Here is a 71,627-nt window from a genome sequence, read left to right on the forward strand (position 1 = left end):
CATTTGCCTCTGCAAGCCATGATAGAACTGTCAAATTGTGGAAGTAACTCGGGTTAAATTCAAATTATGCATCATAAGTTTCCTTTTGTCATTTTGCTTTAAAATTGTGGAGTATATAGGAAATAAGCAACAAGGGTGTTTTTCTGGGGTGTAAATTGGTGGCAAAGTATATATAGGAAAAGGTCAGGGTTATGTAAGATGGCGTTTAAACAGGTCATAAGCATCATAAAAATGATAATTTAAAGTTTTCTTTTATATTATATTTATATCTTGACGTCATATGTCCAACCTCTGTACTGAAAACCACAAACAACTAGGAGCTTTGTTACAGGGATCTAAAATATGAGACCAACATGGAGGACATGTGAGGTGCCCCTCTCCTATTGCATAATGAGCTGACCATCATTAATGATGACCAGTTCATTACGCAATAGGAGGGGGGTACCTCACATGTTCCTCCCGTTGGTCCTATATTTTGGGTACTTGGGGAATTTTTCTTCTTGTTTATTAGGTTGAAAATCTGAGCCTTGGGCTTGTTCTTTATCCTTAGGTTGTGAGCTCGTCAGTGTCTAATTGATGCTTGCTAAATTATCCTATTTCAGTTGTTGATTGCTTTGGTTTTGGTTTGTGGTTGTACTATTCTTGTGGTCAATTCTTAAAAGTGTATGACCGAAGGTACAAGATGCTTCTAAGTTCATCTTGAGATCATTGTTGAGTAAAAAGGGTTTACTATATAATTTCCCCCCTCTTTCTACACTTAGCTAATTAATTACAAGTTAATTACTTTAAGAGCAACGAGTATGGGTTTGAAGAAGCTCGAAGAAGATGGGGCTTATTTATAGGTACGGCTTTAGTAATTAGGATGCCAATTCATTAGGCCAGCTGGTCAAGGTTTCTACTCTAAAAATTAGTATGGAGTGGACCCATGGCCAGATGAGATAAAACTGACTGGTAATATTTTTGTTGTTTTCCCTTTTTTTCTTAATATTTTATTTTATCTTTATTTTTATTTAATTTATACAATTACAAATCGTGATGATAGACCGTTGTAATTGTATAAATAGACATTAGTGGTGCATGCTTTAAGATTCATGATACATCATATATCACACTATTATTTTTACACGAACCCTGTATAGTAAGATAAAATTCTGATGTCGTTTCAAAAACATACCAAATTGAATTGGTTTTAGGGTTGGGTGTAGCCGTGTGGGCCGGGTTAGCCTGCGGGTCGACCCGGCCCAGCTTGCTTATTGGTCATGACCTAGTTCGGTTCGTAGTGGGCCGGGCCCGACTCAATCTAGGATATACTCGGGTCACGAGCTGAGCTGTGTCTAGCCCCAGACCCGAGCTCAGAGAAGTAGGCCCGGCCCATGCTGGCCCAGCCCACTCTCGACTCGGCCCGACCTCCCCCACGCCTGGCCTGACCCTTCCCGTCCCGATCAATGATATATATTTTTGATTAGACTAGATATTCTTTTAGCTCTTTAGGTCTGCAGCAAATTGCCAATAAGGCCAAAATGCCACTGGTCTTTGGCTAGTGGGCTTTATAGCCCATTTAGAGATAAAATAGTGATTTTCAAGCGCGTGGCTGTTTACTTGAAAGTATTAAAAAGTTTAATGCAAGTTTAAAAATAGTTTAATATAAGTTTAAATTACTAAATAAATTAGAAATAAGTTTATACTTGTAAATACAAGTTTAATATAATTAAAAAGGTAAGCTGAGTACGTGTTTCGTAGGTTGAGCTTTGCAATTCAGAAAGGATTAGCGGCGCAGCTTGTTGCCCGCTTGACATCATCACATGTGTAATATGCAGTTTGTAAATAGATATATAAATATCAAAGAAAATAAATAAAAAGAAGCACTAAAAATTAATTAGAAAAAAATTACCTGTTAAAAAAAAGGTAAAAAAAGGAGCAGGGATTCCATCAAAGAAGGAAGCGCCGGTTAACTTTCTCACTCCTCTTGAAGAGGCTAGATCTACTCTAAGGCCGGCAGACGTTCTTGTCTACAATTAGAACGGGGGAAGCACGCTTGTGTTGATCTCACAGGGGTGTCTCCGTTAGTGAGGTTTGGTAATTGAGAGTTCAAGGTTGGGTATGCAGCGGATAGAGCAGCAGAGGCAAAGGTGGGCAAACATGATCAAGCTTGCAATGACAACCACCACTACTTCATTCCGTTCACTTTTGATACGTTTGGTTTCCTTACAGCTGATGCGGCAGAGTTCTTCAGGAGGGTATAGAAATTCATGAATAAGAATGTGGCGACAGCAGGGTCCGCTGAGTACGTGTTTCGTAGGTTAGGTTTTACAATTCAGAAAGGATTAGCGGCGCAGCTTGTTGCCCGCTTGTCATCATCACATGTGTAATATTTTATTCTTAATAAATATACAATCTTTTTTCTTTGAAAAAAAGGGAAAAAAATTTAGACGAAAAACCCATGGATTGACCCTCGACCCATGGGCCGTGGGCCGTGTCAAACCCGGCCCTTCCCTAGACGGGTCGTGGGCCAGACTGCATCCAGTTCCAGACCCAGTATCAGAGAATTAGGTCCGACCCATTTTAATCCGATTAGACCCGGGTCAAACCTGACCAAGCCTTAAACTCAATGAGCCGGGTCACGGGCCTCAACTGGCCTGGCCCACACCCATCCCTACGTGGTTTATATCAAACATAACAGGGTTCCAATCCTTCAGACTGGCTAGCTAGTGCCTTAGCCCACCTACTTTCTTGGTGAAAAAAGTAATTTGCTATGAATATTTTATATACAAGTCCTTTTAGTGTCCTATTTGTTAGATGTATTGATGTCAATCAGTTGCGACAATGCGTAGTCCAATTGTTTTGTTTATTGTAGATGGAGTTGTCTGTAATTCGAACCGTCAAGAATTGGAGCTATAATATTTTATATTCTGCAGTACTAAGTTGGTAATTACAACGTGGTAGAAACCGAAAAAGGAGTAAAAATAGTATTAGAATTAGAATCTGTCATCTAGCTTTTCCTTGTTCAAAGTCAACAAGTTTCATTTTCTACCGTTGGACTAGTGTTGTAGATGGTCGATTGCGTTAAATCCAAAAACCTATTGTTAATATCTTGTAATTCAAATTAGTACCTGTAATACTCAAATTTTTAATGCAAGGTCTTATATAAGAGGCCCACATGATTTGGAATTGAAAAAAAGCCCATTAGTAAAGCCCATGTATGCAACTCCACTTCTGCCGTGGTTTGTTATGATTTTTTTTTGTGAGATCATGAAAAAAAAAAAAGATTTTCCGGATACTTTGTCCAACAAATCTTTGTGAATTGATCCTCCCACATCCAATCATGAATCCCTGCTGTTTTTGGTTACAACTACTCTTTTTCACAAAAAAATCTTAACATTCCCTTATATATAGATCTTCTCTCCTCTTCTTCCCTCAACCCCAACCGAGAACAAGAGAAGGAGAGGACGAGTTTTGGATTTTCTTTTAGGATTTGAGGTTCATAGCTTTTTCTTCGACAAATCGGCAAGCATTCTTTTCCTCAAATATTATTATTTTCATTATTATTATTATTATTATTGATTTTTCTTCATGCAAGCATTCTTTTTTCACTCGTTATTTTTTTTCATGATTTTAATATTTTGTAAGTTATCAATTTGATTGGTACATTGTATATTAATTCACTATGCATATGATATTAACTTGATTAGTTCATTGTACATATGTTATTAATTTGATTAATTTATTGTATATATTTTTAAACCTAGTTGTTTTAGTAGTTAGGTTGAAGTTCATGTCACTAAAAGAAAAAAATAGCATGAGCTGTAAATAGTTTGATGACATGAGCTGTAAATAAATGAAACTATATGACCATATTGTTTCTATCATTGGTTTCTTGTTCCCTTCAGTTTACAATTAGTTACGGTCATGTATGTAGAGATTTTCCTCATTGGTGTGATTATTACACATTAGATAGTAGCATGTACACTAGAAAGCTTTAGGGCAAAGTGGTTAGATTGGTTGTGTTCTGTGCAGTGGTTCGTGGTTCGATCCTTAGACCATTCATTTTTCCCCATATAGTTTCTAGGTTCTCTAAAACTCAGTTTTGTTGCCCCAAAAATTCTTTCAAATGGGTCGTGTCTTTTTGTCATTCAAAATATTAGTTCCCTTACCAGTTTTAAATCTTATATTATTTTAGTGAACTTGTTAGCTCATTTTGAGTACTTTATTATACTCTGAAATAGATTGTGTAGTTGTAATCCGCGTTGATTAGTAATGTCATCAAATAGACTAGACTATACATGAAGACGACTTCCATCAAAAAAATGATTTATAAGCGTGTCTTCATAGCATGGCCATGCCCTCGATATCGATATCCTGATATGAGGTTTTTTCTTGGCTATTACTATTATAGCATTGACTAGACGATGCACATCCTCTTGATTAGACATGTTCTGGGTCACAGTTATCTTTCATAATTTTACGAAAGTCGTTCCACGGTAACTCTGTGGTGAGTGCATGTAGGCGTCAAAAAATGCTTACAGACATCCAAATACCACTCAAGACAAAGAGAAGGTGATAAACATCAGTATCTAAGTCATGGGAGATCATACAAGCCCAAAGGAAGCAAAAGGATCTATGAATCAAAACAAAACAATGTGAATTCACAGAACAATGCAAACTACAGCGTGTGGGCACGACAGTACATGGTGCCGCGGCTAAGGCGCGACAGCTCATAGTGCCGCGACTAAGGCGCGGCAGATCATAGTGCCGCGGCTAAGGCGCGACAGCCCATAGTGCCGCGGCTTAGGCGCGGTAACTCATGGTGCCACGGCTATTATAGGGGGTGCTGCGGCGGTTACAATACAGTTATTCGATGATTATTTGAAGTCCACGTGGCGGCATATCAGAGATAGAACGTGTGCTGACGTGGACGAGCAGTTAAACCACGAAAAAGGTGGTTAAAGGTCGTGGGAGAACAGTTTTAAACACGAATGAACATGGGTGTAACTGCCCCTTTAGCCGCGGCAGTGTTGACTGCCACGCCCTTTGGCCGCGACAGTGTCGACTGCCGCGCCCTTTAGCCGCGACAGCATCAACTACCGCGCCTAAAGAGGCAGTTGTTGATCGGCTATTTCTTCAGTTATCGTCTAAGGAGGCTATAAATACCCCCCTATGGCCATCATTGATAGGGACGGAGCATTTTCCAGAGAGATTAGAGCAGAGAGCCTTGAGTTTTGGTGAATTAGAGCAAGAGAGAGAGTCTTCCTTCTTCACAAACATCCTCAAGAAGCTTCTGGCGATTCCTATAGATCTAAGCTCAGACTTGATTTTTGGAAGAGTGAACATCTTACATCGATAAGATATTCGCTTCAAATTCTTACTTCGATAAACGAAGGAAGAATCATTAAACCCCTCACGGTTCAATCAGAATCTGTGATTCGGTGGTCCACGAGTCAAAGCGCTCTCGACACAGGCAAAGATCTCACGCAAGCAGCGATCCAAACAACGATCCTGCGTTTGTTTCTAAAAAGTTATAATTTTCATTTTGTTGTGTAAAAGAAGTCTTATAAAAAGGCCATTTCTTTTTGAATTTATTGTAATCGCCTGAAGATATAATGAATTCCACAACGAGACCAACTTTTGACGCAAACAAACTGGCGACCACAGTGGGAGCCAGCGGCCTCGCTGCCGAGGCCGCAGTGTCGCAGTCGATCAAGATTATCGTCATTGAAGAGATCGAATACGAATTCGATCAAGCAAAATTCGAGGAGTACTTATCATCCTCATCTTCAAAATCTCCCTCGCCTCGCAGGGGCAGGAAGATTTCCTCTTCTAAGAAAGTTCCCAAGTCTCCAATTCAGATGAAGACCGCAGAGGAAGATTCTTGCCAAGTCATCGCCAAGGAATCTCCCTGCAACATCTCTGCTCCCAATGACTCTGCACCAATTAAAGAGTCATTGAATCATGGCCAGCCGATAATGACGAAGAGGGCTCGCCAGAGACAGCGCCAGCGCCGCGCTCGTCAATTGGCTAAGGCCATGCAACAAACCGACGGAGTCCATTACTATACGGACTTAAAGTCGAGAAAGCAAAAGGTGAACCAATTGCCTCAATAGCAAACCAATCACATCTCTGCACAGCTTACGACGGAGGAATGGACTCTGGTCAAAAGAGCCCGTTCTACTCTCAAAGAGCGTATACAAAGGCGTCAAGCAAAGGCGGCTCGCGCTCGTGCCCTTCGTCAACAAGCGCAGAGTAACAAGAAGGAAATGGTGTCTGAAAAGCCATTGAAGAACTGCAAAGCTTGGGTTCCAAAAACTGAAGGTGTCCAAAAATTACAGAAGGATGTAAACTCTTACCGCGGCGACTCATACTGCCGCGGTAATCTATTCGACCACGGCAGTCAAAACTGCCGCGGCACTTTGATCAACCGCGACAGTGAAGACTGCCGCGGCACTTCATGTGGTCGTGATGTTCATCGCCGTCGCAAAACCACATCTGCAGTTCCATCGACACCCAATCCTGGTCCTTCTACTACAACAGCGTCTACTTCATCACCAGTGAAACCCTGGGTTAGTCCAGATTTGTCTAAGTTTAAGATCACCATGACGGATCGCCTCGGTCCTTCGGCTGATGATCGAGGCAAAGCCCCAGTTAAAGAAGATCCAAGTCCAGCAAACAAACCCTTAGTGGTTTTCTATACAGGGGGTCGTAAACACCCTCCTGTCAGAATTACTCCAGTCCAAAACGAAAGAGTATCAGTTCACTTTCGTTTAGGACCTATGAAAACCCCACTCCCGCAAAGGGGTGGATTTAAAAATTCAACTTTGGATCGCCCAGAGGCGACGACCAGTCGTCCTGTGCACGTTAACAAAGTTCAGAAGCAAAAGATAGGTTGCTCGAATCACAATAATGATGAGCTGTACTATCAGAAAGATAACTCAAGAAAGAGGGTTGTCAGAGAAAACGAGTCTCATTGCGCTTGCGAGAGACTCATTAAAGCAGTGTTGACAGAATGTGGATGCTCTAAGAACAATTCAACAAGAGTCTCCGTATTTCAAAGATTGTCCAATGAAGCGTCAAGACCCAAAACAAGACGTTTTATCAAAAAGAAACCTGTAATCCGACGAGATGAGTTCCCTGAGGTCACTATCAACATGACCAACAAAGGAAAGCAACAGTCAGTCAACCCCGACCCTGATTTCTCTCCGGGAGGGAGAGTTGAGCGGGGTCTTTCTCAAAGGATGTCGCGATTGCAACGAAGAGCCAACCGACGTCGAGACTACAAAAGGATGCACGAAGGATTATCTTCAGATGAAGAACTGTCAGACACTTGTTCTGCTGTAGCTTCAGACAGTACCGCATCCAGCGTAGGGCAAGTCAGAGAATCATTTGCAATCATGCCGGATCAACTGGCTCACATCTTGCAGGAGGCGTTGGCTAAACAACGCGAAGAAATTAGAGCTGAGTTCAAAACCGAAATGGAGTTGACTATGCAGCAGATGCGAGATTTGCAGGTTCAGCAACACCAACCGGAATCGAGCCAGAAGGCGGAATCCAGCCGGCGTAATGAAGAGGATGAGACTATCTTTGACGATCCTCCTCCAGATAAAGAAAACTCCGGAAGTGGTCCGACCAAGTCATGCACTCAACCTCCACAGATCTACTTGAAGAAAAGCGAGGAAGAGGATAAGAAGATGCATGATCTTGAAAGCAAAGTTAATGCTTTGATGACTGCCCAAGAAGTGAAGAAAACGGGCATTCCATACCCATACCCGAGGGAGTGGGACTTGATTCCTTATCCCCAGAAATTTAATTTGATTAACTTTACTCCTTTTGATAGCAGGGGTTCACCAACTCAGCACTTGATCTATTTCAAGTCGCATCTCGGCGCAATATCCGGGAACGAAGGCAGGGGTTCACCAACTCAGCACTTGATCTATTTCAAGTCGCATCTCGGCGCAATATCCGGGAACGAAGGCCTGATGGTCCGGTCATTCGTAGGAACCCTTCGCGGGCCTGTCTTCGATTGGTACCGACGCCTTAAGCCCGGGAGTATCACTAGCTGGGAGGATATGGAAGAATTATTCCTCACTAATTTCTTCGATGACGATACAGAGGTCTCTATTGGCACGTTGTTGGATGAGAAGCAGAAGGATGGGGAGTCGGTTGATGTCTTTGTCAAACGATTCCGGGACAAAGCGGTGAACTGCAGAGATCCACTCACAGAGGAATTTATCCTACAAACATGTCATAATAACCTATCCTTGGATGTATTAGAGGTCATGGGGGTTGTGCCCTCTAAAACTTGGAAGGAGTTGAAAGTGAGAGGTGAACAGGCTGAACGCTTTCTCAAGAGAAAGAACTTGGAGAGAGGTCTGCCACCAGCTAATAATCAAAAGCATAACTTTAATCCTCGAGGCAGAGGAAGAGGGTCCACGGCAACTGTGGACGTACATCAAACGTCACAACAGCCGCCGCAACAACAACCGCAACAGTCATCCTTCCAGTTGGCACCAAATCAGAATCAACAACCTCCGAGGCAACCCAAAACTTCGGAGCCCAGATTTCCGAAGGAATACTCGTTCAAAGATGATGAAGTTCCGGTCATCTTCAAGTACTTATTAGAGAACAACAAGATCAAGCTTCCGCCGATCACAAACCAAGAAGAAGCAACGAAGATCAATGACCCAAAGTACTGTGCATATCACAGAAGGGTCCACCATCCAACTAAGGCGTGTTATGTCTTAAAAGACAAAATACAAACATTAATTGATGTTGGTATTGTGACGCCGAAGCCAAAGGAGAAGAAAGTAGGCGCAAACGCGGTCTCTATTAGCTTCGGATCGGTTCCTTTGTCCTGGTTTCAAGCCGAGCCAGTATCAAAGGTCAAGATGCAAACCATCAACGATGACCCTCATGGACAGCGCCAGAAGGGGCTCGTATCTCACACAGCCCCCAACGGCGAAATCCTTTGGGTTCATCCGGATTTGCTTGAAGATGAACAGTGGACGACATCCAAATCAAAGAAGAAGTCAAAAAACAAGGGAAAAGAGAAGTCCTGTTATGGAGTCTCAGCAATCCCCGAGAAGAATGATGAACGGATAGCAGCTTTATCCCTTTCTGATGAGGAGCAGGAAGTTTTCGCTACACGAAGTGGAAATGAATACCATTACAAATATCCGGAAACTTCTAACCCAAACGCTACAACTTTGAAAGAGTTGGGGATAGCTACAACTCCTCCAGTACCTGCTGAAAAGCCGCAACAACCGGCTAAGCAAAAAGAGAAAGAACCTCAACATAAAGAGATTCAAGTTCCGAAGCAGTCTCGTTTCAGCCGACCGATCGGACGAGATAAACCGGAAAGCTCGAACGCACCATATCGTTTCGACGTTATGGCTCAGTTGGGTAATATCCCAGCAAGGATCACGCTATACGAGTTGTTGCGCCTCTCAAAAGAAACCAGAAAAGCTTTACAAGAAGCTTTGGCTGATTCTGAAGTATTCCTCACTCAGATCAAGCCAACTCCTGGAGGACTTATATTTTACTGGATATATCGGTTCGAGCGTAGTCAACCGGATTCAAGTCGATCCGGGTTCCGCTGTTAGCATCATGCCACTTCGATTGATGTACCACCTCGGAATTCCCGCTAACAAGTTAGCCTCTACAGGAACGGTTATCTATGGTTTCAACACAAGCGGGTCACGACCGTTGGGAAAAATCCGGGTGAAGTGTCAACTCGGAGATCTGAAGTCTGAAGTCACCTGCTATGTGATCGATGCAGAGACTTCTTATAACTTACTGTTGGGTCGTCCATGGATCCACGGTAATCTTATAGTTCCCTTTACCCTCCATCAATGTTTGAAGTATGTCGACATTAATGAGGAGGTCAAGACGGTGGTCGCGGATAAGCAACCGTTCAAGGGGTTAGAAAATTACTTTACTGACTCCCTTCTTTATGGTGCTGAGTCCGATACTGAACCATCGGCCCATGGCACGGACAGCGGAGAAGAAGCTGATACCGAAGCCGGGCTCGATTATAGTGAAGGTCTTGTACTAAATGACATTGAACCTCTTGTAATCGATCTTGACGGTGATGAATCGTCGGACGAAAGTTGTAACTGGCAGCTTGCCGATGAAATAATAAATCATGATTTAGAGTACTCACGTTGTCTTAATGATGTAATGCAGAAATTGTATGACAACCCTAGTCTACATATGCCACTTCGTTCGTCTTGTACGACGACGAAACATCTCCAGACTTCATTCGGAACAACTGTAATACTACCCGCGAAGACATGGGGTGAAAAAGAGATAGTCTTTGGAAAAGGGGAACCATCCCCTACCCCAGATCATTTCTTGAACATTAATTCGGATGAAGAAGAACCCGGGCGACATTTCTCTCGGTATAGTTCACAAGCGAATGATTATATGACGAACCAGGGTTATGACCTCTCACTTGGTGAAGGTCTTTATTTTCAGTTCACAAGCGAATGATTATATGACGAACCAGGGTTATGACCTCTCACTTGGTGAAGGTCTTTATTTTGGTCAAGGTATTAGGGTTCCACCCCGTCCTGCCTATGTACCAAAAGGAAAACCAGATAATTATTACAGTCGTAATAGGGGTCTGGGTTATGCTTCATCATCCGATGACAATTATGGCCATCAGATCATTAATCAATTAATAGATAGGAGCGGAGCATTTTCCAGAGAGATTAGAGCAGAGAGCCTTGAGTTTTGGTGAATTAGAGCAAGAGAGAGAGTCTTCCTTCTTCACAAACATCCTCAAGAAGCTTCTGGCGATTCCTAGAGATCTAAGCTCAGACTTGATCTTTGGAAGAGTGAACATCTTACATCGATAAGATATTCGCTTCAAATTCTTACTTCGATAAACGAAGGAAGAATCATTAAACCCCTCACGGTTCAATCAGAATCTGTGATTCGGTGGTCCACGAGTCAAAGCGCTCCCGACACAGGCAAAGATCCCACGCAAGCAGCGATCCAAACAACGATCCTGCGTTTGTTTCTAAAAAGTTGTAATTTTCATTTTGTTGTGTAAAAGAAGTCTTATAAAAAGGCCATTTCTTTTGAATTTATTGTAATCGACCGAAGATATAATGAATTCCACAACGAGACCAACTTTTGACGCAAACAGTGCACAACATTTCATGCACAGTCACTTAGATTAAACAGAAAACATCGGCTTTATAAAAATGAATTGGACGGAGAATATAACATGTATATAAATAGGCACATGCGCATTACTGATATCCTGAGTTATATATATACAAGGGCCAACTGGCCAATACTTGACTTGAAGCCGTGTTCTCGGGATGGTTTACGAGGAACCGATTTATATACATAAAAATATTCTTCTCTAATTTAAATAACGTCTAAAATAATAATAATACACTTGTGTGATCGGTGATGAACATTATCTTGATCTCCATGATTAGCAGTTTTCTTTTATCCCTGGTAATTTAGAATTCATCTTTTCTTTATATCTGCTACATATACTTACACGTGCATAATTTCTTTATTTTATATGCTTGTTAGGAGTTTTCTAACTCCCATGGGGTTTGCGTTCCCCAGACTCGGGGACTGTTCTTTCTTCGCAGGACCGAGAGTATTTTGAGGAGCAGGCTCAGCGGCAATGATCACCGTTCATTTTATCAGTTCTCCGGTTTAGTTGTTTTAGGTAGTTATTTGGTTTATGCTTTATCTTGAGTCACATGTGACTTTTCTAGACTATGATGTAAAAAATTTCTTGACTCTTTTCCATGGTGGATAGTTGTGAACTCGTATTCGAACTCTGTTCTTTTGGAGATTTCTTCATCTATATATTTCTTTTATTATCTTGGTTACATGCTCTATGGTGTAGTTTTGGCTTTATATTGATATTTGTCGTCCCAATCTCGCTTATTGGTTTTCACCAATTTTGCCAGAATTTTGATGATGGTCTTGTTAAAATCTTCAGCCAATCCATTGGCTGTAGGATTATAAGCAGTCGACGAAACGTCCTTAATCCCGAATTTACCGCAGAATTTGATAAATGCGTTACTCACGAACTGAGGACCGTTGTCGTGCACTATTCGCCTTGGCATACCATACCGATATATGATGTGGTGTTTAATAAATTTGATGACATTAGTCGTCTTTACTTCTCTAAGTGGAACTGCTTCTGCCCATTTCGAGAAATAATCGGTGATTGCCAGAATGAAACGGTCCCCTTTAACCGAAGGTGGAAAAATAGGACCTACAATGTCCATTCCCCATGTCTCAAACGGCCACGATGTCGCCGAAGGATGTAGATATTCAGGGGGTATGTGCATATAATTTGCATGCAATTGACACACTTCACATTGTCGTGCGTAATCGACTGCGTCTTTCACCATAGTTGGCCAATAATATCCGATTCTCCTAAGTCGGTCACAGAGTTTAGGACCGGGCTGATGTGCACCACATATCCCATTATGTGCCTCTTTTAGTGCTTGTTCCGCTTCTTTACTGGATAGACAACGAAGTAAAATACCATCATAAGCTCGTCGATACAACGTTTGCGATGTGGCATTGTAATAAAATCTCGGTGCTCTATGGTGTAGTTTTGGCTTTATATTGATATACAGGATGATCCAGAGGCGTGAATGTGACTGTATGGTTACATTGTCGGCCGAGTCACATTCCAAACTATTATGTTTTGGAACTGGGGCGTGACAAGGTTTTTAATGGTATCAGAGCCAGGGTTTAGGAATTGCTGTCTTGTCTTGTATACAAGTAAAAACTAAGATTGAGCCAAAAATAGAGCATGTATAGAAAGAGTTCTTTCCTTTTCAGAAATACGTCCTTTTTAATCCTAATACCCTGATTCTCAAGTCCTAATCTTTTCCAATCTCATTTCAGGTGATCACTATAGCCCCAAAATATCGACACCCTACTCAAGTTGTCCTTAAGAGACGCCAAGTAGACCAAGCTGATCTTGCAGACGCGATTACGGAGCTGGTAGCTCATAATCGTCCGAGGGATGGGCAACAGCCGATTACAAGGCCTGGTAATGTGTCTGATTTTCAGAAGCTTAACCTACAACACTTTGCTCGGGCTGAAGTCAGATATGAGGCCGAGATGTGGTTGCAAACCATAGACCGCTTATTGAGGGCAACAAAGATACTAGATGAAGACCGAGTTGATATTGTACAGCTACAGCTCGTTAATGTAACCAGGACCTGGTGCGATGCAGAGGAGGAGAAGCTACCCAACCCAATTTCATGGGAGACATTCCGGGAGAGTTTCATAGAGATATTTTTCCCGAAGACAGCTCGTCTTGAGATGCAGAGACAGTTTGTAATGCTGAGACAGAGAGCTAGTACTGTATATGAGTATGTAGCAAAATTTGCCAAGCTCAGCAGGTTTGCCCCAAGGATGGTATCGCATGAGGTGGATAAGGGACAAAGGTTCATGCAGGGTATAAATTTTGAGATCCAAACTCATGTTTATAGTCAGAAGGGGACCGAGACTTATGTGGATATCTTAGAGGCAGCTCGAAAGGCAGAACAGCTGGTTGGGATCATGAACTCGGTGAGAAGAGGGGAAAACAAGCACCCTACAGGACAAATCTCAAGAGGTAACCAACAGAAGCCTCAGATGGGAGGAGCACCAGCTAAGCGCTAGCAGACAAAGACCCCGAGACCAGCTCCACAACCAACCAACATGATTTGCCATTTCTGCAGCAAGCTAGGACACTTGATGATGGACTGCCGAAGAGCTAACAGATTGTGCCTAGCATGCGGGGTGCTGGATCATCAGGTCACTGCTTGTCCTAGTAGAGGAGTTTCAGGAGGAACTTCAGGTAAAGCGATAGTGCTAGCAGGCCAGACTAGACAGGATGGACCACAGTTGAGGCCATCACTTCCCACGCAGCAGCAGATGTTTCGAGGACATCAGAGGGGTCAACAATTTCAAGGCAAGAGACAGTGGAGATGTCCTCATTTTCAGCACCCATATCAGCCACCTTATCAGTAGAGGCACCCAGGGAAATACGGTCAGCAAGCTCAGCAGCAGCAGAGACAAAGGTCGGGCTATGACACTTACCGCCAAGCAGGCTGATGCATCTGGTGATGTAGTCACAAGTATCATTTTGGTTTATTTAGTCACAAATTGTACTTTTCCCGACGCTTATTCCCGACGCATGGTTAAATACGTCGGCAAAAATTATGTTTTTCCCGACACTTTTAGTTAGCGTCGGCAAAAAATATATTTTCCCCAACGTTTATAATTAGCGTCGCTAAAAATGTATATTATTAGCGACGTTTTAACTTAGCGTCGGTAAAAGTTATGGATTTCCCGATGATTTTTTATTTTCGTCGGTAAAAGTATAGCTTTTTAGCGACGTTTTAGGATTAACGTCGCTAATAGTATGTATTTATCATGACGTATTAGACTAACGTCGCTAAAAATATTCTTTTCTCAACGTATTTACTTGCCGTGGCTAAAAGTTATATTTTTAATGACGCTTCTTTATTTATCCGCGTTGACAAAACAACCCCCCCACCCCCCAAGTTTTCCACACTCGTACAAGGGAGGGAAAATCCCCCCCTTTTAATTTCACGAAGAGACAAAACCCCCAACCCCGCTCTCTCTCATCAGAAAATCGCCCCCAAACCCTTGCTTCTTCTCTGAAGTTCGCCGCCTTCATCGAAGCTCACCGTTGCCATCGTCGGAGATCTCCGCCTCTGTCGAATTTCACCGCCGCCTCCGTCGGACCAGCAACATTAGCTTCAAGAATCCCCGCCGTCTTCTCCTCCTCCATCCGATCAAACCCCCACCGATCTCACCTCCGACTCCCTTCAAGAATCTCCCTCCACCGTTCGATCTCGCTCTGAACCCGAACGCTAACCCTAGCCTCCGCCACAGGCTCCGATCAAGCTCCGATGGTATTTATACTATTCTCTTTTTAATTCGTTAAATTAGAGGCGTTCTATAAATAAATTGCTATTTTTAATATATCACAGGGCTCGCAATCTCAATCATTCTTTAGATCGGCGCTCTCGAGCATGGAGAAAGTTTACTTGACTAGGAATCCGACTGCAAAATCTGTTCTTGAATCTGTGAGCTCGTCTGATGGCAGTCCTGTGTGTTACGATCACTTCGCTTTCCGAACATTTGGGGTAAATGATGCAATTTTGTTTTTTTTCCCGCTTGATTCTATTACTGTTATACTATGTATTTTTTTTCTAAATTTTGAAGGTAGATGGCCATGGGATTGATTCCATTGCGTCATTCTTCTTGGATTTTGGTTATACTCAACGAGATGAACTAAGGTTTCCAGCAAAAAAGCTGAGAGCTTTGTGGTTTGCTCCTCCTGAGACTGAGTACAGTAACAAATGTAGCTTGCCTTTGCCTAGGATTTTTATATCGGAGCTTCTTGTGGATGAGTTGAATTCTCAAAGTCAGGTACTTACTCTCAACAAGTGCAGATTGTTTGCAATTTCAGTTTCTAATTTCCTATTTTTCTGTTCAATAATGGAAATTACTTATGCATGTAGGAAATAATTAGAAAATATGTTAAGATTTCTGGAAATGGAAATAAATATGCGGCTTTGGCAAGCACTTTGGGACATTTAACTTGGGAGAAACCAATATTTTCTGATTATCAACAGCTAGCAAGGTTTGGCAAGCACTTTGGGACATTTAACTTGGGAGAAACCAATATTTTCTGATTATCAACAGCTAGCAAGGTAACCCTTCCCACAGTCATCTTGTATTTGGGGAGAAACCAATATTTTCTGATTATCAACAGCTAGCAAGGTAACCCTTCCCACAGTCATCTTGTATTTGTTGGGTGATTACGAAGCAGATTGGTTCTGTAATTAGTGTACCTGTATGCTTGCGGATATTAACCAGTATGCTGAATAAAGTCAGATGATATTATTGTGAGTACTGATACACATTGTTAGCCAGCAACTTAATAACTCAAGCTTTTTAGGTGAAATGATTTCTAGATATATGAGCACTATTTCTAGATATCTGAGCACTAGAATAAGATGTCCATTTTTAAATCTAGATTTAACCGTATTTTAAGAATGATCATGTCTATTTGTGTATTGTCATTAATTGTTACTTGTAATTACTTGTCCTTGCCATTACTTATTATTATTTGTTATTAATTTTTTTCATTATGTGTACTAATAATTCATTTTATTCAATTGTAACAGGTAACACGTATGGCTCCAGGACGCAGGTCCGAAAATGTCATACAATCGACTTCTGTGTCCGAGTCTGTGCCCGAGTTTGTGCCCGAGAGGAGGATCTTGGTTGCTTCGAACCAGCCACCCTAGTGTACCCATAACGAGCTACCCCACCCCGAGCCATCATCCATTGCCCAGCCCGACCAACTAGAAAGCCCTCAAACGATCGGGAGCAGCGTAGGTAATGTTAGATTATCTACCCGTCACAATTTAAGTGTTATTCAATTGTTGGAAATTTAAAGTATTATCAATAAATATTATGGCTATATGTTTCTAACGATGCTCCAAGTTTTTCAGGACTTCTTAGTGGAGCTTAATCTGTCATTAAGCCTTCGGTGATTTTTGTAAGGTAGGAATTATTTTTGGCATTAATAGCACACTCCTTTGATATAAAGTAAAGATATTTTTATACAACTTGTTAAGGATTGCTGCGAGTCAAGTGAGAAAGTAGTGAAGTGTTTGTGATTTGTTGAGAAAGTAGTGAAGTGTTTGTGATTTGTTAAGTGAGAGTTTTAATTTTGCCCATGATGAATTGCTAGGTGTGTTCATTGTTAATAATTTAATTCGGGTGTTTAATTAACTTCTACAAAGTTTTAATCTGTGTGCGTGCAAGTAGTGAAGTGGTAGCAGCATAACTACTTGTTAATTGTCTGCAACCTCAATACCTTACAAAAAAATAGTTCAACCTAAATATGATCAAAATTCGGGTATTATACATATATTCTATTGTCTTATTTAGTTTAATAATCGTGTTTTTGTAGGATCTGTACCATCGGCCCGTATAAATGTACGCGGTGCAACACGAGGGAAGGGGATAGAGAGATTGGTGAGACAATTCTTGAAACTCGTTGGACGTAAGCTGGGTTCATTTTAATCCTTACCCAATTCAGAACAATGGTTATAAATGGTAATTTTGGTTTCAAGTTAAAAAACCAGCAATTTTTTAATTTACAGATCTGTATATATTATTAAAAAACCAGAAATTTTATTGCTGTGTGTTTAGATCCCTCCATTTCTGGCCATTGGCTTAGGAAACAATACCCACTATTGGTTCATATCAATTTGTTATATTGTCATGTCAACACCATTTGGTAGTTGGGTCGAGCTGTCAATTGTCAAGTACTCAACTTTCATGCACATTGATTGGTTCTTTACTACAATGCCAGGTACTGAGATTCTTAGCCATGATTCCCTAGTTTACTAGTAAACCTAATTATCATATGTTCCCCTATTTCTCAAGTGTGAAACTTCTGCAAAACAGTTTTGCAATTTAGTAGTTTGCAGATGTATATTTCATAAATAGATAAAATCCCTTTACATTTTTTGGCACTTCTTAAGTTTAGCTTGCAGAGAATCTACAAAATTGGATTTTAGTGTTTTTTGTCACACTTGCAGATGAATCATTTCATGGAGTTAACAATGAACTACGGGAGCTTCCACTTGTTGAGCTATCCACTCTCCCTTTGATATTAAAGGTGATCTTCATAATAATCTACAATTGCAAGATATGATCATATCCAGTATGTTGCTTCCTGATTTATTTTAATAAAATTTTAGTCTAATTTATATTAAGACCGATGTTTACTGAACTGATCTTTTATCATTGCCTATATCTGTGCTTGCTATGTATTGCCTGATAAAATTGATACTTCCAGTTCTTAACAGAGGTACAATATTTGCAAATTTAAATTGAGTTTAAAGAGTTACAGTTCTTCCATAGCTATCTCACAGATATCCCTTAATTTACCATGCCAATAGTATTTTTTGCTTTTCTATTGTCTAATTCAATAGTTCAATATCTAGTAATGAAGCTGGTTAGTCTAGTGCCAATTAGGTTCCTACATTAACCTTAGATGTTGCATTTTTTAGTTCATTACAGGCCAAGCAGTTGAAAAATGACGATCATGAGCTATCTTGTGTATCTAATATTTGTTTATTTTCACAAGCTATTGTTCTGAGTATGGCTTCTTGCTTTCCTGTGCCTTCCTTTCTCTTCTTTGTCTTCCTATTCATCTTTTCCTTACTGTATTCCTCTTTGCCTCACAGCAAATTATCTCAAGCTTGAACCCCCATTTCATTTTCTTTTCTCTTATTCCTGTTCTTACTCTTTGTGTTTTTCTCTCTAAACATCTGATTCAGTGATACTATGTAGAAAACATTTTTATATGTTACCACAATAAATAGCAAAATTTATTGTACATATAGCTTGTATATATTATCTATACATCTACAACCACGCCATAGCGCGTGCCCACAAACCCTACATGGACATAATATATTCAAGCACAAGCATGCACATGCCTGTATGGAAGTGCATTTATTAAATTTATGTACAGTGACAAAAGGGATGGGATCACTGGCAATTGCCCCTTCAGTCCTAACAAATTTTTTTATTTACATTACTCTTAATCAGACTTTCCTGAATTCTTCTCCTTTGCTTCTTTGACCTTTTTCCATTTGATATTCTCATTGGCCTTTTTCCATTGCGTCATTCCTCTGCTTCATTTTATTTAAAGTCATTTCTTTATAGTTCCTTGAAGTTTCCTGCTTGATTTCTTCTTGTTATCATGTTATAGGTATGTTCTGTTTCCTATATGTTATTTTTCATTCCTCAACGTGGTCTAGTATTTTTAAGATTTGCTATTATGTGATTGCTCTCAAGCTAATAAAGAACGAATGTTGAAGAAGAAAATACTAGTTGGAGATGGATGGGTTAAAGAGTCTGTAATTTTCTTTTTGCGTAATTTTCAAATGCCTCTAGTCTCTGTCTGCATGATCTTTGCTATGATTTTGCTTGAAAATCTTGCTTCTGTTTTAAACTTTATAGAAGACTGTTTAATCAAAGAACTGATATCTCTAACATCTCTAACAGGAAATAATCAAAGAACTGATGGAAAGACTACCACACATGAAAGAGCTTATGGATATGTATTGTGGCCCTGATAGAGTGATTGCAAAGTAACAAATGCAGGAGTTAGACAGAGTCGCAAAAACTCTATCAGAGAATATACCTTCATCTGTGAAGAGGTTCACTGATCGTGCCGTTCTTTCACTTCAAGTTTTCTTTTTTTCAACTAAGTTTAGTTTCCTGTAAATCTTATAATGTGTCATTCTCTGAAATGGAAAACACTGAATATGAAAAACTAGAATATTTAAACAGGCCTTTGAGCGTTGACTTGGAAATAGAAATGAATGTAATTATTTTGCAATGGGAGCAAATTCTTTGTTTATCATAATATGCAATTTGTTTGGAGTATAATTTGATGTTTGGTTTCTTTGTTGATGTGAATGGGAGTAAATTTTTTGTGGATGTTCAGGTTCAGTGTAGGCTTATAGTTGACAGAAAAGATATTATTTTTGGCAATGTAAATTAGTGTTGACAAAATTATACTTTTTACCGTTGTCAAAAATTATACTTTTGCCGACGCTATCTTGTGTCGGCAAAAGTATAGCTTTTAGCGACGCTAGCTTGCGTTGCCAAAAGTATAGCTTTTAGCGACGCTTCACTCTGCGTCGCTAAAAACTGCACTTTTGCCGACGCTATCTTGCATCGGCAAAAGTATAGCTTTTAGCGACGTAGAGTTAAGCGTCGCTAAAAGCTATACTTTTGGCGACGCAAGATAGCGTCGCTAAAAGCTATACTTTTGCCGACGCATAGCTTTTGCCAATGCTGCATGCGTCGCCAAAAATACACTTTTGCCAACGTAAAATATTATGCGCCACTAAAAGATATACTTTTTCCGACGCATGACGTATCGCCAAAAGTGTACTTTTGGCGACGCAGTGTATTTGCGTCGCCAAATACTTTCCTTGACGCACTTTTGGCGACGCGTTAGCGACGCTGCATTTTGCGTCAAGAAAGATTTTTCCCGACGTTTTTTAAACTTTTGCCGATATTTTTGTTTCGTCGGTAATGTTGTATTTTGTTGTAGTGGTTTTGGTGATACCATTCGGAGTGACAAATGTTCTATCTACATTTATGAGCTTGATGAACAAGGTATTTTCTCAGTATCTCGACCAGTTTGTGGTGGTGTTCATCGATGACATTCTTATATACTCTAAGACCAAGGAAGATCACGCAGAGCATCTATGGATGGTGTTGGAAATCCTGCAGAAGGAGAAGCTCTATGGAAAATTAAACAAGTGTGAGTTTTGGCTAGAGCAAGTGTCCTTTCTGGGGCACATAATTTCAGGAGCGGGTATCTCTGTGGACTGGAAGAAGGTTGAGGCGGTGTTGGGATTGGATCCACCTACATCTGTGATAGAAGTACGAAGTTTCTTAGGGATGGTTGGATACTACAGGAAATTTATAAAGGATTTTGCTAAAATTGCAGGACCACTTACTAGGCTGGCTCGGAAGGAGGTCAAGTTTGTGGGGACTCAGGACTATCAAGCAGCATTTAAGGAGTTGAAGAACAAGTTGACGACAGCACCAATTTTGACAATTCCAAATGAGTCAGGAGGATTTGTAGTGCACACGGATGCTTCTGATTTGGGTTTAGGTTGTGTTCTGATGCAACATGGAAGGTAGTAGCTTATGCATCTAAACAGCTAAAAACACATGAGAGGAACTACCCAGTTCATGATTTGGAATTAGCGACGGTTATTCTTGCATTAAAGCTATGGCGACACTATCTTTTAGGGCAAAGAGTGGAGGTGTACACATATCACAAAATTTTAAAGTATATCTTCACTCAGAAGGAGCTCAACATGAGATAGCGCATATGGTTAGAGCTTATGGCAGATTATGATTTTGATTTACAATATCATCCAGGACGAGTTAATGTAGTGCCAAATCATTTGAGCCGGGAGCCTGTGGCGATGAGACTCACCAGACAGCGGGAGTTGCTAGCTAAGTTCTGGAGGATGAACGTGAAGATTATATTGCCTGGAGCAGGGAGACAGTTGATGAGTTTGCAGTTACAGTCAACCCTGGTGGACCGGATCAAGGCTACCCAGTTCGTGGATGCTCAATACCAAAAATTTAAGAAACATGTAGAGTCTGGGGAGAGAATTGATCTACAAATACATGAGGATGGATCCTTGTGATTCCAGGTTATGTGTGATACGAGTTGCCGGACGAGCACCCTTGATCGTAGAATTATCAAGAATGGGTTGAGAAGAAGACGATAGAAAACACAAGAACAATTCAGTTTTGGCGAAGGAAAATACCTTCTCTAGATTATGAGATTAATAGATTACAAATACCTCTCTCACAATCTCTCTAGAATCAAGAACAATCTCCCAATTCTCTCTAAACCCTAATCTCTTGGTTAGGATCTCACCTCTCTGATTTCTCTGATTGTTTAGAACCCTAAAACAATCATCTTTATAGAGTTTAGGTTAGGATCTCACCTCTCTGATTTCTCTGATTGTTTAGAACCCTAAAACAATCATCTTTATAGAGTTTATAATGTGGATGGCAAAATTATAATTAAACAAACCAAAACCAAACAAGAAAACAGAGTCCCAAACGAACCAGGAAGTCTCAGGAAACCATCACGGTCGACCGCAGAGACCATCGCGGTTGACCGGATCCAACGATAGAAACCAAAACCCGTTACAGGGTTTGGCCAGTCGACCGCACACATCGCTAAGGTCGACCGTACACATCGCTACGGTCGATCGCCAAAAGTTCAGAGGCCTCCCAGGATTTGTGCACGTTCGCGGTCGACCGTGGCGTCACGTGCTGTTGACCACTGGAAGCTCAAAATGTTTCCTACAGTTTCTTCCATAATCTTCACCTTTGCCGCCTTCAACGACTTCGTCCACGTTTCTATTCTCAAGATATTATGAGAAACATCTATCCTCAAACTCTCATGAGGATCGCTAAGCTCTCGAAGCAAGAAAGAAGATACACCCATATCATGGCTTTCCCTTTAGGAACTTGAAGTTCCATTCAAGTTATAACTGTAGCAGAGGGAACTCGCGAACCCCTTCTTCTTTTTTGAACCACTTGGCCTTGCTAGGAATCTGGTCTCAACGTCTGATCGAAAATAACTCCTTCGTCCCGCGTCTCGTCGTAGTCACCTTCCTTTTTAAATTACAACCCTCTTTCAGTGGCTCCTCATAAGAACTAATGCATAACGCAACAAACTTCTTGCTTACATTCACTAGCCTCTTCACCTAGTTCACCGTCACCAAGTTTGTCTTCTTCGGAAGAGACGCCGAACAAAATATGAACTTTTCACCATCTTTGGTGAATGTGTACTTCTGAGCTCGCCTCTTGTAGATCGCGTATCTATTCCACAAATAAGGATTGCCCAGTATAACCTGACAAACATCCAATGGAACTACGTCACACGTGACCTCATTAATATACGACTCATGGAGCGTAAATTTAAAAGTGCATTGATTAACTATACTCTGTCCCGTCTTCTTCTGAATCCATCCTAATGGATAGGCCTTTGGACGATTGACTGTCTTCAGACCCAGCTTCTGAACCAAGACCTCGGATATTAAATTCTTCTCGCTACCTGGATCAACTATGACATCTATCAAATTGGTCTTCACCTGTAACTTAAGAACAAAGAGCTGCTCTCTAGGGCCGTCGTTCTCTTTTGTGGCTTTTTTCTCTCTCATAAGGTTGAGACTATTGTTGGGCTCTGTCATCCCTGGAACTTCTTTCGAAACTTAAGCTATCACGTATGCCCTTTTCTCCTTCTTCTTCTTCAATCCCCTTGGCTTGAGATGATGATACTTCTCCCAGCACCGATCAGCTACGTGTCCTGTCTTTTCGCAATAACTACAAATCAACCCTGCTTTTTCTGGGTCACCTTCTTCTTCTCCTCATTAAATAGAGAACCACTAGACTCGCCTCCAACTTGTTTAGCCTCTCTCTTTGCCTCGTTGCTCCTCTTTTGCTTGCCTTCGATGGCAATAGCCTTCACGCTTGCCACTGCAATAGATTCCATCGTGAATAACTTCATCTCCTTCCGGATGTAATCACTCAATCCCACCATATACTTCATAAACACAGAATATTCCTTCGTCGCAATGTTGAGGACCATCGCCTGCTGCTGGAACTCCATGGTGTTTTCTTGAACGGTTTGATTGACTCTTTGGCGCAAGCTGTACCACTTGTACCAACGCTCCTCAAGGAATCCCACTGGGTAGAACTGCTTTCTCAGTAGCTCATTGAATTTGTTCCACATCATCGTATTCCTTTCCTGCTTGTAATAGGATTTCCACCATGTCAATGCATACCCCGAAAGCTTCAAAGTCACGAACACGAGTTTCTCCTTAGATGGATATCTTTAGAGGGTAAAATATGTCTCCATCCGTTCGATCCAATCGTCAAGCCTCTCAATGTTGACACTCCCATCATAAATATGAATCTCCATCTTAAAGTTTATTTTTAAATTCTGGTAAGAACCCTTACCCCCTTGATGCGGAACAGTCTTGACATTCTCGGCCTCCCTATCAGAATTAGATTCCTCGCCCTCCCCATTAGACTCTACAAGTTTCTTCTTGCCTTTCGAAGAAGATTCCTCTTTTTTGTCCTTTCCTTGAAAAAGATTAACAAGCTGTGTGAGAGTCGAACCCATTGTCTCTATCTGTTTCTCCAATGCATCAAGTCTCGTCGAACTACCCCTTCAGTCATCTTCTTCTTTCTTAATCTCTGAACTCCTTCCAAAGAAATAAGGATCTCGCCAAGCTTCTTGTATTGTCATCGAGTAAGGACCATATACAGGATTCCCCTCCACAGGATCTAATCGCTCTGATACCAACTTGATACGAGTTGCCGGACGAGCACCCTTGATCACAGAATTATCAAGAGTGGGTTGAGAAGAAAACGATAGAAAACACAAGAACAATCCAGTTTTAGTGAAGGAAAATACCTTCTATAGGTTATGAGAATAATAGATTACAAATCCCTCTCTCACAATCCCTCTAGAATCAAGAATAATCTCCCAATTCTCTCTAAACCCTAATCTCTTGGTTAGAATCTCACCTCTCTGATTTCTCTGATTGTTTAGAACCCTAAAACAATCCTCTTTATAGAGTTTACAATGTGAATGACAAACTTATAATTAAATAAATCAAAATCAAACAGGAAAACAAAGTCCCAAACGAACCAGGAAGGCTCAGGAAACCGTTATGGTCGACCGTAGAGACCATCACGGTCGACCGGATCTAACGATAAAAACCAAAACCTATTACAGGGTTTGGTCGGTCGACCGTACACATAGCTACGGTTGACCACCAAAAGTCCAGAGGCCTCCCAAGATTTGTGCACGTTCATGGTTGACCGCGGCGTCACGTGCGGTCGACCGCTGGAAGCTTAAAACATTTCCTGCAGTTTCTTCTGTAATCTTCGCCTTTGCCACCTTCAACGACTTCGTCCACATATATATTCTCAAGATCTCATGAGAATCATCTATCCTCAAGCTCCCATGAGGATCATTAAGCTCCCGAAGCAAGAAAGAAGATACACCCGTATCAATGTATGCCTAAGGGCGATGTTAGAAGAGAGCTGCTAGAGGAGGCACATAGTTCAGTGCTTTCTATTCATCCAGGAGGCACGAAGATATATCATGACTTGAGAGAACATTACTGGTGGTTAGGAATGAAGATGAAGATAGCCCGATTTTGTGTCAAAATGCCTAATATATCAGCAGTGAAGGCTGAGCATCAGAGGACAGCTGGGTTATTGTAGCCCCTTCCTATTCCCGATTGGAAGTGAGAACATATTATGATGGACTTTGTCACAGCTTTGTCAAGGAGCCAGAAGGGAAACAATGCCATATGGGTAGTAGTGGACCGACTCACCAAGTCGGTTCGCTTCATACCATTTCGAGTTGGACATACGACAGAGAGTTTAGTGGAGCTATACATGAGGTAGATAGTATGCTTACGTGGGGTACCGGTTAGCATTGTTTCTGATAGGGACACACGATTTTTATCATACTTTTGGAGGAGCTTGCAGCAGTTTCTTAGAATTATGCTGAGTTACAGCACGACTTACCATCCTCAGACAGATGGACATTCAGAGAGGACTATACAAATTTTGGAGGACATGTTGTGGGCATACATGCTAGATTTCAAGGGATCTTGGGAAGATCACTTACACTTGGTGGAATTTTCTTATAATAACAGTTATCAGGCTGGTATCCTGATGGCACCTTATGAGGCATTATATGGGAGAAAATATAGATCTCCTACATGTTGGGATGAGTTGGGAGAGTAGCATTTGCTAGGTCCTGAGATGATAGTGCAAATAATAGATAAGATAAAAATGATACAGGAGCGTCTTAAATCAGCTCAGGATAGACAGAAGAGCTGGGCTGATGCTAAGAGGAAACCTCTACAGTTCCAGGTTGGAGAGCATGTTTTCTTGAGGATATCCCAAACTAGAGGAGTTATCAAATTTGGCAGTCGAGGGAAGCTTAGTCCACGTTTAATCGGTCCTTTTGAGATATTAGAGAGAGTGGGAGAGGTGGCATACTGGCTAGCTTTGCCTGCGTTGTTGGAGGGAGTGCATGATATGTTCCACGTATCATAGCTTCGGCGATATGTGCAAGATGAAACCTACGTCCTAGATATTGCAGAGCTTCAGATTGGGACAAACTTATCATATAAGGAGAGACCAATGAAGATTTTGGACAGACAGGGGAAGGTCCTCAAGAACCAAACTATCCCGCTTGTCTTAGTATCTTGGGGACATCATGGACCTAATGAGGCAACCTGGGAGCGAGAGGACGACATTCGTCAATGCCATCCGCATCTCTTTACTACATACGTTTAGTTCTTCTTATGGTCGAATAAATTTTGAGGACGAAATTTCTTTTCTTGGGTGGGTAGGATGTAATAGTCAATTTTTTATGCAAGGTCTTATATAAGAGGCTCACATGATTTAGAATTGAAAAAAGGCCCATTAGTAAAGCCCATGTATGCAACTCCACTTCTGCAGTGGTTTGTTGCGATTTTTTTGGTGAGATCGTGAAAAGAAAAGATTTTCCGGATATTTTGCCCAACAAATCTTTGTGAGTTGATCCTCCCACATACAATCATGAATCCCTGCAGTTTTTGGTTACAACTACTCTTTTTCACAAATTAAACTTCCTTTAATTTTAGGGATTCTAAAAAAAATCTTAACCTTCCCTTATATATAGATCTTCTCTCCTCTTCTTCTCTCAACCTCACAGAGAAAAAAAAAATGAAAAAAGAAGGAAAACCCAACCGAGAACAAGAGAAGGAGAGGACGAGTTTTGGATTTTCTTTTGGCATTTAGGGTTCATAGTATTTTCTTCAACAAATCGACAAACATTCTTTTCCTCAAATATTATTATTTTCATTATTATTATTATTATTATTATTAATTTTCCTTCATGCAAGCATTCTTTTTTCACTCGTTATTTTTTTCATGATTTTAATATTGTGTAAATTATCATTTGATTGGTACATTGTATATTAATTCACTACGCATATGATATTAACTTGATTAGTTCATTGTACATATGTTATTAATTTATTGTATATATTTTTAAACCTTTTAGCATAGAAGTACTTATTTGTGATAGTTTTATCTATGTTTTAGTTGTTTTAGTAGTTAGGTTGAAGTTCATGTCACTCAAAGAAGAAAAATGACATGAGCTGTAAATAGTTTGATGATATGAGCTGTAAATAGTTTGATGGCATGAGTTGTAAATAAATAAAAATCTATGACCAAATTGTTTCTATCATTGGTTTCTTGTTCCCTTCAGTTTACAATTAGTTGCGGTCATGTATGTAGAGATTTTCCTCATTGTTGTCATTATTACACATTAGGTAGTAGCATGTACACCAGAAAGCTTTGGGACAAAGTGGTTAGATTGGTTGTGTTTTATGCAGTGGTTTGTGGTTCGATCGTTGGACCATTCATTTTCCCCATATAGTTTCTAGGTTCCCTAAAACTCAGTTTTGTTGTCCTAAAAATTCTTTCAAATTGGTCGTGTCTTTTTGTCATTCAAAATATTAGTTCCCTTACCAGTTTTAAATCTTATATTATTTTAGTGAACTTGTTAGCTCATTTTGAGTACTTTATTATACTCTAAAATAGATTGTGTGGTTGTAATCCGCGTTGATCAGTAATGTCATCAAATAGGCTAGACTGTACATGAAGACGACTTCCGTCAAAAATATGATTTATAAGTGTGCCTTTCATAGCATGTCCATGCCCTCGATATCGATATCCCGATATGAGCTTTTTCCTTGGCTATTACTATTATAGTATCGACTAGACGATGCACCCCTCTTGATTGGATATGTTTAGGGTCACAGTTATCTTTCATAATTTTACGTAAGCCGTTCCATGGTAACTCTGTGGTTAGTGCACAACATTTCATGCACAGTTACCTAGATTAAACAGAAAACATAGGGTTTATAAAGAGGAATTGGATGGAGAATATAACATGTATATAAAGGGCACATGCACATTACTGATATCCTGAGTTATATATATATATATATATATATATATATATATATAAGGGCCAAAGGGCCAATACTTGACTTGAAGCTGTATTCCCGGGACGGTTTACGGAAAACCAATTTATATACATGAAAATATTCTTCTCTAATTCAAATAACTATTGGCCTTCTTGTTTTGATAATGTTTAACAAATAATTTACGACTAATATTATTTATCTAGTATTTTGTGTTTATCTATTTATTGTAGACAAACAATACGTTGGAGGATGGATGGAATTGCACTTCAACGAACATATCCAATGGAGGTTGATGGAATAATGATTGAAGCCTATACAATTCAAGTTAAAGATTTAATTACAAGCTTCATCCAAGTTTACAAGTTGAGCTACAATGAAGATCAAGATCAAGCTTGGGTAACATTAGTTTAGGTTTTATATTATGTGTATTAGTACTTTAAGCTCAATATTATACACACACATTATATTGGTTTCCATGTATATATATATATATATATATATATATATAGTTTTGAGTTTTCATGAGATTACATATTTCATATTTATTATTGTGTTTTGGTTTAGCTATATAGATATGAAACTAATTTACATTCATATATATAATCATATGTTTCATACTCTATTGTGTTTAAGAATATATTGCGTAGAATATGTAATTTTATGAAAATATCGTGTTTCTAGTTTATAGACTTCATAACAATATTTTATATCTTTTAGCAAATCTATATAATCAGTTTACAAAGTTTTAAAACTTGGTTTATGTCAAAACATCAAAAAAACTCATGTTTGTATGTTTTGGACATTTTTGTAAAATGATAAGTTTTTACAAATGGGAAATACAATTTAAAAAATTCTTTTTGTAACATGTTCATAAACATATTTATAATCATTTCCCAAAGTTTCTTAATTTTTGGACTTCATTTGTTATTTTTAACATATTTTTAAAAGTCTCAAAAATCTATTTTCAAACCTGAAAAACTGTGTATATCAGTTCACGGTCGACCGCGCGTGCCTCTGCGGTTGATCAAACTTTATCCAGAGACTGCGTTTTGGTTTTTATCAAATCGCGATCGACCGCCATTGGCTCTGCGGTCGACGGCCATAGCTTTGTTTTTCAGCTGTTCGCGGTCGACCAGCCCTGCCTCTGCGGTCGACCGTGACTTTTCCTGTTTGCAAGCCAAATGGCTAGTTTTTAGCCGTGGTCGACCGTCAGTGGCTCTATGGTCGACCGCCGTACAATAACAGCTATATTTCTGTTGTTTCCAGATTTTGTGGGATTTGGTTTTTTGGTCATTTTGCTTGGGTTTTGGCTAAAGTTTTGGGTTCCTATAAATACCCCCTTGCTCTCATCTTTCATACTAACAAAAAGAAATGTTTTAAATAAGTTTAAGAGAGTTTTAAAAGTCTGTTTAAGTTTGTTTAAAGGTGTTTAAAGCCTTGTTTTAAAGTTTCGGTTTTGTGAAGATAATTTCACAAGAGGAAGAAGAGATCATCCTTTGGTGTTTGAGATTCAACTCATCTCTCTCTCTCTCTTGATCTATAGAGAAGTTTTCCTAAACTCATTCTACCTATTTATTGTTTTGTTTCTAATTTCCATAAGCTAGATTTATATTGAGTTTAGTTAAATTGTTTTTATTGAATCTCTTTGATCACACACAACCTATTGAGCTTATAGTATTTACATTCATAGTATAATTTGAGTTATGGGGTTTGTGACTTAGAGTTGTGCTAAATTGAGTTCTCGCCTTGTATTAGAGAACAAATCTTTTGCTGTGAGTTTTAATTATGAGGATCACTTTGTAATACACTAGTACACCAAGAGGAGTGTGTGGTGAGAGACAGTGTCGCCCCAAGAGGAGTGATGTAGGTAGTAATGCCTAGAGAGAGGTTGTAATTCTTAACACTTGAGGGAGACACAGGCTAGAGACAAACACTTGAGGTGGTGGTTAGTATAGTTACATTGTGAGTGTGGATTGTAAATTTTTTGGTTAGCTAGAAAACCGTATCGTGAGGTGTAAACGTTTTTCGGGTAAGCGTAGAAAACCCGGTGTGATAGTGGAGATCTCCTCGAGGTGAGGAGCGGGGACGTAGGTCGTGGGGATCGAACCTCGTAAACATATTGTTTGTTTGTGATTGCATTGGCGTACTTATTTTTATGTTCATATCTTATATCGTCTTTGTATATTGCTTGTTGTTTATATTGCCTACTATCTAGTTTAGATTGTTTACCCTTGTGTTATTTGTATATCCTTGCATATATATCTTGTCACATATCATTTGCTAGGATATATTTGTTAATTAGTTTTAATTGGCATAAAATCAGATTAGATTAGCATAAACCCTATTCACCTCCCCTCTAGGGTTCTTTCCTAGTGGCATTAGGGTCTAACAATAACGTCTAAATAATAATAATACACTTGTGTGATCGGTGATGGACATTATCTTGATCTCCATGATTAGCATTTTTCTTTTATCCCTGTTAATTTAGAATTCATCTTTTCTTTATATCTGCCACATACACTTACACGCGCACAATTTCTTTATTTTACATGCTTGTTGAGGGTTTTCTGACTTCCTTGGGGTTTGCGTGCCCCAGACTTGGGGACAATTCTTTCTTCGCAGGACAGATAGTATTTCGAGGAGTAGACTCAGTGACAGTGATCACCGTTCATTCTATTAGTTTTCCAGTTCAGTTGTTTTAGGTAGTTATTTGGTTTAGGCTTTATCTTGAGTCACATGTGACTTTTCTAGACTATGATGTAAAATTTTTCTTGACTCTTTTCCATGGTGGATAGTTATGAACTCGTATTCGGGCTCTGTTCTTTTGGAGATTTCTTCATCTATACATTTCTTTTATTATCTTGGTTACATGCTCTATGGTGTAGTTTTGGCTTTATATTGATATACAGGATGATTTTTATTATCTTGGTTACATGCTCTATGGTGTAGTTTTGGCTTTATATTGATATACAGGATGATCCAGAGGCGTGAATGTGACTGTATGTGCTCTATGGTGTAGTTTTGGCTTTATATTGATATACAGGATGATCCAGAGGCGTGAATGTGACTGTATGATTACATTGCCGGCTGAGTCACATTCTAAACTATTACGCTTTGGAACTGGGGCATGACAGTACCTCTTATGGTTACAAAAACTTATTGTTAATATATTGTAATTCAAATTAGTACCTCTTATAACAACCAAGTGAATAAAGGGGAGACTGTTGATGTTCGTTATCACACAGCCAATGAGAGCTATCTGCTGATGGATGCACCTCAGATTTTCGCACTGATGATGAAGAGTGAGAGGATGAGAGATGAGGCCACTTCCTACTTCGACTTTATGCATGGTTCTTAGAGCTCGGGACGAACGGATGACCTGCACACGTAAGAATCGTGAGAGGACGGGGCTTGTTTCCCCTGTGGTACCTCCGATGATCAAATCAGTTGGTGAACTTGAGTGGGGTGAAAGAAGAATGATGTATTCTTCCTTATGCAACATGTGCTTTTATTTTGGGGGTTTTAGATTGCGAACCTGCCGACTTGCCCACCCCCTTCTTATGGTGAATAACATCTGTATTTATAAAGGGTGCTAAGGGCAAATTGGTCACTTTATGAGTGTACTGTAAGACGATGGTGATGGGTGAGCTGGAGGTTGAGTCACCCTTTGTTCTATATGTATCGGTTTATGAATGACGGAAAGTCACTTCAATGACATTGGGAGTCAGCAGCTGACGAATGTTATCGGTTTGTGAGTGACGGGAGGTCACTTCAGCGACATTGGGAGTCAGCAGCCGACGAGTCTCGTCGGTTTGTGAGTGACGGGAGGTCACTTCAGCGACATTGGGAGCCAATAGCCGACAAGCCTTCAGACGGCCGAGGACGGGGACATAATGATGATCATCAAAGGTTAAATAATATTGAGAAGTAATATTCTGGGTCGTCCTCGGGAGGAGTGCAAGCTAACCCTGAGTAGCGATCTTTTGATATGAAGAGGATCGACTGAGTCCGCCTCTCGAGTCGTCTTTAAGGAATGATGCCGACTCGACCGGGGAGTGACGGCTTGGCTGTCCTTCAGGTCGACTCCGAGGAGTGTTGAATCTCTGTAATGCTGATTTTCATACCGACTAACACTGCCTTCCGAGTCGGCAGATCGCGTCAGCTCGGCTGAGGGGTCAAGATGCCTTGAGTTGACCAACAATATCTTCCGAACTGGTTCGTCTAGTGGGTGAAGATGTCGGCTTATAGGATTGCATATTTGTGGAGAATAAGGGACACCCTATAACAGAGACATATATCTTCATAACAACGCTTAGTTCAAATTGAGTCACATCATCACATATGAGTAAATCCAATTACATCATCTGATACCCATTTACTCCATATGATAAATCTATACTAGTGCTTAAATTATATAAAAGTTATGATTAGGATTATATATCATCTTCCCACTAAGAGTTGAGGAATTGTGTATCCTACTCATAATCATCCCGTGCTGCTTTCGGAATGGGTTAAATATCAGAAAACCCCCTTAGCTTTGGACAATTACCAAATAACGGCACATCATCCCCACAAGCACCCCCTCCCCCCCCCCCCCCAAAAAAAAAGCAAAAGATTATCAGAAAACCCCCTTCAACTTTAGAATTTTATAAGAAAACCCCCATTTAGATTTTGTCAAAAAACTCCTTTCAACTTTGAGATTTTATTAAAACTCCCTTTCACTTTGAGATTTTACCTGAAAATTACTTTAAAAGAGTCTTTCTGATGAAATCTCAAAGTCAAAGGTGGCTTTCTAAGGGCATCTCCAACAACTTCTCTAAAATTTTCTCCAAAATGAGGAAGCAAAAATCATATTCTCCAAATTATTTTTACACAAACTCCAATAGCTTCCCCATTTTGAAGAATCCATTTTTTCCTCCAAAAATTTGGAGAATGCTACAGATTTGGGGATCTTCCCCATTTTTCTCCTCCATCCCTATTTTGGGGAATGAGATGGAGAATCTGTTAGACCAAAAAACTAAGGAAAAATTGCTTCAAGGCCCCAAAATTGGAAATACAATGTGGCCCAGCCCGCTGTACTTTGGCCCATGTGGCTAAGCCCTTAAATATTTAAAAAACTGTAACTGAGCCCTTAAAGCAGTTCTCTCACCCGTATTTGCACCCAGCCTTCCTAAAATACCCCCGCTTTCAACTCCGTGCCTCGAAAACGAGATCCGATCGCTGGCAAAACCTCTCCGTCGCATTTAAGGCGAGATGATGGCCGTTTTGGGGGGAAATTTTGGCGCGCTCCCTCCGTTATATATCCTGTTAACCCACTCGGCTTTGAAGAGAGGGTATTTATGGTGCAAAGGGTAAATCTTTGCGGTTAGGGCTTATGATCTTCAGCCCCCTACTTGTCCTAAAGTGCCCTTCATAACTCCTCTTAAATCCCCTTCATTTATGGCGGAGAGCCCCCTTATTTGCATGGTTTCCTTGGGTGAGAGAGCAGTGTTCTCGAGGGTAACTTGTGCAACCTCTTTTTTTGAGTTTAAGTTCGACGTGGCTGAGAGGTTGAAGGTTCCTTATGATGCGCTATCAATGGTTTATAAATCTGAAAGGATCCCTGATCTGAGTTTTGAGATCGAGAATGAGGATGATATGGAGTGTATGGTGGAGCACAACCGTAATATCGGGTGTCTGGAGATCCATATTCGAGCTAATATAGATGTAGATGTTTCCAGATGTGAGAACACCCCGAAGCAACCACCTGAAAGGTAAGTTATATTTACACTTAATTTATTTGAAAACTTATGAATTGCATAGAGCAGGTTAAATGTTAGCTTTTAACTGATATATGTTAACTTTCTACCGAAGGTTGTTAAGCTTTAGGGCATATTTGTTAACTCTTAAGGGTACTGCATTATTTAAGTACAAGTCCTATTTGTTATTTTAAGAAAAACCAATTATATTTGTGCAGCATTATGAATACACTGAAGCCAAAGTTTATTGATAGTACTTCTGCCGCAAACCATGGTTCTGAAAGAATTCCAATTGATAATCCCAGTGGTAGCAGTGTAGTGCATTTTGATGACATTATTAACAACACAGTAATGATTCCTGGTTGGTGGCATAATGCATTAACTGAAGAGGGTCAAGAATTTGAAAGTGCTGAAGAATTAAGGTTGGCGCTGACATACTATTCTCTGGCCAAAATGTTTGATTATGAGTTTAAAAAGAACGAACCAAAACGTATCCGTGTATATTGCCGATATAAAGAAACTTACGAGTGCCCATGGATGTTGTTTGCTTCACCTGTTAAGAATGCAAATAGACTATCGATCAAGAAGTTTGTTAATGAACATACTTGTGGGCAGTACGGGCAAAATACAGGTCGTTCAAGGGCATCCCGTAAATTCATTGCAACACAGTTACAACCACTCCTGAAGGTCCGTCCAGAAATCCGACCCGTTGATGTGCAAAAGGAGTTCCTCACAAACTACGGCCTTAGAATTGATTACAGTAAGATATGGTGGGGGAAAGAGAGAGCACAGGAGAAGCTTTACGGGGATATATATGAGTCGTATGATCAACTACGATGGTAAATGCTGAGCTTTATTATTAACTTGTTAAGTTCCAAAGTTTGCTTGTTAAAACAAATAGTTAACATGTTCCTTGTTAAGTTCATTGATAACATTGATAACATGTTAAGTTTCACGACTAACATGTTAACTCTTGTAAATAACATGTTAACTCTTGTTAATAACATGTTAACTCTTGTAAATAACACGTTAACTTTTGTTAAGTTACCCCAATAATGTGTTAGCTTTTTTTGGTCGCTTGTTAAGCTACACGGATAACATGTTAACTTGTTGGTTTGTTTCTTCTTACACGACTAGGTATGAGCGCATGGTAAAAGAGACAAATCCCGGCAGTTACATACATGTTGACCAGAATGAGGGGAGGTTTTCGAGACTCTTTGTTTGTTATGCTGCATGCATCAAAGGTTTCTTGAGTGGATGCAGACCCCTTCTATTTTTGGACGGTACATTTTTGAAGGATCGATATAAAGGTATTCTCCTCTCGGCCATAGCATACGATGGGAACCAAGGTATATTTCCCTTAGCGTATTGCATATGTGATCAAGAGAATTTGATGAATTGGAAGTGGTTCCTCCAAGGTCTATGGTCCATACTTTATGAGAGGGCTGACCCTTACAATCCTCCCCACCAATTGGTTATAATTTCTGATGCGGACAAAGGAATTAAAGAATCAGTAAAAGAGTATTTTCCAGAAGCTCTACACTCGAGGTGTGTTCTACATCTTGTTGAAAATTTCAGGTTAAAGCTTAAGGACTTGGGTATGAAGTCGAAGGACACTCATGTTCTTGGGAACTTACTCCAAAGTGCTTGTTATAAATACACAATAGCAGAATGGAATGAGTACATGAAAGAGATATATGACATGGATCCAAGGGCATACAACATTGCTATGAACTACTCTCCTGATCAATGGGCAAATGCATTCTTCCCGGGAATAAGGTAACGTTATTTGGCTGTTCTATATCTATGCTAATGTATGAACTTATGCTATTTAGCATGTTATCTTTGGATTTGTTAAATTCTATATCAGAGCTGTTAACTATATCAGAGTTGATAACATGTTAAGTCTTGTTGATAATATGTTGAGTCTCGTTGCTAACATGTTAACTCTTGTGGGTTACGTGTCAACTCTTGTTGATAACATGTTAACTCTTGTGGGATACATGTTAACTCTTGTCGAAAACATGTTAACTCTTGTGGAGAACATGTTAACTCTTGTGGGATACATGTTAACTCTTGTGGAGAACATGTTAACTCTTGTTGAGAACATGTTAACTCTTGTGGGATACATGTTAACTCTTGTGGAGAACATGTTAACTCTTGTGGGATACATGTTAACTCTTGTCGAAAACATGTTAACTCTTGTGGAGAACATGTTAACTCTTGTTGAGAACATGTTAACTCTTGTAGAAAACATGTTAACTCTTGTGGAAAACATGTTAGCTTTTGTTTAAAACATGTCAACCCTTGTTGCTAACATGTTAACTCTTGTAGATAACATGTGAACTTTTGTGGCTATATGTTAACTCTGATAGATAACATGTTAACTTTTGTGGAGAACATGTTAACTATTCTGGTTAACATGTTAAATATAAGAGCTTATCTGTTAACTAATTATATGAGGATTGGTCTTACGCAGAAATATGTAGATACAATCCCGTACTGCTTGTTTAATTCAGCGTTCTCTGGCAACTGCAGCCATAGCCGTAATCTGTCTAAGAGTGCCTCTGTTACTTTATCATCAAGTCTTCCCCCGCGGATCATATACAGTAGATCCGTGTATGTAATTGCGCTGTTATCAGTAGTTATGACATATACGTACCTTAACAAGAAATAAGTTACGGAGGGTTAAAATTTAAAACATGAAAAGTAACATCTAAACGCAAAAACATAACAAGCAAAAAACACAGTTTCACAGTTAATATTAAAGAGTTAGCATTAAACTACTTAACATATTATCTGTCGTGGATAACATAATAACACTTGTAGCTAACGTGTTACCTCTTGTGGCAAACATGTTAACTCTCGTTGCTAACATGTTAACTCTTGTGGGATACATGTTAACTCTTGTCGAAAACAAGTTAACTCTTGTGGAGAACATGTTAACTCTTGTGGGATACATGTTAACTCTTGTGGAGAACATGTTAACTCTTGTGGGATACATGTTAACTCTAATTGATAACATGTTAACTCTTGTGGGATACATGTTAACTCTAATTGATAACATGTTAACTCTTGTGGGATACATGTTAACTCTTGTCGAAAACATATTATATGTAAACATGTTAACTGTAATACAAAAAAATTAACTCTATTCAATTATTTGTGTCATCCCTTATTTATAACCTGTTAACTCTTATCTGTTAACCTTTATTATGTTAACCCTATTCAATTATTTGTTAACCTTTATTTGTGACCTGTTATAAAGTTATATATAATTTCAGGTATGGGCACGTAACATCTAATGTCGCTGAGTCTTTTAATAATTGGATAAGGGAAGCTAGAATGCTACGGATTCTGCAAATGGTTGAGCATATCCGTAAACAGATAATGGTCCGAATGAGTAATCGCCGGTTACTTGCAGATAAATGGGTTGGATATCTCTGTCCACAAGCAGAGATGGTGCTTAAAGAAAATATAGAGAAAGGTCGTCCATTGGATGTTAAGCAAGCTGCAGCTGACATATTTGAAGTGCAAGCACATAAAACTACCCGTGTTGATTTGGAGAAGAAGACATGCACTTGCCGTGCTTGGGACGTCATGCGGATTCCGTGTAAACATGCATGTGCAGTCATCTCGTACATGAAGAGAGACATTTACCAATATTGCGATTGGTTTATGTCCATAGAAGCATTTAAAAAGAGCTATGACCCGATTCTCTATCCTATACCAGATTATGAGAAACGAAGCGTGCCAAGGGATGAGATCGAGCTACTTCCACCACATACTATCAAAAGAAAGGGGAGAAATAAAACAAGACGTATCAACAATCGAACAGTGTACAAACGACCTTTGAAATGCTCTCGATGCCACTCCGAAGGCCACAACCGCGCAACTTGCAATGAGCCGATCGCCGATTGATATGAGTTGCGGATTTGAAGAAACACTTTTGGGTGTATGTAATACTTTTGTAGTTAATTGTTTATATGAACTGAAACATATCTGGGTGTATGTAATACTTTTGTAGTTAAATGTGTATATAAACTGAAATATATCTATGCCAATGTGAATTATAATGAAAATGTTATCTTACTTGGGTCTGTAAAGTTGCTCAGTTAGATTGTTAAGTTACAGTTAACATATAAAATTTTCTTGGTAAGTTATTAAACTATACCTATTACATGTTAACTCTTGTAAATAACATGATGGATAACATGTTAACTCTTGTTAGAAACATGTTAACTCTTATAGCTAATATGTTAACTCTTTTGACAAACATGTTAACTCTTGTGGCAAACATGTTAACTCTTGTAACAAACATGTTAACTCTTGTTGCAAACATGTTAACTCTTGTGGAGAATTTGTTAACTCTTGTGGCATACATGTTAACTCTTGTAGCTAATATGTTAACTCTTGTGCCAAACATGTTAACTCTTGTGGAAAACATGTTAACATGTTAACCCTTGCTGATAACATGTTAACCCTTGTTGGTAACATGTTTATATGAACTGAAACATATCTGGGTGTATGTAATACTTTTGTAATTAACCGTTTATATGAACTGAAACATATCTTGGTGTATGTAATACTTTTGTAGTTAACTGTGTACATAAACTGAAATATATCTATGCCAATGTGAATTATAATGAAAATGTTATCTTACTTGGGTCTGTAAAGTTGCTCAGTTAGATTGTTAAGTTACAGTTAACATATAAAATTTTCTTGGTAAGTTATTAAGCTACACCTATTACATGTTAACTCTTGTAAATAACATGATGGATAACATGTTAACTCTTGTTAGAAACATGTTAACTCTTATAGCTAATATGTTAACTCTTTTGACAAATATGTTAACTCTTGTGGCAAACATGTTAACTCTTGTAACAAACATGTTAACTCTTGTTGCAAACATGTTAACTCTTGTGGAGAATTTGTTAACTCTTGTGACATACATGTTAACTCTTGTTGAGAACATGTTAACTCTTGTGGAGAACATGTTAACTTTTGTTGAAATATGTTAACTTTCTTTGATAACATGTTAACTCTTGTGGGATACATGTTAACTCTTGTTGTATACATGTTAACTCTTATTGAGAACATGTTAACTCATGCTGATAACATGTTAACATGTTAACCCTTGCTGATAACATGTTAACCCTTGTTGGTAACATGTTAACCATTGTTGCTAACTCTTGAGGATAACATTTTAACTTTATCCGTATACGGTATTATTTAACAAGTGAACCTGACATGTTATAAACTTTCTCCATATTTAACAAGTGAAGATGACATGATATAATTGTTAACTTACGAATCTAGCATGTTATAAACTTTCTCCGGGCACTAGTTCATTAGCTGTTAATACACAGATCGCTACAGCAAGATTACCTCCATCCACCCTCGGGAAGGGCTACTAGATGAAGTTGAGATTCTATCTATTAAGCATAGTCTACATATATCATTTTTTTCCGAATCTAATGGTATTAATACTTAGAAATCTACAACATGAGACGTAGTACGTAGAGCAAAATAATGCAAATAAAGAAACCCTCATATATATACCGTATGCCTCAAATGGTAGATAACTAAGTATTAACACCGAATTAAAGACAAACTATCTAAAGGAAATCAATATTTAGAAACCCACAACACGAGACCGGTACCTCGAGCGAAATAATCCAAACAAGGAAACCCTCATGTATATACCGTATGTCTCAAATTGTAGATAACTAAATATAAATACTGAACTTAGCAAATCAAAATATAACTGGAAAGTAAAGCATCATAATAGACATCAGCATATGTATCTCGTATACTCGCATAACCGGGTATCTCAATCGAATACCTCAATAATGTGTCATAATCACTTTTGGCGTCCACCAAAATTTAGGCTATCAAAAATCATCACAATGAAACTCCTTTCAAGTTTCTGATTTATCGCATTATCATGCGCAACGGACTACCATGTCGGTATCCTAAATAGTGTACACGACTCATTAGTCTCATCGCGTCTATGTACGGAACAAGAGTACGCAACAGACTACCAAATAGACATCCTAGAAATACGGCTCACAAGCCTCATCGTACCCTAGTGCAGAATGGACTACTAGATTAAGTATCCTAAGACCCGACTCAATGCTCTGTACAATGGATATATCGATGCCCTATCCCAAGTGGTACTGAGCGGTGCTCATCGACGATATCCACACATATGTATAACTGTATAATAATATTCTATCTCAAATGTAAGCAAATCAAAACTCGTCATAATTCTCTTGAGATTCTCAAATGTGTAACACAATATATTCATGACTACACGTGTAACATCAAGCGGCTCAAAACTTCGCGAACGCATCTCAAAACGGTGCAACATAGCTCCACAAAACGAGCAGGAAAATAGTCGGGACTTCTGTTAGTAAAATGAGCATATATTTCTCTAAGAAAACTATTTTTATGAATGGTTTTCAGTTTTAGAAATTAGGTTCACATATATTTCATTTGGCACTAGTCTAGTTCAATTTGGAGTTCATTTTCTATACCCAGTTTTCAGTTAAACATCATACACATATAGCAGTTTTTCTGAAGGATGTGTCATTAATAAAAAGAGTATATCTTTCTTTATACAAACTCTTTTTAAGATTTGTTTTTTATTTTAGAAACTACATTCACATACCTTTCATTTGGCCCTAGTTTATCTCAATTTGGAGTTCATTTTCTATCTAAAATTTTCAGTTAAAGGTTATATACGTGTTTTAGTTTTCTACAGAATGTGTTGTTAGTCAAATGAACATGTCTTTCTCTTGAATTTACACATAACTATCAAAGTGATTAATCACACATGACAAGATTCACACAAAAAACAGAGGTAATATTTCATTTAATCAGATTCACATTTATTTAGGAAAATCACAGACCTATGATTTAAGCATCGTTACTAAACATGCGAATTTACTTAATTATTCCTCTAAGATTTGAACATGATTTAAACTTGATTAATAAATTAGAAACAAAATTTATTCCATCCCTAATGATCATGATCATGAGTCTAATATCAACAATGAGGAAACAAAATTAAAGTTCTAGCATTTGATTAACATTTATCATCAAGAACTAATTTGTTTTAAAACAACAGTTTAAACTCAAGCATGAAAATATCTCATTTTTAACTTGCCATAAATTCAACTAGAGAAGGTTTGGATGAGGATAATCTTGCCTCAATGCCGCTGAAAATTCCAAACAAGAGTTCGTGCAAGATTCCTCCTCGCTACAAACCGCTATTCCATGTCTTCTCTCTAAAAATAGCATAGGGAAACACTCTGTTTCCTCTCCACCAATGCCACAGGAAAAGTTCAGATGCTACATGAACGTTTTAAGAGGAGGAAGAGATGTTCTGAAGAGGGATTGGAAGTTGGTAAGGGTTTTAGTTTGTTTCTCTTTGACAGGGATTCTTTTGGAGAAGAAGAGCCACTGTTGAGAACTGAGAGCAGGTTCTCAGCTTTGTTTCTTTTCATTTTCTTTTCTTTTGAGAGCTTAAAAAGAAGGAAAAATTGCTTCAAGGCCCCAAACTTGAAAAAACAATGTGGCCCAGCCCCCTGTAGTTTGGCCCATGTGGCTAAGCCCTTAAATTTTCAAAAAAATGTAACTGGGCCCTAAAAGCAGTTCTCACACCCGTATTTGCACCCAGCCTCCCTAAAATACCCCCGCCTTCAACTCCGTGCCTCGAAAACGAGATCCGATCGCTGGCGAAACCTCTCCGTCGCATTTAAGGCGAGATGATGGCCGTTTTGGGGGGAAATTTTGGCGCGCTCCCTCCGTTATATCTCCTGTTAACCCACTCGGCTTTGAAGAGAGTGTATTTATGGTGCAAAGGGCAGATCTTTGCGGTTAGGGCTTATGATCTTCAGCCCCCTACTTGTCCTAAAGTGCCCTTCATAACTCCTCTTAAATCCCCTTCATTTATGGCGGAGAGCCCCCTTATTTGCATGGTTTCCTTGGGTGAGAGAGCAGTGTTCTCAAGGGTAACTTCTGCAACCTCTTTTTTTGAGTTTAAGTTCGACGTGGCTGAGAGGTTGAAGGTTCCTTATGATGCGCTATCAATGGTTTATAAATCTGAAAGGATCCCTGATCTGAGTTTTGAGATCGAGAATGAGGATGATATGGAGTGTATGGTGGAGCACAACCGTAATATCGGGTGTCTGGAGATCCATATTCGAGCTAATATAGATGTAGATGTTTCCAGATGTGAGAACACCCCGAAGCAACCTCCTGAAATGTAAGTTATATTTACACTTAATTTATTTGAAAACTTATGAATTGCATAGAGCAGGTTAAATGTTAGCTTTTAACTGATATATGTTAACTTTCTACCGAAGGTTGTTAAGCTTTAGGGCATATTTGTTAACTCTTAAGGGTACTGCATTATTTAAGTACAAGTCCTATTTGTTATTTTAAGAAAAACCAATTATATTTGTGCAGCATTATGAATACACTGAAGCCAAAGTTTATTGATAGTACTTCTGCCGCAAACCATGGTTCTGAAAGAATTCCAATTGATAATCCCAGTGGTAGCAGTGTAGTGCGTTCTGATGACATTATTAACAACACAGTAATGATTCCTGGTTGGTGGCATAATGCATTAACTGAAGAGGGTCAAGAATTTGAAAGTGCTGAAGAATTAAGGTTGGCGCTGACATACTATTCTCTGGCCAAAATGTTTGATTATGAGTTTAAAAAGAACGAACCAAAACGTATCCGTGTATATTGCCGATATAAAGAAACTTACGAGTGCCCATGGATGTTGTTTGCTTCACCTGTTAAGAATGCAAATAGACTATCGATCAAGAAGTTTGTTAATGAACATACTTGTGGGCAGTACGGGCAAAATACAGGTCGTTCAAGGGCATCCCGTAAATTCATTGCAACACAGTTACAACCACTCCTGAAGGTCCGTCCAGAAATCCGACCCGTTGATGTGCAAAAGGAGTTCCTCACAAACTACGGCCTTAGAATTGATTACAGTAAGATATGGTGGGGGAAAGAGAGAGCACAGGAGAAGCTTTACGGGGATATATATGAGTCGTATGATCAACTACGATGGTAAATGCTGAGCTTTATTATTAACTTGTTAAGTTTCAAAGTTTGCTTGTTAAAACAAATAGTTAACATGTTCCTTGTTAAGTTCATTGATAACATTGATAACATGTTAAGTTTCACGACTAACATGTTAACTCTTGTAAATAACATGTTAACTTTTGTTAAGTTACCCCAATAATGTGTTAGCTTTTTTTGGTCGCTTGTTAAGCTACACGGATAACATGTTAACTTGTTGGTTTGTTTCTTCTTACACGACTAGGTATGAGCGCATGGTAAAAGAGACAAATCCCGGCAGTTACATACATGTTGACCAGAATGAGGGGAGGTTTTCGAGACTCTTTGTTTGTTATGCTGCATGCATCAAAGGTTTCTTGAGTGGATGCAGACCCCTTCTATTTTTGGACGGTACATTTTTGAAGGATCGATATAAAGGTATTCTCCTCTCGGCCATAGCATACGATGGGAACCAAGGTATATTTCCCTTAGCGTATTGCATATGTGATCAAGAGAATTTGATGAATTGGAAGTGGTTCCTCCAAGGTCTATGGTCCATACTTTATGAGAGGGCTGACCCTTACAATCCTCCCCACCAATTGGTTATAATTTCTGATGCGGACAAAGGAATTAAAGAATCAGTAAAAGAGTATTTTCCAGAAGCTCTACACTCGAGGTGTGTTCTACATCTTGTTGAAAATTTCAGGTTAAAGCTTAAGGACTTGGGTATGAAGTCGAAGGACACTCATGTTCTTGGGAACTTACTCCAAAGTGCTTGTTATAAATACACAATAGCAGAATGGAATGAGTACATGAAAGAGATATATGACATGGATCCAAGGGCATACAACATTGCTATGAACTACTCTCCTGATCAATGGGCAAATGCATTCTTCCCGGGAATAAGGTAACGTTATTTGGCTGTTCTATATCTATGCTAATGTATGAACTTATGCTATTTAGCATGTTATCTTTGGATTTATTAAATTCTATATCAGAGCTGTTAACTATATCAGAGTGGATAACATGTTAAGTCTTGTTGATAATATGTTAAGTCTCGTGGCTAACATGTTAACTCTTGTTGATAACATGTTAACTCTTGTGAATAACATGTTAACTCTTGTTGATGGATAACATGTTAACTCTTGTTGATAACATGTTAACTCTTGTGGGATACATGTTAACTCTTGTTGATAACATGTTAACTCTTGTGGGATACATGTTAACTCTTGTGGAGAACATGTTAACTCTTGTGGGATACATGTTAACTCTTGTGGAGAACATGTTAACTCTTGTGGGATACATGTTAACTCTTGTGGAGAACATGTTAACTCTTGTGGGATACATGTTAACTGTTAAATGTTAACTATTATATGTAAACATGTTAACTGTAATACAAAAAAATTAACTCTATTCAATTATTTGTGTCATCCCTTATTTATAACCTGTTAACTCTTATCTGTTAACCTTTATTATGTTAACCCTATTCAATTATTTGTTAACCTTTATTTGTGACCTGTTATAAAGTTATATATAATTTCAGGTATGGGCACGTAACATCTAATGTCGCTGAGTCTTTTAATAATTGGATAAGGGAAGCTAGAATGCTACGGATTCTGCAAATGGTTGAGCATATCCGTAAACAGATAATGGTTCGAATGAGTAATCGCCGGTTACTTGCAGATAAATGGGTTGGATATCTCTGTCCACAAGCAGAGATGGTGCTTAAAGAAAATATAGAGAAAGGTCGTCCATTGGATGTTAAGCAAGCTGCAGCTGACATATTTGAAGTGCAAGCACATAAAACTACCCGTGTTGATTTGGAGAAGAAGACATGCACTTTCCGTGCTTGGGACGTCATGCGGATTCCGTGTAAACATGCATGTGCAATCATCTCGTACATGAAGAGAGACATTTACCAATATTGCGATTGGTTTATGTCCATAGAAGCATTTAAAAAGAGCTATGACCCGATTCTCTATCCTATACCAGATTATGAGAAACGAAGCGTGCCAAGGGATGAGATCGAGCTACTTCCACCACATACTATCAAAAGAAAGGGGAGAAATAAAACACGACGTATCAACAACCGAACAGTGTACAAACGACCTTTGAAATGCTCTCGATGCCACACCGAAGGCCACAACCGCGCATCTTGCAATGAACCGATCGCCGATTGATATGAGTTGCGGATTTGTCGAAACACTTTTGGGTGTATGTAATACTTTTGTAGTTAACTGTTTATATGAACTGAAACATATTTGGGTGTTTGTAATACTTTTGTAGTTACCGGTGTATATGAACTGAAATATGTTTGGGTGTTTGTAATACTTTTGTAGTTAACTGTGTATATGAACTGAAATATATCTATGCCAATGTGAATTATAATGAAAATGTTATCTTACTTGGGTCTGTAAAGTTACTCAGTTAGATTGTTAAGTTACAGTTAACATATAAAATTTTCTTGGCAGGTTATTAAGCTAAACCTATTACATGTTAACTCTTGTAAATAACATGTTGGGTAACACATTAACTTTTTTTGCAATCATGTTAAATCTTATTGCTAATATGTTAACTCTTGTCAAAAACATGTTAACTCTTGTGGCATACATGTTAACTCTTGTGGCATACATGTTAACTCTTGTAGCAAACATGTTAACTCTTGTCGCAGACATGTTAACTCTTGTTTCAAACAAGTTAACTTTATTCGCTAACATGTTAACCCTTGCTGATAACATGTTAACCCTTGTAAAAAACATGTTAACTCTTGATGATAACATGTTAACTTTATCCGTATACGGTATTATTTAACAAGTGAACCTGACATGTTATAAACTTTTTCCATATTTAACAAGTGAAGCTGACATGATGTAATTGTTAACTTACGCATCTAACATGTTAACTTTCTTCGGGCACTAGTTCATTAGCTGTTAATACACCATACAAGCTGAAAATTATGAATTCCTATTTCTGAATTCCCAGCCTTCTTTTATTAGTTCCGCAGCAAGCCTTGCACGCACTACCACAGACGAATCATCGGCGGGGGGGGCATACAGAACATCACCTTGTTGTAGGATAGCCCGTACATAAAGGTATACGTATATCCCACAATCGTAGCTACAAATAACAAAACATAAATACATTTTAACGGTAAGTTTTGGAGACGAAAATTCTTTAATAAAATAAGGTTCATATGTTAATGTACCTTCCCTTTTGAGACTCGCATGGGGGATTTCCTTATATTGAAATGTCCTACACACCTTTTCAAGATCGAATGGGGCCTTCATATGGTCCATGAAGTTTATAATTTTGTTAACGGGCTCAAGGTAAGCTTCGGGAGTTACCGAACTATAGTGCAACGCTAAATTTTCATTCAATCTAACTTCGACACAATGCCAATGGTCATGACGAACAATTGGCAATATGAGTATTGATCGGCCAGCGGCAATATGTTGTTGTATATAAAGTTCATATAGTTCATATAGCCGCAGATGAGCCTCGTCTTCATAGAGTGAATGCTGTTACACAAAATTAACACATTAAGAAAGAGCGGCCTTTAATATGTGAACATGGTTCAAGTTCATATAGTTAACTTTTTTGGAAAACATGTTAACTCTTAAGGAGAACATGTTAGCTTTTGTTGATAACATGTTAACTCTTGTGGAGAACATGTTAACTTTTGTTGAAAACATGTTAACTCTTGTTGAGAACATGTTAACTTTTGTGGAAAACATGTTAACTCTTGTGGAGAACATGTTAACTCTTGTTGAAAACATGTTAACTCTTGTGGAGAACATGTTAACTTTTGTGGAAAACATGTTAACTTTTATGGAGAACATATTAACTCTTGTTGCTAATATGTTAACCCTTGTAGTTAACATGTGAACTCTTGTGGCTATATGTTAACTCTTATAGATAACATGTTAACTTTTATGGAAAAAATGTTAACTTTTGTGGATAACATGTTAACTATTCTGGTTAACATGTTAAATATAAGAGCTTATCTGTTAACTAATTATATGAGGATTGGCCTTACGCAGAAATATATAGATACAATCCCGTACTGCTTGTTTAATTCAGCGTTCTCTGGCAACTGCAGCCATAGCCGTAATCTATCTAAGAATGCCTCTGTTACTTTGTCATCGAGTCTTCCCCCGCGGATCATATACAATAGTTCCGGGTATGTAATTGCGCTGTTATTAGTAGTTATGACATATACGTACCTTAACAAGCAATAAGTTACAGATGGTTAAAATTTAAAACATGAAAGCTAACATCTAAACGCACAAACATAACAAGCAAAAAACAGAGTTTCACATGAAAGCTAACATCTAAACGCACAAACATAACAAGCAAAAAACAGAGTTTCACAGTTAATATTAAAGAGTTAGCATTAAATTACTTAACATGTTAACTGTCGTAGATAACATGTTAACTGTCGTGGATAACATGTTAACACTTGTTGCTAATGTGTTAACTCTTGTGGATAACATGTTAACTCTCGTGGCTAACCTGTTAACTCTTGTGTATAACATGTTAACTCTTTTCGCTAACCTGTTAAGTCTTGTGGATAATATGTTAACTATTGTTGCTAACATGTTAACTCTTGTTGTTAACATGTTAACACTCGTGGTTAACATGTTAACCCTTGTTGCTTAAATTTAAACGTGAAAGCTTTACATTTTGAAATCAGCACTTACGGGCTACATTTCTCCTTGCAGTACTGCTCGAGCCATTTGTTCTCCTCAGCTGAGAGTTTCTCTGCAACATTTTTTGGTATTCTGTAGTTATGTACAAAAGCCCCAGCGCTATCTAACACTCGTAAGCTAAACGTGCCTACATCAGGGATACCCTCATTCACCTCTTTTAAGGCAGCACGATCCACATCTGTTAAATACGTGCTTTTTAGCACATCCCACTTGCCAACACTGTCGTCATGGTAAACTGTTATTTTCTTTGGGGTGTCACCAACAACAATGGGTTCATCTTTGTGCTCACCTTCTTTCAACTTCAATCCCTTAGCCCTCGGTTTCTTATCCTCAGTAAATGGTGTCCTAACCAGTTTACCTTTCTTGGTTGCTCTTTTGCTTGGAGCTCTACTCCTATAACCCACATATTTTTTGCTCACCGGATTCCTCGGCCTTTTCAATCCTTCGCTGAGTGGAACTTTCTCAACCACACCTTCCTCCTCCTGCACCATCTGCTTGTCCTCCTCATCCTTGATCACCTCGTCTCTCTCTTCGCTCTTGCCCATTTCCTCGACAACTTCATTCTTGGTAACATCGTCTCTCTCTCCATTCGAGCCCTCTTCATCCTCAACCATCTGCTTGTCCTCCTCATCCTTGGTCACTTCTTCTCTCTCTTCGTTCTTGCCCATTTCCTCGACACCTTCATTCATGGTGACGTCGTCATCGATTTCATGCTTGTCCTCTTCTTCTTCTTCCACTGTAGGGTTTCCTTTCAGCTGCTGTGCAATAAGCTTCTTCACATTGTTCTTTAAAATCAAGGGATCTACTATGTCACAAGATTCGTCCAACCCCTTAACCTTTTCGTTAAGTCTACGAATCTCGTCCATGAAAGTTTGACAATACAATTTCTTCGAGACCCTCAGTGTACGGCAAAGTCTCTGGTTTACTTTAGCAGCATTTCTCCAAAATTGCAGTTGCTCCTCAACTGGTAACGTTTCAATCTCATCTTCCCTTTCGAAAGCCTCATCAATGGCTTTTGACATTATCTATAATTTAGAAATAACAAAGAGTTAACATCAAGTTTATAAAGGTTAACAGTAAGTTGACATTATCTATAATTTAGAAATAACAAAGAGTTAACATCAAGTTTATAAAGGTTAACAGTAAGTGGTCTACAATTGACACAGATAATTAAAGGTTCTTCAATCATCTATAGGTAACATGTTAACTCTTATTGCTAACATGTTAACTCTCTCTGGTAACATGTTAACTCTTGTAGCTAACATGTTAACTCTTGTGATAATATGTTAACTCTTGTTGAAACATGTTAACTTTTGTTGCTAATATGTTAACTCTTGTTGCTGACATGTTAACTCTTGTGCAAACATGTTAACTTTTGTAGAAAACATGTTATCTATTGTTGCTAACATGTTAACTGTTGTAGAAAACATGTTATCTATTGTTGCTAACATGTTATGTATTCTTGTGATAATATTTAGCACCTTAGAACTTACCAAACCTATTGACCATCTCTTCTCATGTTCCTTCTCTTCTTCCTTCTTTTCTTCTTCAATCTTCCTCTTCCTTACTGCTGCTTTCTTCTCCTCCCTATGTACGACTGGAAATTGTGGTATGAGCGCATCCCTTCTAAGCCTCATCAATGGCCTTCTGATTGGATATTTCTCATCGGATGGGCCAATTTCAGCTATTGGTTTATGTACAACCTGGATGCTAGCTTTTGCAGCCTTGGCAACTATTGTGCGCTTTCTAAAAGATCCATACTTCTCACCAATCTTCACCCAGTTAGTGAGGGGTGGTTTGAATCTATTGCTTAAGGCATATCTTTTAATCCCAGTCATTTCATAGTACCATAGCTGCAAACAATTAAACATGAATATAGTTAACAGAACTGAACTGAAATATAGTTAACACTGACAACACCAACTTTAATACTGGAAACACTATAGTTAACATGAACCTAAATATAGTTAACTAGATCCTTAGAATAGTTAACATGAACCAGTAAGCCTTAATGGTTTCTTGACGTAAGTTGACAGAATACAAGCAAGCGTTCACATGCACAGGTTAATCCAACTTACAGGGATCAAAGGCATGCATCCAGGTACATAGCTTACTCCTGACCTGTGCATACCTTCCCTGGCAATCTTAATTCCTTTCTTCGTCTGATCATAGATGTATTTTCCCCAGGCCACATTCCTCACTCTTTCAATTGAATCAATATATTTGAACAAGAGCCTTGGGATGCCTTGGACACTGCTAGGGCACCACATCATTGAACATTGATAAAGTATCTGCAGTAACACAAAATCTTCAATATCCTTCTTCTTTCTTGATTCAACAAGAGATTGCAGTAGCTCTTCCACATATCGCCACATATTCTTCGTTAATTTCTTTGTGGTTCTAGTAAAATGTTCATCAAAATACTCCACCCAAAGCCTAGGGAAAGGATCTCTATTATTGTAAATTATTTCCCCATTAATTGGGAAACCCGTATGTTCATGCACCCAGTCCATATCAAAATTAACAACCTTTTCTCTCCCACTTTCGGCATCGGGCAGAGAAAACGCCACTTCATTACCCTTATAGTGTCTCAATACAAGTTCCAGCGTGGGTCGATCTTTTGCTGGGGGGCCAAACTTTACATAATGCTGGAATGTACACCCTTGGTATGCATCCCAATGACACTGCCGCATTCTCGGTTCGAGGACTTTCATAAATTTACAATATGCGGAGAAACTTGCAGTGGGTCTAATTTTAGCAGCACCTGACTTTTTCCTGTATTATAATTAAACATTTAACATCAACAACACTTGACATCCAACATCCAATAGTTAACATGCAACAATGAACTGTAACAGTTACGCTATAAACCTTAACACTTAACAGCCAAACTTAACATTAATAAGAGGTATATAGTTCACATTTAACATTAAGGTATCAGCTAACATGTCCTTCAACCAATGTCCAGGCATATAGTTCACAATTCAACTTCAATCCCTTAACATCTATGTAAATTGGAAAATATAACATATAACATTATCTTACTTCTTTATGGATTTCTGTGGTGCGTTTAGTGAACTTGTAATTTTTCTTTTTCTCCTTACACCCATCTGGAAACTCAACAACGTTTGGGTGGCTTCATCGGTGCTGCCATTCCCTGATGATCGAGAATGAGTGGACGACGACTTGGAGGCAGGGGAGGATGTGAGAGAATCGGTGCCACGGTCGGTCTTAGATTGCAAAGGGGGGTCTTCGTCGGTCTTGGAAGGTGAGGGAGGATCTTCGTCGGTCTTGGAAGGCGACGGCGAGTCTTCTCGCTCGTCGTTCATTGGTGCATGTTCCTGACGTTGCAGCGGCGGCGGAGGATGGTGAACAACTTCGAACTCGTTCGCCGATTTTTTCTCCATCTGCGATATGGTTTCGACCTAACCCTAGAAGCGGATTTTGGTTTTTCGCCGGAGAGAAAGCCAGAGACAGAGTGCTGGGAGGGAGAGAGGAGAGAGAGAGAGAGCGCCTCGATAGTAGCGGAGTGGGCGGCACCGTTACCAACGCACGGACGCTGTAGCAGAGTGGGCAGGAAGGGTAGATTCAGGATTCTGAGTTTTGAGTGAGCTGGAGGGGCTAAAATGAAGTTTTGGAGTGTATTTTGGGTTTATACCAAACATTAAAAGTACAGGGGGCTGTCGCACATTGTTTTTCCAATTGGGGCCTTGAAACAATTTTTTCAAAAACTAACTATATTCTACAAAAGTGGGAAATGAGGAAGCTATTGGAGATGCTCTAATAACCCCTAAAAAGTTAAAAAATTCCTCAAGGACCCAAAATATGGGACCAATAGAGGGGACAAGTGAGGTGTCCCCCTCCTATTGGATAATGAGTTGGCCATCATTAATGATGGTCAACTCATTATCCAATAGGAGGTGGGCACCTCACTTGTCCCTCCTATTGGTCCCATATTTTGGGTCCCCATAGCAAAGCTCACCTTGGGAATGAATACAATTATTAACTTCCAAATTAAAGATCACATGACGAGATTTATGGAGTTAGTAATTAACGTTGAATTTGGGTCATAATCAATTTGGAAAAAAATGAACAAGTCTAAGGCCCCGAAAGACTAGCCAAAATATGCGCGTTTCCTCAACCTAAAGCAACCGACAAATATTCCCAAATTGCCACTTGTTACTATTCCTCTTCATGATGTAATAATGGCTAACATTAGTTTATTACCGTGGTCAATAGGATTCACTTTTAATTAGCAGTTCATCATCATCTTCTTCTTCTTCGTCCTTAATTCTTCCAACTAGTTCTCATTTACAAAGAATATTAAAGAGACATTAATGGCATCTACGGGTCTTACACGTGGCATGCCCTGGTTGAGGCAGTTCATGGGACAAAGGGCTATGTCCTTTGCTGCTACAAGGCCTCTGCAGGTAATTAAATTTGAAAAGGAAAAAAAAAAAAAAATCTTCATGCGTTCTGTTTCATCATTGAATCTTATACGTCTGTTCTCTTTGTAAATAGAGTTTCAAAAATAAATTATTTTTTCTTCGTTTGTGGTCGTCGTCGTCGTCGTCATATTAATTGTAAGCAATAACTACAATAATGCTTGTCCAAATTAGCCATGCTTTATTGGCCGTAAACATTTGATTAGAAAATTTGGAAAATAGCTGAACAATTAATTTCTTAAACAAAAGTTTAAGAAAAGAAACTACGATGTATCCATATAAATAAAACTACATGCGATCATAGCTCTATTCGCATAAATAAAACTACATGTTATCTATCCGTAATCGGGCTATACCAAGGGGGTCTATCTAGCAATGTGCCCTCAATTAGAGGATTCTGTTTTTTATTTATTTAAAGAATTAAGGTTTTTCAAGTATTACGCATTATGAGACGAGCGCTTAATTATATTTTTCCTTTGTGAAACGGTGGGGAAAAAAAGTAGAAGGCTGAAAATGAAGCTCACCAGTCAATAAAAGAGGCATGCACAGAGGTGAAGAAGACCGCAAAGGATGTTAGAGAGAAAGTCAACGATGCAGCTGATAAGGTATTTGATCTTTATTTTATTCAATTTTCATATTAAATTAGAAAAATATGAAACGTATTATCATTCTACACTGCAGAAAGTCTCAAGAGAATAATAGATGATAGTGACCTCCTTGAATCATGACATTCATATAGTATTTTACAGAAGACTATTAATTTGTTAATTTTTTTGGCCCTCTTCCTCTTGATATTAATTCAAGACGCAAAGTTTTTTCAAGAAGCTAGCATAGATTTATCTTAAATATTATGGAAAATGATAAATGAGACAATACTTCAAATTCTAGGGGTGTCATTTGTTTAGTCATGAGAATGAGCAACATCATGTATAATGTCTAAACAGTTGCCTCAAACAATAAATAATAGAATACCAAAGGTTCAACTCATATATTAATTTATCACTTATGACACAAGTTAATTATTATCTCAAAGAAAAAATCCCCAAGAACACAAAATATGGCACCAACAGAGGGAACATGTGAGGTGTCCCTCTCCTATTGCATAATGAGCTGGCCATCATTAATGATGACCATCACATTATGCAATAGGAGGGGGACACTTCACCTATCCCCCTGTTGGTCCCATATTTTGAGTCCCTGTAGCAAAGCTCATGATAGTATCTTCATGTTGCATATCATGATCAGGTGATAGATAAGGCTTTTGATAATGCTCCAAAGGCAGTGGCGACGGCGCAAGAGATTGGAGGGAAAGTGAAGGAGAGAGCCCAAGATGCATTGAGCTCTGCTAAGAATACCAAATGAGAAGTGATCGAGCTCAAGGATATAATATTGCATTCTCTCTTCATTAATTAGTTTGTTTGAGAACCTTCATAAATGTATGCTTCATTGGAGTGACGATATCTTTTTTCAGTGACTAAGTACTAAATTGTCCTAGAACAGTTATTTAAAAAAAAAATTATTTCTCGTTTACCTATACATTCCAGTTTGATTGGATAACTTAAAAACAGTGACTTATTTGTAGTCTCTAGTCGTTTGGCTGGAGACTTTTCATCACGCACAACATGTAGATTGTACAAGAGTTACTAATTAAGATTATAGCATAAAATTAAACCCAAAATAAAATCTTTTAGATCAGAAAAAACAGGCCTGACGACAGCAGTCGTGTAATCACTGCCCTAGAAGATTGAGGACCCGCCTATCGTCCTGGCGTAGTTGATCCTCTCCCCCCTAGCGGTAAAAGCCCCCGGAAGCGGTCGGCCTCTGAACTCGGGCGAGAGTAGCAGAGCTTCTGCTCAGACGAAGATGGTTGCCCAAATAAACCGTAGCAAATAAGAAAAGAGGCTTTGGAAGAAAAGAGAGAAGAAATGTTCTTGTTGTTGTATTTTTCCACTTGCTCTTCGGCTGTTTATATAGTGTTGGGAAAGAACCGTTACAAATCAAATAATGAATACAAGATTTGTAACGTTCGACCGTTACCCAAAATCCCGCAGCCGTTATGCACACAAAAAATGTGCAAAATAAAAAACAGAAGAACAAAAAACGTGAGCGTGTGCGGTGCAGCGTGGCGCGCGCGTGCGTGCGGCGTGGCGAGGCGCGGTGTGACGTGCGCGCGTGCGCGCGTGTGTGTTGTGCAAAGCCTAAATATAAAGCCCAAAAACACTATTCAAAGCCCAATATGAGATGAAGCAATATAAACCTCTTGGACTTCCTTTTATTTTTCAACGTGGGACTATTCACAAAGGCAAAATTGCCTTTTTATGAGCTAAACATCCAACAGTCCCCCCCAAAAGGCAATATTGACTGAAAATAAAAATCAATAGATAAATCAATAAATCACAAGAAAATAGGTTGGGCAACCTTTCGTATCGTGAATTCGGGAGAGGTGACTTCTAGCTTTGAACCTTTCCTTTGTGAGTTTATCGCCACCTGAGGGACATAATGGACTAGGCCTTGAATTAGGCCCATTGAATCAGGTATTGACAAAAACACACACAATACGTCTTCGTCTATTGAGCAAAACGGGTTGAGCGTTAAAGACCATGCTCACAGTAACCGACTCATGAGAGTTTCTAGGGTCAGCCCTGCCCCTCCAACCGCGACCATCACGGTTCCTCTCACGTAGGTAAGTCCTCAAAGGGTACTACAGCTGTTTATTTAATATCCCCCATAATACACACATTGGACTTATTAAGAGTAAAACTCAGCCTAGCCAGCTGTATCATAAGAGCATCGTCATCATAGAGAAGGGGTAGTAGCACAAGCTACATAGTGATATATGAATATATCTGGGTAGATGCTCCACACGAGTGTCACTAGTCCAGCTTGTTTCTACCACATTGAGCCGACATTAGGACTAAGTCTCCAAATAAGGGTTGGGTTCCCACTGTCAGTGACCTCTCTTATGGGCTTAAACCCATCTCCCTCGATGAATCCAGAATCACACTCCTGGATAATCCCTTAGTCAAAGGGTCAGCTAGATTTTTCTCAGACTTTACAAAGTCTAAGATCACAACTTTGTCTATCAGGCGTTGTACAGATTTATATCTTATTTGAATATGTCTGTTGAGTTTTTGATTTACATGCACTTGCTTTAGAAGCTCTATGGTAGATCTAGAATCAGAATGAATGGAAATAGGAGGAAAGGGTTTAGGGACCAAAGGAAGTTCAGAAAGTAGATCTTTTAACCATTCTGCTTCTGTGCAAGTGGTATCAAGAGCAATCAGTTCAGATTCCATAGTGTTCCTGGCAATTACAGTTTGCTTACATGATTTTTAGGATACAACAGCACCACCAAAAAGAAATACATAACCAGATGTGGATTTTGCACTGTTGGAATCTGTGACCCAATTGGCGTCACTATACCCTTCCATAGCATCAGGGTATCCAGTGTAAGTCAAGCAATAATCAACTGTGCCTTTCAAGTATTTGAATATTCTTTCTAAGGTAGACCAGTGATCTAGATTAGGGTTACTGGTATACCGGCTCAGTCTCCCTACAACATAAGCTATATCGGGTCTGGTCCGGTTAGATATGTATAGAAGAGATCTAATCATTTGAGAATACTTCAGTTGGGAAACAGGTTCACCTTCATTCTTCTTCAAGGATATAGAAGAATCATAAGGTATGGAAATAGGTTTAGAGTCATGATAGTTGAATTTGATTAGCATTTTCTCAATACTGTGAGAAAGACTCAAAGATATTCCTCTAGTGTCTCTAGTGATTTTCATTCCAAGTATCATATATGCAAGACCTAAGTCTTTCATGTCAAAGTTCTTAGATAGATAATCCTTAACTTTTGAGATTAATTCAAGAGAAGTTCCAAAGATAAGGATATCATCAACATAGAGACAGAGAATGACATAGTCATTGTTTATCACCTTTGAATAAACACATTTGTCGTGTTCATTCACAGTGAATTCATATTGTGCAATGACTTTGTCAAATTTCTGGTGCCATTGTTTAGAAGCTTGTTTAAGACCATACAGAGATTTAACAAGTTTGCAGACTTTGTTTTCCTGACCCTTGACAATGAAGCCTTCAGGTTGGTTCATATAAATCTCTTCATCTAAATCACCATTCAGGAAAGCAGTCTTGACATCCATCTGATGTATGATTAGCTTATGGATAGCAGCAAAGGCTAATAATACTCTGATAGTGGAAATTCGGGCTACAGGGGAATAAGTATCAAAATAATCAATGCCATTTTACTGAATATAGCCCTTAGCTACTAATCTAGCTTTAAATTTATCTATGGAACCATCAGCTCTAAGTTTCTTCTTGAATATCCACTTACAACCAATAGGTTTACAGCCTGGAGGTAAGTCAGCGAGTATCCAAGTATGGTTTTCCATGATAGATATAATCTCATTATCAATGGCTTCTTTCCAGAAAGGAGATTCAGGTGAATCCATTGCTTCTTGGAATGAGCTTGGATCACCTTCAACAAGAAAGGTAAAGAAGTCTTCTCCAAAATCCTTTTGAATTCTACCTCTTTTGCTTTTTCGAGGCTCAATGTCAAAAGGCTGGGAAGAACTAGATGATGGTAGATCAGAAGGAATAGATGTTCTAGGATTTTCTGAGATTTTGGATTTGAAAGGAAAGATATTTTCAAAAAAAGACTGCATCTCTAGCTTCAATGATAGTGTTGTTGGATATGTCACTGATTTTAGAGTTAATGACTAGAAATCTATTAACATTGCTATCTAGTGCATATCCAATGTAAGCAGCATCAACAGTTTTGGAACCAAGTTTCCTCTTCTTAGGTTCGGGAATAGCTACCTTTGCCAAGCAACCCCAAACCCGGAAGAAGTTCAGATTAGGAGATCTCCCCTTCCAACATTCATAAGGAGTTGTATCAGAATGTTTCTGGGGAATCCTATTAAAAATGAAACAAGCAGAAAGAAGAGCTTCACCCCAGAGATTTTCAGGTGCTCCTGAACTGAGTAACATACAGTTTACCATGTCCATTAGAGTTTTGTTCTTTCGTTCAGCTACCCCGTTAGATTGTGGTGTATAGGGAGCAGTAACCTCATGAATAATACCGTGTTCTTGGCAATATTCAATCATATCATTTGAGGTATACCCCCCCCACGATCAGATCTTAGGATCTTGATCTTCCTATCAAGTTAGTTATCAGATTTAGCTTTGTACACCTTAAACCTATCTAAGACTTCATCTTTAGTTCTGAGAAGATAGGTGTAACAATATCTGGAGTGATCGTCTATAAAAGTCACAAAGTATCTCCTACCCCTCGGGTGAGAACTCGGTTCGAGTCACACACATCACTATGAATTAATTCGAGGGGTTCAGAGTTTCTAGTTATAGACTTGAAGGGTTTTTTAGTGTGTTTCCCTTGAACACAAATCTCACATTTGGATGAGAGGTCAAAAGAGGATTTAGGAATAAGATTTAATTTGATCATTTTCTGTAAAGTTTGAAAATTGACATGTCCAAGACGTCCATACCAGACATCACAAGATTCAACAATTTGAACAACAGAAGACTCAGAAATTTTATTAGAACTGGAATTGATTACATTGAGTTTGAAAAGGCCATTATAAGTAAAACCTTTTTCTATGAAAACATTGTCCCTTGTGATCACAAATTTATTGGATTCTTTTACAATCCTATAGCCAGCTCTAAGGAGAAGAGATTCACTGATCAAATTGCGATGGAGAGAAGAAACATGATAAACATCTTGCAGATTCAGAGCTTTCCCAGAGGTCATGGTGAGCTCTATACATCCACTTCCTATTATTTGTTTGGTGGAGTCATCTGCTAAGCTTATGCTTCCTTTACGTGATTCCTGGTAATTTGAAAACCAAGAGAGATCATTGCAAACATGAATATTAGCTCCGGAATCCAAATACCAATCAGTGGAAGAAGTAAGGGAGTTGACAAGATAGGATGAAGAGGCTAACCTGAAGAAAGTTGGATTTTCTTCAATCATATTAACCTTGTTGGATCCGTTTCCTTTAGGAGCAGGTTTAGCCGGTTCCTTCTTCCGAAAGAAACAGTTGGGAGCAAGGTGGTTGGTTTTACCACAGACATAATAGAACTTTCCATCAGACTTATGGCTGGAAGAGTTGGAATTGGATTTAGAAAAGGATTTGTTGAAGGATTGTTGGTTTTTCTTGAATTTCTTCCCTTTGGGTTTGAAATTCCTAGACTTAGCCTTATCCTCTACCAAGTTTACTTTAGCTTTTGATTTAGACTTGGTCTTGGAATTTTGCCTATGCTGGTCTTCAATACGAATAGCCTTGAGGGCTTCAGTTAAGGTTAGATCTCCTTGCTTGTGTCGGAGATCTCTAGCAAATTTAGACCAGGATGGAGGGAGTTTATCAATCAGACAGAAAATTTTATAATCATCAGTAAATGTGTTTCCTTTAGATTGGAGGTGACGGAGGAAATCTTGAAATTCATGAATTTGTTCATTAATGGGTTTGTCATCAACCATCATGAATTTATTGAAGGAGGAGGAGGTGAAACGCAGAATTCCGGCATTATCATAGCCATATTCTGCTTCAAGAGCATTCCATAGGTCCTTAGCACTTTTGAACTCATAATAAATGTCATAGAGGTTGTCTGCTAGTGCACTAAGAATCCTATGACAACAATGATAGTTGATATCTTCTGGTTTCATAGAGCTAGAAAAGGAGCTAGCGTCAGAGCCAGAAGTGGAAGGAGCAGGTTGTTCAGGATCAGGAGTCAAAGGTTGAGAGCCGCTAGTTGAAGACTCGGGTATGTCAATAGCAGATAAAAGACCTAATGTGGTAAGGCAGTATCGCATCTGATTAGCCCACCGTTTATAATTAACTCCGGTGAACTTTTCAGGTTTGACACTTTTGGAAAGATCAGGTTTAGCCATAAGTCCAATTTAAGTTTACTAGTCTAGGTATTTGGTATCTAATATGATAAAAAAAAATTTGTCAATACCACTAGACCAGAGAAAAAGAAAAGACTCCTAAGCCAAACTCCTATAGTGAAAAGATTAAAGTTTTACCCGGGTAGTTATCCAAGTAAGGATAGTACTAGAGGTTGATCAATAATCGATTAAGTATCTCGTTTCTTGCAGAGCGCGTTACGTAACCCTTAAACCTTGACTTAGACACCAAGTAATCCAAGAAAACTTAAACCGGTTCACTTAAGGATTTTGTTTCTTAGAAGTAATATGTAAACACTTTTTTTTAATGAAAATTAATTTTTTTATGTGAAATTAACAGAGAAATAAGAACTAATTAAAATAATTAATTTAAAATCTAAATTAACAGCAAAATTTGTAATCAATCTTCTAGATTGTTGTGAATTATCAACTAATTAAGATTATAGCATAAAATTAAACCCAAAATAAAATCTTTTAGATCAGAAAAACAGGCCTGACAGGAGCAGTCGTGTAATCACTGCCCTAGAAGATTGAGGACCCGCCAATCGCCCTGGCGCAGTTGATCCTTGTAGGCAATAAAAATCGCCTTTAAATCCTTATCAGATAAGTTCAGAACAAAACTGCTAAAACCTCACCCGAAATAGCGAAAAAGGGGAAAACGCAGATATCTCCCAAACCGTAAGGAATTTGGCAAAACGGAGGAAGCGAACCGAAGCCTTCGGCTTGGTTCGGATGGCTCCATCTCGTCGAGATAGGTGATTTTCATATATAATTCGTCCAATTCCGACTTACGGTTTGAAAGTTACGGCCTATTCTTCAATCCATGCTCAGGAGCTCGCCTGCAACTCAAATTCGCCTGCAGTCCCAAATCCGCCTGCAGACCCAAGTCTGCCTGCTCGCCTGCAACTCGAAATTCGCCTGCAGTCCCAAATCCGCCTGCAGACCCAAGTCTGCCTGCGCACCTGAGCTCGCCTGCAAACCCAGTTCGCCTGCTAGCTCGCCTGCAGACCCAAGTCCGCCTGCAGTCCCAAACTCACCTGCAGACCCAGTTCGCCTGCAAGCTCGCCTGCAGACCCAAGCTGCAGACTCGCCAGCTCACTGTCAACTGCCCACTTGGAGTATGGGAACAGTTACATCAGTGGTCAAATCCCACAAATCAAGGGAGAGGGCACAATACTCCAGGCCCGTCAGATGGCCGTCCACAGTACGAATGAGCGGACAGGCGCCGAAACAGCCTGCACCCTCATAAATGCGGCTCACCTCAGTTGTCCAGGTGAAGGGACGAGAGCCGCCAACGCTCGGTGGTTGGTCAGATCCACGCAAGCATCTGACAGCCGTTGTCACGCATACGAGGAGGGGCTTTCCCACTCCTATGTAGCGTGATGCAGAGCACAGCTCTTCGAATGACCATTGACGGTACGAATGAACAGCAGGACGTCTCCGAACAACGTGTGGTCACATCCCATAATTCAAGGAGCAGTCAAGCTATCTCCCTCACCTCTATTAGTGGTCAAATCCCATGAATCAAGGGATAGCCCATGCCATCCCTTGCCTGTTAAAACCCATCTTCAGCAGCATGAAGAAGGGGGATTGGCCGTTGCATATTCTGCTGGCTAATCTCCCAAAGGTTGAACCTGGACCTTTGCCAAAGGCTCCCTCATTTGAGAACCGAAGCTCCGGCAGCAACTTCGATCGGATCGTCCAAGGGAAGCAGACTCGGCACGAGCACCGAGCGAGGCATCCTATCGCCACCTAAAGTCCCCACACAAAACAAAGAGGGCCTTCCCTCTGCTTCTGTTGTAAACATTTGATTTGTTAGTTTGTAATAAGCTTTCTTATAAATACAAACGAAACTCCTTTCTTCGGAAGAATCAAATTTTCACCCTACAGAAGATGGCGACCACAGTGGGAGAATCCGTTCATTCAGATGAATTGGTGGTGGCGCAGTCTGACGAAGTTGCTGCAGGGACTACTGTTGAGTCCCTTGTGATCAAATTCGAAGGGTACTTACAATCGTCCTCTTCTCGCAGCAATACATCTCGCGATGGTTGCAGAGTCGTGCGGGTGGCCCAGCCCCAAGAGGCTGAGGCAACCAAGCCTGAGGGATCTACCCAAGCCGAGGCAGGGGGTTCTTTTCCCCCCGAACCAGTTGAGGCCGAGCCGAGATTCGAGAATGCAGGTCTAGGGGCTGCTGAATGGGTCGATGAACGATCCTCGCAGACCCCTGTGCAAGAGGAATCAACCATTTGTGTCGACGCAGAATACGCCTCCGTCGTCGACATGAACGCTCCTCGTTCAAAAAGATCCAAACAGCGGCGACGAAAAGCTCTCGCTCGTCTCGAGGCGCAATCCCTCATCCCCCACGACAGCCTGAATTATTATTCAAGCTTGGGGGAATCAACCTTTTGTGCCAGGTTCCCATTTTTGGCGAACCGCTCAAATCAGGCGAGCCTAGCAGTTTAGGCGAGCCCATCTCTTTGAGCCAGGTTCCCGATTTTGGCAAACCGCTCAAATCGGGCAAGCCTAGCAGTTTAGGCGAGCCCAACCTCTTGAGCCAGGTTTCCATTTTTGGCGAACCGCTCAAATCGGGCGAGCTTAGCAGTTTAGGCGAGCCCCACTCTGTGAGCAAGGTGCTCAATTTTGGCGAACCAAGGGCACCTGGCGAACTCTGCAGTTTAAGAGGGCTTCGTCAAACAAGCGAACTTCACCAAGCTCGCCTGACGGCCCAAGATCGCCAGAAAGGCGAAGCAACAGCTCGCCAGACAGGCGCAGGCACACTGTGCCAATCTCGCCTGACGGGCGAACCTCGCCAGCATGAACCTCGCCAACACGCTCACGCCCAAATGGGGGTGGCCACCTCGTTTGCCTGCACGGGTCTGACGTCCGTCTCTGACGACGACGACGACGACGATTGCTCAGCAGTGGCAATGTCGGAGACTTCAAGCTCAGTTCAGGGCAAGCACACAAATGTGCACATGACTGACATCCCTGAGGAGATGTCTAGGAGGCTCGACGAGCAACAAGCAACCATCGACTCCCTGAAGGAGATGTTGGAGCAGCTCCTGAGCGAGAAGAAGAGGAAGAGAGAGAGGACTTCGCGGGCTTCGCATAAATCCTTGAAGCACAAAGAGCGGGTGCCTACTCCTTCTCACTCCTCATCCGAGTCATCTAGAGGAGCGTCATCTTCGGGCCATAACCCAAGAGACAAGAGGTTTGACGATCTCCAAAGTCAACTCGACGCCTTGAAGCTCCAGAAGCATGCGAACAAGCTGGGGGTTGTCAGACCGTATCCAATTGAATGGGATGCGGTCTCCTACCCGGCAAAGTTCGAGCCGCTGGACCTCCTGCAGTTCAATGGAAAGGGTTCTCCTACCCAGCACATCTACTACTTCCAGGCGCAAACTGGACACATAGTGGGAAACGATCCCATTATGACTCGACTGTTCATTGGTACCCTCAAGGGGGTCGCTTTTGAATGGTTTCGCAGATTGGAGCCTGGGTCCATCACCTGCTGGAAGGACATGGAAAGGCTCTTCGTGGCCAGATTCTTCGATGATGACACAGAAGTATCTATGGCCACCCTGCTAACTGTGAAGCAGAGGAAGACAGAGTCTGTAAGCAGCTTTGTCAAGAGATTCAGAAACCGATCGTTGCATTCCCGCGATCGAGTTTCCGAGGCCACGCTCATCGAGATGTGCCGGAACAATCTCTCCATCAGCGTTCTGTCCAATATGGGCGCTGTTGAAGCTCGCTCATGGAAAGACTTACTCCGCCAAGGAGAACAAGTCGAGAGCATGCTCAAGCATATGGGTGACGAAGACCCGCATGAATTTCGAGGGGATGATGACCAAGATGCCTTGGTAGTGGAGACCGATCCCTCATATCCTCCAAATTTCCCCCGTTGATCCTCTTCAACAGGACGGCGGGCCCACATAGTCGCTCTAATCGCGACAATCTTGTCAAGTTAACACTACACCTCTGACAATCTCCCGTCGATCCTCTTCAATAGGACGACGGGCCTACAAAGCTATCACGTTAACAATCACCTCTGATAGTTCTTCGACACTCCAACTGGTGCATGAGTTTAAACTGCTCCCTTAACACTCCGACAAGTACACGAGTATAAACTGCTTCTTCTGACACTCCAACTGGTGCATGAGTTTAAACTGCTCCCTTAACACTCCGACAAGTACACGAGTATAAACTGCTTCTTCTGACACTCCAACTGGTGCATGAGTTTAAACTGCTCCCTTAACACTCCGACAAGTACACGAGTATAAACTGCTTCTTCTGATCCTCCAACTGGTATAAGAGGTTAAACTATTCCCCACACTTCCACTTCTTGAGCCAGGTTCCCAGTACGGGCGAACCGCTCAAATCAGGCGAGCCTAACAGTTAGGTGAGCCCCACTTCTTGAGCCTGGTTTTCATTTATGGCGAACCGCTCAAAACAGGCGAGACTAGCAGTTCAGGTGGGCTGCATCAAACTCCCACTTGGTCAAACCTTCAGATAGTTAGGACCAAAGCCACAATCCCCCGCCAATCCTCTTCAATAGGATGGCGGGACCCCCACTGTCACGTTAACAGTTACCTCTGACAAATCAACTTACCAGTCCTCTTCAATAGGATGGTAGGTCCATAGAGTTGCTCAAATCGCAATAAACTCCCACTGTCATGTTAACACTACACCTCTGACAAAATCAACTTACCAATCCTCTTCAAAAGGATGGTAGGTCCTCAAAGTCGCTCCGATCGCGGCAATTCCTATCACGTTAACGATTACCTCTGATAGCCGACACCGTCATTCCCGCAAATGACGTTGTCCGATCAGTCGTCATACTCATACGTCCCTGAACGATTTGATTCTCCCAGCACCGTCTTTCCCATAAAAGGCGTTGTTGTTTGATAGTGGCCTACTATGCGATGTGCTGCTATTTCAGGGTTCGTCTTTGCCCCAAGAGAAGACAAATCAGGGTTCGTCTTCATCTTTGCCCTAAGAGAAGACAAGTTTCCCCCTTACACTCCAACTGGTGCATGAGTTTAAACTGCCCCCTTATACTCCGACTGGTGCATGAGTCTAAACTGCCCCCTTATACTCCAACTGGTGCATGAGTCTAAACTGCTCCCTACACTCTTAATCCAAATGCCTCGAAAGGCTAAGGATAGAGGAGAAATTTTAGCATTGAGCCTAAAAGAAACTCCTCAACAACTTACCATGCTAAGGGCAAGAGCATGGCTAGTCCAACTCAAACGGCAGTTGGTAAAGACAAATCAAGTCCGTTGATAGCTGAGGGTTTGCTCAAAATCCTAGAAGGCGATCATCAGCTGCGAGTGAAGAGCAGGGATCACTTTACGGGACTTCATATCCAAAGTGTTCCAGACCCCATGCGGCCTGATTCAGGTCTGAAAACTTTGGAGGGGGTTTTGTAGGCAATAAAAATTGCCTTTAAATCCTTATCAGAGAAGTTCAGAACAAAACTGCTAAAACCTCGCCCGAAATAGCAGAAAAAGGGGAAAACGCAGATATCTCCCAAACCGTAAGGAATTTGGCAAAACGGAGGAAGCGAACCGAAGCCTTCGGCTCGGTTCGGATGGCTCCATCTCGTCGAGATAGGCGATTTTCATATATAATTCGTCCAATTCCGACTTACGGTTTGAAAGTTACGGCCTATTCTTCAATCCATGCTCAGGAGCTCGCCTGCAACTCAAATTCGCCTGCAGTCCCAAATCCGCCTGCAGACCCAAGTCTGCCTGCGCACCTGAGCTCGCCTGCAAACCCAGTTCGCCTGCTAGCTCGCCTGCAGACCCAAGTCCGCCTGCAGTCCCAAACTCACCTGCAGACCCAGTTCGCCTGCAAGCTCGCCTGCAGACCCAAGCTGCAGACTCGCCAGCTCACTGTCAACTGCCCACTTGGAGTATGGGAACAGTTACATCAGTGGTCAAATCCCACAAATCAAGGGAGAGGGCACAATACTCCAGGCCCGTCAGATGGCCGTCCACAGTACGAATGAGCGGACAGGCGCCGAAACAGCCTGCACCCTCATAAATGCGGCTCACCTCAGTTGTCCAGGTGAAGGGACGAGAGCCGCCAACGCTCGGTGGTTGGTCAGATCCACGCAAGCATCTGACAGCCGTTGTCACGCATACGAGGAGGGGCTTTCCCACTCCTATGTAGCGTGATGCAGAGCACAGCTCTTCGAATGACCATTGACGGTACGAATGAACAGCAGGACGTCTCCGAACAACGTGTGGTCACATCCCATAATTCAAGGAGCAGTCAAGCTATCTCCCTCACCTCTATTAGTGGTCAAATCCCATGAATCAAGGGATAGCCCATGCCATCCCTTGCCTGTTAAAACCCATCTTCAGCAGCATGAAGAAGGGGGATTGGCCGTTGCATATTCTGCTGGCTAATCTCCCAAAGGTTGAACCTGGACCTTTGCCAAAGGCTCCCTCATTTGAGAACCGAAGCTCCGGCTCCGGCATCAACTTCGATCGGATCGTCCAAGGGAAGCAGACTCGGCACGAGCACCGAGCGAGGCATCCTATCGCCACCTAAAGTCCCCACACAAAACAAAGAGGGCCTTCCCTCTGCTTCTGTTGTAAACATTTGATTTGTTAGTTTGTAATAAGCTTTCTTATAAATACAAACGAAACTCCTTTCTTCGGAAGAATCAAATTTTCACCCTACAGAAGATGGCGACCACAGTGGGAGAATCCGTTCATTCAGATGAATTGGTGGTGGCGCAGTCTGACGAAGTTGCTGCAGGGACTACTGTTGAGTCCCTTGTGATCAAATTCGAAGGGTACTTACAATCGTCCTCTTCTCGCAGCAATACATCTCGCGATGGTTGCAGAGTCGTGCGGGTGGCCCAGCCCCAAGAGGCTGAGGCAACCAAGCCTGAGGGATCTACCCAAGCCGAGGCAGGGGGTTCTTTTCCCCCCGAACCAGTTGAGGCCGAGCCGAGATTCGAGAATGCAGGTCTAGGGGCTGCTGAATGGGTCGATGAACGATCCTCGCAGACCCCTGTGCAAGAGGAATCAACCATTTGTGTCGACGCAGAATACGCCTCCGTCGTCGACATGAACGCTCCTCGTTCAAAAAGATCCAAACAGCGGCGACGAAAAGCTCTCGCTCGTCTCGAGGCGCAATCCCTCATCCCCCACGACAGCCTGAATTATTATTCAGGCTTGAGGCGAATCAACCTCTTGAGCCAGGTTCCCATTTTTGGCGAACCGCTCGAATCGGGCGAGCCTAGCAGTTTAGGCGAACCCATCTCTTTGAGCCAGGTTCCCAGCTTCGGCGAACCGCTCAAATCAGGCGAGCCTAACGGCTTAGGCAAGCCCAATCTCTTGAGCCAGGTTCCCAGTTTTGGCGAACCGCTCAAATCGGGCGAGCCTAGCAGTTTAGGCGAGTCCCACTCTGTGAGCAAGGTGTTCAATTTTGGCGAACCAAGGGCACCTGGCGAACTCTGCAGTTTAAGAGGGCTTCGTCAAACAAGCGAACTTCACCAAGCTCGCCTGACGGCCCAAGATCGCCAGAAAGGCGAAGCAACAGCTCGCCAGACAGGCGCAGGCACACTGTGCCAATCTCGCCTGACGGGCGAACCTCGCCAGCATGAACCTCGCCAACACGCTCACGCCCAAATGGGGGTGGCCACCTCGTTTGCCTGCACGGGTCTGACGTCCGTCTCTGACGACGACGACGACGACGATTGCTCAGCAGTGGCAATGTCGGAGACTTCAAGCTCAGTTCAGGGCAAGCACACAAATGTGCACATGACTGACATCCCTGAGGAGATGTCTAGGAGGCTCGACGAGCAACAAGCAACCATCGACTCCCTGAAGGAGATGTTGGAGCAGCTCCTGAGCGAGAAGAAGAGGAAGAGAGAGAGGACTTCGCGGGCTTCGCATAAATCCTTGAAGCACAAAGAGCGGGTGCCTACTCCTTCTCACTCCTCATCCGAGTCATCTAGAGGAGCGTCATCTTCGGGCCATAACCCAAGAGACAAGAGGTTTGACGATCTCCAAAGTCAACTCGACGCCTTGAAGCTCCAGAAGCATGCGAACAAGCTGGGGGTTGTCAGACCGTATCCAATTGAATGGGATGCGGTCTCCTACCCGGCAAAGTTCGAGCCGCTGGACCTCCTGCAGTTCAATGGAAAGGGTTCTCCTACCCAGCACATCTACTACTTCCAGGCGCAAACTGGACACATAGTGGGAAACGATCCCATTATGACTCGACTGTTCATTGGTACCCTCAAGGGGGTCGCTTTTGAATGGTTTCGCAGATTGGAGCCTGGGTCCATCACCTGCTGGAAGGACATGGAAAGGCTCTTCGTGGCCAGATTCTTCGATGATGACACAGAAGTATCTATGGCCACCCTGCTAACTGTGAAGCAGAGGAAGACAGAGTCTGTAAGCAGCTTTGTCAAGAGATTCAGAAACCGATCGTTGCATTCCCGCGATCGAGTTTCCGAGGCCACGCTCATCGAGATGTGCCGGAACAATCTCTCCATCAGCGTTCTGTCCAATATGGGCGCTGTTGAAGCTCGCTCATGGAAAGACTTACTCCGCCAAGGAGAACAAGTCGAGAGCATGCTCAAGCATATGGGTGACGAAGACCCGCATGAATTTCGAGGGGATGATGACCAAGATGCCTTGGTAGTGGAGACCGATCCCTCATATCCTCCAAATTTCCCCCGTTGATCCTCTTCAACAGGACGGCGGGCCCACATAGTCGCTCTAATCGCGACAATCTTGTCAAGTTAACACTACACCTCTGACAATCTCCCGTCGATCCTCTTCAATAGGACGACGGGCCTACAAAGCTATCACGTTAACAATCACCTCTGATAGTTCTTCGACACTCCAACTGGTGCATGAGTTTAAACTGCTCCCTTAACACTCCGACAAGTACACGAGTATAAACTGCTTCTTCTGACACTCCAACTGGGAGTCAAAGGAGCACGAATTTCAGCGAGGGTTGACAGATCTTGGCGAGTTCTTCGGCATAAAGAAGGAGAGTTCGAGAGATCCGAAGCCCGTTTCCTCCGTTCCTTGAGATCAGGCTTGGTCTTGATCTCGAGAAGAGCCCTGATTTCGCTTGGTCGATCTCAGCGCTTCAAATCAAATACTTCCTCGGCGAAGGCGAAGCTCTGCCGAATTTTCCATCAACCGGATCCAGATCTAAGGCGGTCCACGGATAAACCCCGGTACAGGCAAAGATCCCACGCAAGCAGAAGATCGATAAACGATCTCTGCGTTTGTTTTGACGAGAGTTGTAACTTTTTATTTTCATTGTGTAAAAGTCTTATAAAAAGACAATCTTTTTGTTTTTATTGTAACGACTAAAGTTGTAATGAATACCGTAATGAAAATAGCAACTTTCGACGCAAACAACTCTCATATTCTCTCAAAAGCCATCTCCTTATAATCTTTTGAACGGACAAGAATTGTGAAACCTTCTCCCAAAGATTATGAAACCATCGCCTCTCAACAATATTATTGAATTGGGCTACGCACTCTACTAACCCTAGATTATAAGAATATTGGCGCTCTCCTCTCCTTGGTTTTTCCTCTAACAATAGAAAACAATATATAGAGAAAACCAAAACTAAATATGTTATAGCCATTTTAGTGATGAAAAATATTCTCCAATCAATGACGGACAAGTGTCTCACATTACGTGTAATCGAGTCAGCGCTTCAAGGTAACCAAAGGCCCAATACAGTCGACTCGACATGCTGACATCTGGTGAGAACGACTCAAAAGGTGTTACATGTTGATGACTCGAAAGGCGTTATGTGCCAACGACTCAAAAGGCATTTCGTATCGATCCTTAGCTAAGTCGACTACTTAATCACTCCACTCAACTGACTAATCGACCGACACCTTGCGAAGGCGACTCAAAAGGTGGTACTTCTCGACCGCAGGACGAGTAGAAAGGCGACAAAATGCCTCAAACTTTGAGCCCCCTCCCATGCACTGGCGACCAATCACCTCACAATAAATGACATTAAATGCACTATGGGTGACATTATTCCTCTGCCCCCAATAGTCTTTATGATACATTGGACCGTATCGGCACCGCACACCCCCAATCATTTTACATTAAATACCGAAGTGACCTTGTGTGAGAGTAAAATTGATTCCCGAAAAGAGGAGATTTGTATTAGTAAGAATGGCTTATTACAAATTAAGAAATCAAATTACAACAGAAGTGAAGAGAATGCTCTTCTTGTTTAACGTGGGGTCTTTGGTAGCGATAGAACCCCTCACTCGAATGCTTACGTCGAGTTTGCTTCCCTTCGACGATCTAATCGAAATTATGGTTGAGCTTCAGTATGCAGTAGAAGCTCTTATGTGATTGAGTTCGATTACCCGAGCTTGATGAGTATCAAGACCGAATGCTTAGAAAAAGCTAATATGCAAGAGTTTGCAAAGAGCCAAGAGTCTCAAATCCAAGAGTTCAGATTGAGTCCACTTCAACAATCCAAGCTTTTGTTTAGGAATGTCCAACCAAGCTCTCAAGATGCCTAGCCACTCAAGCCCACCAAGCCAGCAGCAAAAAGGCCTCTGATTGAAGAGTCTTAGAAATGCCAAGCTTCCAAACCTCTCCCAAAAGTCTCTAAAGTCCTCTTTTTTTAAAATCACGGTTTGAAAGTTACGGCCTATTCTTCAATCCATGCTCAGGAGCTCGCCTGCAACTCAAATTCGCCTGCAGTCCCAAATCCGCCTGCAGACCCAAGTCTGCCTGCTCGCCTGCAACTCGAAATTCGCCTGCACTCCCAAATTTGTAGGCAATAAAAATTGCCTTTAAATCCTTATCAGAGAAGTTCAGAACAAAACTGCTAAAACCTCACCCGAAATAGCGAAAAAGGGGAAAACGCAGATATCTCCCAAACCGTAAGGAATTTGGCGAAACGGGGGAAGCGAACCGAAGCCTTCAGCTCAGTTTGGATGGCTCCATCTCGTCGAGATAGGCGATTTTCATATATAATTCGTCCAATTCCGACTTACGGTTTGAAAGTTACGGCATATTCTTCGATCCATGCTCAGGAGCTCGCCTGCAGCTCGAATTTCGCCTGCACGATCAAGCTCGCCTGCAGACCCAAGTCTGCCTGCACACCCGAGTTCGCCTGCAGACCCAGCCTGCCTGCAAGCTCGCCTATCCCACAAATCAAGGGAGAGGGCACAATACTCCAGGCCCGTCAGATGGCCGTCCACAGTACGAATGAGCGGACAGGCGCCGAAACAGCCTGCACCCTCATAAATGCGGCTCACCTCAGTTGTCCAGGTGAAGGGACGAGAGCCGCCAACGCTCGGTGGTTGGTCAGATCCACGCAAGCATCTGACAGCCGTTGTCACGCATACGAGGAGGGGCTTTCCCACTCCTATGTAGCGTGATGCAGAGCACAGCTCTTCGAATGACCATTGACGGTACGAATGAACAGCAGGACGTCTCCGAACAACGTGTGGTCACATCCCATAATTCAAGGAGCAGTCAAGCTATCTCCCTCACCTCTATTAGTGGTCAAATCCCATGAATCAAGGGAGAGCCCATGCCATCCCTTGCCTGTTAAAACCCATTTTCAGCCAGCATGAAAAGGGGATTGGCTGGTGCATATTCGGCTGGTTTAAAACCCATCTTCAGCCAGCATGAAAAGGGGGATTGGCTGTTGCATATTCTGCTGGCTAATCTCCAAAAGGTTAAACCTGGACTTTTGCCAAATGCTCCCTCATTTAAGAACTGAAGCTCCAGCAGCAACTTCGATCGGATCGTCCAAGGGAAGCAGACTCGGCACGAGCACCGAGCGAAGCGTCCTATCGCCACCGAAGAACCCACGTTAAACAAAGAGGGCATTCCCTCTGCTTCTGTTGTAAACATTTGATTATTAGTTTGTAATAAGCTTTCTTATCAATACAAACGAAGTTCCCTGTTTTCGGGAAATCAAAGTTTTCACCCTACAATCCTCTCTCCCCTAGCGGTAAAAGCCCCCGGAAGCGGCCGGCCTCTGAACTCGGGCGAGAGTAGCAAAGCTTCTGCTCAGACGAAGATGGTTGCCCAAATAAACCGTAGCAAATAAGAAAAGAGGCTTTGGAAGAAAAGAGAGAAGAAATGTTCTTGTTGTTGTATTTTTCCACTTGCTCTTCGGCTGTTTATATAGTGTTGGGAAAGAACCGTTACAAATAAAATAATGAATACAAGATTTGTAACGTTCGACCGTTACCCAAAATCCCGCAGCCGATATGCACACAAAAAACATGCAAAATAAAAAACAGAAGAACAAAAAACGTGAGCGTGTGCGGTGCGATGTGGCGTGGCGCGCGCGTGCGTGCGTGCGGCTTGGCGCGCGCGCGTGTGTTGTGCAAAGCCCAAATATAAAGCCCAAAAACACTATTCAAAGCCTAATATGAGATGAAGCAATATAAAACCTCTTGGACTTCCTTTCATTTTCTAATGTGAGACTATTCACAAAATCAAAATTGCCTTTTTATGAGCTAAACATCCAACACGTGCAATGCACGTGGTTAAATACTGTGATTAGGTACTTTTGGTTTATTTTTTTACTAAAACTTATTCATCGGTTACTCTTTGATAATAATTTTTGCTCACTTTGATTAAGTATTTTTGGTTTATTTTCTACTAAAATTTATTCATCGATTACACTGTGATTATTTATTTATTTAATGTTTGTTTGAATAGGCTATATCCAGTTTAGATTTTTATGTTGATAGTTGAATTGCTAGGAGATAAATATAATCTAAAACCAATTTAATTTTTTATTTCATTTGGATCGGCATAAAACCGAGCTTGACCTGAGGAAGTACAGTGTTATGAAAGTGAAAACACTTAAAAAATAACATTATAAAAGAAAGATGAATAATAAAGCCAACAAGCCAAGATGATTAATTTAAGTGAGCTAAAATGACAAAAAATGGTTAATGGAAAAAATCATAAACTGAAGATTAATGCTAACTCTAGTACACTTTTATATGATAAAAACATCCACATATGCATATGAAAGCACTAAAATAGTATATGAA

General features: G+C 40.6%; 6 protein-coding genes across 16 annotated transcripts in view; all 6 read left to right on the forward strand.

The window, feature by feature from the left end:
- Window positions 1–266, forward strand: part of LOC109836403 (transcriptional corepressor LEUNIG_HOMOLOG-like) — a 19,691-nt gene extending 19,425 nt beyond the window's left edge. For both annotated transcript variants that reach the window (XM_020404294.1, XM_020404295.1), the window contains exon 18: window positions 1–266. This exon is cut by the window's left edge and continues 94 nt beyond it. In XM_020404294.1, coding sequence (XP_020259883.1) covers window positions 1–47 — 47 coding nt within the window. In that variant the 3' untranslated portion in view covers window positions 48–266.
- LOC109836404 lies at window positions 14,568–19,462 on the forward strand. Of its 10 annotated transcripts, none has more exons than XR_002245951.1 (9): window positions 14,568–14,912; window positions 14,991–15,146; window positions 15,226–15,432; window positions 15,525–15,646; window positions 16,194–16,407; window positions 16,524–16,575; window positions 16,988–17,133; window positions 17,230–17,701; window positions 19,099–19,462. XR_002245951.1 is itself a non-coding variant. In XM_020404296.1 (8 exons), the coding sequence occupies exons 1-5, from the start codon at window positions 14,910–14,912 to the stop codon at window positions 16,195–16,197; spliced, it is 492 nt and encodes a 163-aa protein (XP_020259885.1). In that variant the 5' UTR covers window positions 14,569–14,909; the 3' UTR covers window positions 16,198–16,407; window positions 16,524–16,575; window positions 16,988–17,133; window positions 17,622–17,702. The 10 variants fall into 10 exon arrangements, 3 of the variants coding, with proteins under 3 accessions (XP_020259887.1, XP_020259885.1, XP_020259886.1); XR_002245954.1 differs by having other exon boundaries at window positions 16,988–17,080; window positions 17,622–17,701; XR_002245952.1 differs by having other exon boundaries at window positions 15,230–15,432; window positions 17,622–17,701.
- LOC109836310 lies at window positions 33,096–34,237 on the forward strand. Its single transcript, XM_020404171.1, has 2 exons — window positions 33,096–33,409; window positions 33,613–34,237. Exons 1-2 carry the CDS (start codon window positions 33,096–33,098, stop codon window positions 34,235–34,237), a joined length of 939 nt encoding a protein of 312 aa, XP_020259760.1.
- Window positions 34,445–37,315, forward strand: LOC109836313. Its single transcript, XM_020404173.1, has 2 exons — window positions 34,445–35,173; window positions 36,679–37,315. The coding sequence occupies exons 1-2, from the start codon at window positions 34,494–34,496 to the stop codon at window positions 37,313–37,315; spliced, it is 1,317 nt and encodes a 438-aa protein (XP_020259762.1). The 5' UTR covers window positions 34,445–34,493.
- Window positions 41,170–44,661, forward strand: LOC109836318. The gene is made up of 4 exons (XM_020404180.1): window positions 41,170–41,666; window positions 41,870–42,490; window positions 42,654–43,388; window positions 44,025–44,661. The coding sequence occupies exons 1-4, from the start codon at window positions 41,170–41,172 to the stop codon at window positions 44,659–44,661; spliced, it is 2,490 nt and encodes an 829-aa protein (XP_020259769.1).
- On the forward strand, window positions 51,402–53,169 carry LOC109835889. Its single transcript, XM_020403870.1, has 3 exons — window positions 51,402–51,620; window positions 52,139–52,240; window positions 52,881–53,169. Exons 1-3 carry the CDS (start codon window positions 51,528–51,530, stop codon window positions 52,995–52,997), a joined length of 312 nt encoding a protein of 103 aa, XP_020259459.1. The 5' UTR covers window positions 51,402–51,527; the 3' UTR covers window positions 52,998–53,169.

This window comes from Asparagus officinalis, chromosome 4 (genome assembly GCF_001876935.1).
Source record: "Asparagus officinalis chromosome 4, Aspof.V1, whole genome shotgun sequence".
Lineage (NCBI taxonomy): Eukaryota > Viridiplantae > Streptophyta > Magnoliopsida > Asparagales > Asparagaceae > Asparagus > Asparagus officinalis.

Bases quoted from the DNA above. Each gene is read 5' to 3' on its own strand.
- LOC109836318 (XM_020404180.1), top strand. From the start codon at position 41,170: ATGGCCGTTTTGGGGGGAAATTTTGGCGCGCTCCCTCCGTTATATCTC. The intron at 41,667-41,869 runs GTAAGTTATATT...ATATTTGTGCAG, and splicing joins CCGAAGCAACCTCCTGAAAT to CATTATGAATACACTGAAGC. The intron at 43,389-44,024 runs GTAACGTTATTT...ATATAATTTCAG, and splicing joins GCATTCTTCCCGGGAATAAG to GTATGGGCACGTAACATCTA.
- LOC109835889 (XM_020403870.1), top strand. From the start codon at position 51,528: ATGGCATCTACGGGTCTTACACGTGGCATGCCCTGGTTGAGGCAGTTC. The intron at 51,621-52,138 runs GTAATTAAATTT...GAAAAAAAGTAG, and splicing joins CTGCTACAAGGCCTCTGCAG to AAGGCTGAAAATGAAGCTCA. The intron at 52,241-52,880 runs GTATTTGATCTT...TATCATGATCAG, and splicing joins TCAACGATGCAGCTGATAAG to GTGATAGATAAGGCTTTTGA.
- LOC109836404 (XM_020404298.1), top strand. The intron at 15,147-15,225 runs GTAAATGATGCA...TAAATTTTGAAG, and splicing joins TCGCTTTCCGAACATTTGGG to GTAGATGGCCATGGGATTGA. The intron at 15,433-15,524 runs GTACTTACTCTC...TTATGCATGTAG, and splicing joins AGTTGAATTCTCAAAGTCAG to GAAATAATTAGAAAATATGT.
- LOC109836310 (XM_020404171.1), top strand. From the start codon at position 33,096: ATGGCGGAGAGCCCCCTTATTTGCATGGTTTCCTTGGGTGAGAGAGCA. The intron at 33,410-33,612 runs GTAAGTTATATT...ATATTTGTGCAG, and splicing joins CCGAAGCAACCACCTGAAAG to CATTATGAATACACTGAAGC.
- LOC109836313 (XM_020404173.1), top strand. From the start codon at position 34,494: ATGTTAACTTGTTGGTTTGTTTCTTCTTACACGACTAGGTATGAGCGC. The intron at 35,174-36,678 runs GTAACGTTATTT...ATATAATTTCAG, and splicing joins GCATTCTTCCCGGGAATAAG to GTATGGGCACGTAACATCTA.